This window comes from Anopheles bellator, chromosome 1 (assembly GCF_943735745.2).
Source record: "Anopheles bellator chromosome 1, idAnoBellAS_SP24_06.2, whole genome shotgun sequence".
In the NCBI taxonomy this organism is placed as follows: Eukaryota; Metazoa; Arthropoda; class Insecta; order Diptera; family Culicidae; genus Anopheles; species Anopheles bellator.
In genome coordinates, this window is record NC_071285.1 from 17,143,644 (window position 1) to 17,215,443 (window position 71,800).

Here is a 71,800-nt window from a genome sequence, read left to right on the forward strand (position 1 = left end):
GTTTATTACGTTTGTTACTGATTCCATTCATCAACTCATGTCCCTATTGTTCAGCCATGTTGGGCTGAAGACGCTGTCGGCATCGGAGTATGACAAGCCGAGCAGACAGTCCGTAATCTTAGCCTGGGAGGTTCATGTAAATCACAAACCGAAATCGTTTTGCTGCCGATGGCGCTACTAGGTTCCTAGAGTGGGCTGCCTAGAGTGGGTTTAGTGAGTGTAATTTGAAGAGGATTAAATGGCATCAAAATCATATTTATAGAACACACCTAGCGCACCGAGCAGTTCTTGGAAGGGATCCTTCCTTCAAACCTGGAACTCAGCTCCCCAGCTCGATGGAAAGCGCTGCTGGCTGGCTGGCTGAAATGGATTAATAATTTAATTGAATCACGCATCATACCTACTGTGAAGACGTCAGAACTGGGAGGGACCTTCGAAGAGTCTCAATCCGTGCCAACATTTGCCTATACGAATTCGAGGCGCTGAGTTTGAACACCAACACCGGATGGTAAATTCTTTCGCCCCCTACTCAGGTCACTTAAAGGGACTTTAGTGGCCAAGTCAAGGCCCGGTTCTCAAGATCAAATCACCATACCCGGGGGGGGCGATAGCGCGCAACTTTCGAATCGATACTCACGTCCGCACGGAATTATTAATCACCCGTGGACTCGTGAACCCCCCCCCTAAATGGTTCCCACCTGGAGCGGACAACTTGTCACCAGCCAGCCAGGACGCTTGGGACGCACCAAATCGACCTTCGAGCTGCGGAGATACGGGATCCGGCCTGATACGATGCCACTGATAGTTCGCGCCAAAGCAAACGTCAACCGTCCGACTGCTCTGCTGTCTCCCGGTCGGCCGATCCCGGTCCTACCATTAATCATGCACGGAATGTAGTGACCACCCGTTATCGCCATCCGGCTATCTGCCGGGTGATTTGGAGACTTTGACTTGAAGACGGGTGGACCAGTACGCACCACGTAGCGGTCAAGTTTCGAGGGCGAAACATTCATCATCGCGGGTGAGAATTGGCCCGGTCAGTGGGCCTCGGACCCACTGAGGATGCTGTGAAGTTTTAATTTGTTAACATGTTTCACGGCCGCCGTAGTCCGCGTGGGCCGGTACCGAAGTTCGGGGAAGAAAACGGAAGCCCGTGGTTATTAATGATGTCCAGGGATGTGGGGTCCTCTCGATGGGGAGCTATCGTTTGTTTACCTTGCTCCAGCGCCCGGAATGAATTAAAAGGTTTAATCCGTTCCCTGATCCGTTGCACGCTCTGCCCGTCGCTCACTGACTTCTTCATTCAAAGCACGGTTGCCATGGGGTTTTTGTCAACGCACACTCCAACCTCCCCAAAGCTGTGGCCAGTGTCGTCAAAAGTAACATCTCCGTTCCAGAAATCATGTACGTGGCGTTAAACTCTCGGCTCGGCTTCCGGGGACCAGGATCGTCCAGAGTCCAGAATCGTGTATTGTGTGTAAAGTGTGCTCCGTGTTGCCATCACGTGCCCCCGGAGGGAGACGTTTAAATGGAGCCGGTAGTGGCAGTTCAAACAACGGACGGGAGTCCCGAGCCCCCCGGAACACTCCGAAAATCCCGAAACCCCCCGGCATCCGGCACCGACGGGCGTGCAGCGTGGAAGACAATATGCTGAATTTTCCCTTAAAAGCTTTCAACTGGCACCAAACAATGTAAGTGACGTTGGGAGTTTTCCATTTTGTAGCTAGCAAACTTCTCCAAGGCTCCACTCGCTATTTGGCGATGTGGAGAAGCGAGGGACCCAGAGCACCCACTGCAGTCTTGTTCCTTTTTATGCACCGCTTTCCCTCCGGAATGTGGCACTCCTCGCTCGTTTCTTTTGCAATGCAGTTAAGGTCCGTGGTCCGGGTTGTCCTTTCGAACCTCGAGCCCGAAGGATCTAAACTGTGGCCACATACACGTGGTCAGGGACACACGCACAGGACCCGAAGCAGCAGTTTAAGGTGAGTCTGTGTAAGTGTGGATGTGTTTGGCCATTCTGCCAACCAAAGTTCGCCCTTTTGCCGGAGCCTCTGGCCGGCTCTGTTCGGTGTCAACATTTTGATGAAAATGGAAATTACTGTATTCGTTACCGTTTTTTCTGTGTTCTCCCCACTCGGGACCCTATGGACGCAACTTTTGTCCTCTCGGAAGGGGCTTTTATCTGTCAAAAAACACAAAACCCCAGCCCGGACACTGAACGAGGTTCTAAACAGCAGCTTCGGTCGCAGTGGCAGCTCCTTTCATCGATCACACCGGGTGATGGGGCACGGTCATGATTTTGGCTCGGTGTAAAGAATACTTTTAAGGACCTGGAAGGTGCTGTGCCTGTGGTGGTCATTGTCGGTTGCCCGGTTGTGGACCGCCCAAAGTCGGGCGAGTTTCTACGCGTTCGGGTTGCGGGGTCTCATTTAATCGAGTCGCCCCACGGGGCTGTTGACCGCAGTACACAAGCGGAGCCCAGGTGAAAACAAGAACCGGGTGAAAAACCAAACCCAACCACCGAAGCACACTACACATTGTGGTTCGGTCCGGAAGTTGCGAAATTTATCCAGGTGAGGAAAACAATGGAACACCACATAAAAAGAACGACCCGGCCCGGTGGACCGGTGGCGATGAAGTTGTTGTCGGCTGGACTCGGGCAGCATATTCCGACGGCTCGATGCTTGCCCAATGCACGTGCTACCGGCTACCGCCTTTCCCGGCCACGGCCTCGGCACGGACCTTAGATCCACAAAAATGTCCAACCAGCCGAATGCGTTGAGGGTGCTTTATGTACCATTCTTTTGCACACCCCGATTGTAAAAGATTTTCCGCTATGCTTTCGGGTGGGTCGGTTTGTGTTTGGTGGTTTTTCCTTTCCCAGCCGGTTTTCCCCTGCAAGCAAGTTTGCATCACTTAATTCCACCTGTGTCCGCACGCGCGGTCATTAATGTTTTGGAGCCGGAGTTGGAGGAGCTGAGCCGAGTTGCTGCCAACGGCAGATGAAGTATTCTCGAGATGAATTTATGTTGCGCCCCTAAGAAGACCGGGTGGACAGGGAAAAGAAAAGTCCATGGTGGGTCGGTGGCGAATTTTCTCCGATTTTCTTAGTTGCTTTTGTAATCCAAAAGCTGTTGTCACGGAAAACGGTTTTGATCCTTTCCAAATTTTTAGACTCGCATTATGCTGAGGGTTTTTGAGGGGACTCGAATAACATTTTCCTTGCTCGGAAACAAAGCCAAATAAATTAGCTTTCTGGGACCGTGTGTTGATTGAAAGAGGTAACAGAATTTAACAAACAATCCTGGCCAATTACAAAAACTCATTAAACATTCTTCCACTGACTGTGACACTTTGTGCACCATCATTGCACTCTGGCCAATCAACCATTTCAATGATGATTTTGTTTAACCCCCCTTCGGTGGTCGAACTCATAAATCACGCCCCTTAGAAGCGGCGAAGGGAAGATCATGCCGATTGGCATGCCCCGTAATTGACTGGGCACCCTGCCTCGGAACGGCGAATCGGAATAATAATCGGCCTGAAATAAGCTATAATGCTGACACTGTCAAAACGAGACACGCTGATATTATCTTATCAAAAGTTCATCATTCTTAGCGTCGTTAGTCCAGCGGCTGGCCGGCTAGTTACTTACCGCGCGCGATCATTGATTTCTCGGTGGCGTCGAGAAGGAGTCCTTCGCTGCCAACTCGCCAACGCCAACTCAAAATCACCAACTCATCCGCCATTCAAATCGGGACTCGGTCCCCTGGGGACTCTGGTGGACGGGGTCCTGCTGCCACTCCAGTGGGCCACTCATGCGGTCCCCAGATTTTATGCAATCAGGATGAAAAATGCACCCGAAATGAGTTGGCAGAAAGCGTGCATTGTGCGACGCACTGTCCGCCCACAGGGCCCGGATTGTGCAGCAGCAAGCTGCAAGCGACCGTGTCCTTCTGGGCGGGGGAACCCTAGTCTGTTGACGAAACGCTGTTCAAACACGTTGGTCGAAAGGTCCCGCGTCCGTTCCAGTAATCCGTTCCGTTTCGATCTCGTAGTCGGTATGATTGGCTCGGTTTTCGGACACCGGCCAACACTGGCCTCCAGGCACGGTCCCATATGGGCGGTCGAGAAGGTAAACAGGCTCACCAGCCCACTGGCAGTTGAAGCAACAATTTCTCATCCGCCTCTAATCTGGGCCGAAAAATCGTAAAGCTTTGGTCAGCTCAACGCACATTTACGGCCCCTAACAAGATTTGGGCCCCCTACTTACGTCACCTAGGCCCCGGATCGCCAGGCGGTGTAAGCTTGTCGTCCAGGCTTCTGGGGATTGTTTGGGGCCTACGAACGGACCATAATTCGATAATTCGAATTTTCTCAATTTGTGTCAACAGATTTTCCGGTGCGGGGCGTCGTCGTCGTTGGCAGGACTCGGACCGGAAGTGACCGCAGCGCACGGGGGAGGGCTAGGCTGATCCGTTCGTTCTAATCTGACGCAGCAAGGTGTTCGATTACTCTCGGCGAAACCTGCGAAGATCCGGCCGAACGACATGTTGCGGCCGAAGGGAGCCGAACGCCACACGCCACCACTTTCATGAACGCTTTGACCTAATCAAATGACGAAAAGCGTTTTCTTCCGATGGGAATGTAATTGTACACCGGCGCGGGACCTGGCCCGGGATTAGGTCGAAACGGTGGTTCCTCACTTGTTTATGCAGTCGTCTCAATCACATATACCGGCTGCGCCTGTTTACCGTCGAAGGTGTCGGTGCCGATGCAACACACGACGGAGCACATTCGAGCGCTGGGCCGCGGTGCACTTATGGTGCTTCCGGCCTTTCGGCTGCTCTTCCGGGTTCTCTCTAATGCTATTTAACTACTTTTATTTCCAAGAAGTCCCAGGACGGGCACGGGTACGGGGCGAGGTAACTGAAGTCGCGTGGCCCACCGTCCGTGGTGCGGAACCATCGATTTTGACGGGAACCAATCGGAACCAGCTTATCTTCCTTCGGGTGTGTCGAAGAATCGATACGCGGGTCGCAAGCCATGGAACTGCCTCCGACATGGGCAATCAGGCGCAGACCGCTGGGCTGGGCGGCCTCCAGCAATTGATCCAACCGTCGTTCGGCGTTCTGGAATGACACTTACCCCCGGTTGTCAGTTGAAGAAATGACGGAAAAAGTATCGCATTACCCAAGTAGGCCACGCCGCTCTACTACCACGAAAACCGTTCACACGTTGCCACGGGCGTGTCTCGTGAAGACGGGACCAGCGGGGACGGAGGACGTTTGAAGGAGGAAGAAAGTTGTTGCCGTAAAACATGCCAACGGAGATCCAATACTTTTCATAAATAATAATATGCGGACTTCACTTGCGGACCCCTTGCACGGGTCGGACCGTCTCAATTTCGGGCAGCTCCTTGGACTCCGGCGGAGAGTGAAACCGAATATTGAAAGCACACTCGCGGTGCTGCCCACAAATTGGTCCAAATTTGAACAGGATCAGCCCGGGTTGAGGGCCTCGGAATTAGATGGATCATTTTTCGCCCCACCGACTGACGGCCGGATCACCCGGCACTGGTGCTCCGGAAAGGTGGCAAGCTCCTTTCCAACGGCATTCTTGGCTGGCTGACCGGAATACGAAATGCGGCCAACGATAAGCACAATTATAAAATGCAGCCAAAGTTCTGCAGCAGCACAACAGCCCGGGCCGAGACGGTTCGGTGTCGGAAAGGTGTCCAAAGCTCAAGGAATTAACGTCGTCGTCGTCGTCGTCGGAAAACTTTCACCAACCTTTCGGTAATTCCGGCAACGCATCGTCGCAACACGTTCTGCATTTTTATGCACAACGCGCCAAAAAGCGGACCGGCGACAACCGGATTTTGCTGAAAAGGATTGTACACGGTCACCTGGACCGACCTGGGGCACGTACTTTGTGATGAAGTAAAACTTTTTCCACTTCATCACCTCATTTCTTATCGCCCGCAGAGCACACACAGAGTGGCAGACTCGTCAGAAGTTATGTTATGCGCTGGGTGAAGATGGGCGAAGCTGGCCGGAGGACCAAACATAACCTGTAGGGTATGTTGATAAAGTAATTAGTACCTCGAACTCGGTGTGTGTACTTCAGAGTTCAGGGAGTTTCGATATTCTCGGCCCTCGGCAGCTGTAGTGAGCACAAAGGCCAGCAGAGTCGCAATTCATCTCCCGTGCTCCCGGAGATGTCTCAGTTCGAGTGTAACGCAAACCAATTACTCGACCCGAGACCGAAGCGATACTTACGCAGGGCGCATTGTCGGTAGAACATACCGAACAACAACGTGCCTCCTGGGTGCTTCCGGCTCACCGTGGCGTGCAGCATATTCTGGGAAAGGCAAGGATATCCCACTACACGGGAAGAAGGGGTCCGGGAAGGCGGGCTGGACAGCTGTACTACAAGCAATATCGGTTCGAACCGGTCCGGTCCGGTCCGGTGCCAATCAATCGCCCGGGACTCGAAACGAAGGAAAACACCGGGAAAAGTTCATTATCTTGCGTAGTGTTTTGCGGGAATGAAAGATTCTCGACCATCCGTCCGGGCCATGCTTCGAGCTTATGCTTCTTTCCACGCCACCAGCAACACACCGAGTCCGAGTCCCCGAGTGCGACCCCGTAGCAGGGCATGATTTGTTGCTAAATTGTTCAGTCTCGTTGCTTTGTTTCCGGGGAAAATAAATTGGAGGAAAAATGGCAACTTTCGGTGGAACCGCACTCGGAATGGCACGCGCTTTGGGCGAAAGCGTTGGGCGCGTTCAAATACCGAGCGCTGAGGCGAGAGTGTGTTAATTAAGTGGTTTGGAATTTGTTACTAAAATAATTGAATTTTAGCACGACCGCACAATCGGCGTGTGGTGATGCGCTAACGCAAACGCGTATGTTGCGTATTTTGAAAAAAAAAAGGCGATATTGGCGATTGGTCACCCGCCAATCAATTCGTTCGATTATTTGATGTGAAATTGCACCGGCCGTCCGATGTGGGGGAATAAGTAGTGAAGCTACCGTATGTTTAAAACAAATTCTAATACGCATGAGTTTAGACATTATTTTAGAAGTAATTTACAGCATTTGGCATTTTTTTTTTAAACTTCGAAAGGTGAGCTTCACTTCTCACCGAGCGACCTGTCACCACTGCGTTAGAGAAAGAATTCAAAATCGGCCCGTGGGGCCGTGGAATGTAAATCAAAATATATTCCAACGCCAACCAGTTGGGAAAATCGGTCCCTCATCCCACTCGGCAGCGGCGGAAAATGTGCATCGGTGTCGGCATCGGCCGCCGCCTGCCGAATGATGGGTCCCACGCGGGCCCAGAATAATAACAATCAATCAAAACATTATTTTACCTCCTTAGCGCTGCCGTCGCCCCGATCGATCTTCGTTCCGGTGCAGTGTCGTCAATTATGGCCTGACACTTTTAACACTTTCCCGGAATCTCTCCCTTTTCTCTGAGAAGGGCCCTCACCCTTCGCCCAAACCGCGACGATAAGCATGTCGCAGGCCGTCGTCCATGTTTACTTAACTCCCTCGGCAGAGGCCACCACGGCCGGGTCCTCACTCTCGCTCTCTCTCTCTCTGAGGCGCTAGCACGGCGCAGATTGTCGCCCAAGATTTATGGTTACGCGTAAGGTTGGCATCACAATTGCCTGGGTCTGTCTCACGCTGGGGTCCCCGTTTCGGGTTCCTAGGCCGGGCTGGAAATCCCCGGTTCGGTCGGACCGGGGCCGCCATCCAATTGAATCTGGCTGTCAGCTAGATGATGGCGGTGAAGTAGGTGCCCCGAACGGGTTAATCGATACGCGTACACGTGCGTGCGTCCGACACGCGTCCGTCCTGATAAACCTATCGGGGCCTACCCGTGCTCGAAATGGCCCGAGTCCTTCCATTGAAACCCCGATATTGGATCGCGTTGGGTTGGGTGGCGTTTCCGGTAACGCGTGGATAGAATTGGACAAACATTACATTTGAATACGGCCGCGCCTCTTGGCGCAAACTTCGAACGCCATGTGGAACCACCGACGAAGTGCAGCTCCTTCTATTGATGACTACTCCGGACGGACGGACAAGGCGGACGCGACCCGATCACCCGGCGGCGGACAGTTTTAAGTGCCCTAATCAACTCTCGAGCGGGTGCGGACACGTTTCGCCCGGGCGTTCGATCGATTTTCCCACCCTCGCACCGGCCTGGTTATTGGTCCTCGATGACGGTGCGAGAAAAACGTGGGGAAAATGATAAATGAAGACACCGGGCGAGTTCAGCCCGAGAGGGAGAGCGAAAGCGAGATCGTCTCCGTCGTAAGGGAAAGGCGATTGCTCGGCGTCCTGCGGGCGGAACGGCTATGAGTCAGCCGAAAGTGGCCAACATCACACGCCACACTCATATTCTAATCAATTTTCGCGAAACGCTGGAATCCGCGAGCCGGATGGAGTGAAGAGTTAATTCCGCTTTTGCCACTCAATCAGGCAAATCGCAAGCTCTGAGAACGGATCTGGGAACCCGGAACCGGACACCGGGAATGTGTTAGGATTGTTGCAAGTACATCAAACACTGAATTTAGGAAAAAATGATTAAATGTGACACATGAATCTTGGATTTTTTTCAACGACAATGGCCGTACAAATGATGCGATACTATTTTATGTGCATTTTTAAGGCATTTTTCGGATCCACTTCGATGCGCCCTACATCCCCGCCAATGCGGGAAAATACAAAATATTTGCAGCGGAATTTGCGCATCCTAATGATGATGTATATGCACTCCGGACGGACGAAACGGGACCGGGGGGTCCGGGGGGCCGGCTTGGCGCGAATGATTTAAGTGACAACATTAATTAATTAGCATGCAACGCAACCCGCCGCGTGGCTTTGGTCCCGTTCACGGGTTTCAATCGCATTTCGCTCCGGATGGCGTTGGCAAAAAATGAGAACGACGACAACGAACGAACGATACCATTTGGCTGATGAACGCTTACGTTCCGAAACGGAGACGGTGCATCGGCCAAGCGGCCGATGTGGTTCTGCATGCTGCAAAAGATCGGAGAAGCCACAGAGTTGCCGAAAAAAAAGCATCTATAGCAGACTAATTAAAAGTATTGCAAAATCAGGGCCAGAGTTATGTTTCTCATGGGCGGGTGAAGAATTTGGCGATGGCAGATGCATTCTAAGATTGTATTTTTGCTAAATCGCGAAATCTTTTAAGACTCGAGCGGGATGCCCTTCGGTCGGTAAAGAGTTTATTTGAGAAGCGTTAAAGAAAGTGGTACTAAAACAAACTTTTCTCTAGATGCACTCTCTCCCGCTCTCTAGGACTATGCACTGCATCATAGGCATTGCACTGGTTCCTTGCCCCAACGGCTCGTCCTGGCCTTTGATCTTCCTTCGGCACCGACCGGCTATGCCAGTGCTGGCGAATGGACGGAACAACTTCGAGCCCGTGCTGCTGCCGCGCTGGCGGATCCTGGGAAAGAAAATAAAATTCCTTCTTTCGCGGTCCATGCATTCCATACGCCGATGTTCTGCTGCTGCCACGGAAGCGCACGGAAGCTGCAGGGGCAACGGGGGAACTGCACAAAACCCGAAACCCAACCGAAGCACGGAGAAGCACTTCGCGATGTAAGCTTGCTTTTAAGGTGAGGTTTATTTCGTCTCAGTGCACCATGCCTCAGAGCCTCGACGTTGCACATTCACAAAGTATGCTACGGCGACACACTTTCGACGAGTTCGCCTCAGCGAAAGACACGTTCGGCGTGCATATTTCTGCATGGGGCTGGGATTCAATCATCGATACTTTGATGCTTCGTTTCCGTTTGGGTTTTTTTTTGGGTGGGAAAACGTGCCACTTGCCACGTTGCATTTTTTCGGTTTGGTTCAGATTTTTTTGTAGGAACGAAACGGTTAATTACCCAACCGGGGGCTTCTATGCGATTTATTTTACAACCTAGGTACCTTTGCTACTGATTGATTCCTAAAGCATTTAAACTACTTCAATTTGTTATACTGTACAGCTTCACTTCTTCTTCGCCTTAATTATACATTTCGATTTTTTCATATTATTTATCAAGTCCATTTCAACGATCCGATAGGCATAATCTTAACTTATTATAAACTCAAAAGGAATCGGCGTTGAATTACAAATGTCATTTGATTCCCATAGGCAATACTCGAATATAAAATGTAATTGAACTGTCCTAGTCTGGAAGCGTACTTAATAGAAGTCAAGAATGAAAGCTTCCTGACAGGATGACATTGCCGAACGCAGCATACTAGACTCTGATGCTGGAGGGTCAGAAAATGCGCTACAAAGCAGCATTGAGCGCATCCACCGCCTGGAGTCAAGAGGTTCAAGTCCGAGCAGTCGATCTTCGTCACAGCAAATCGTGTGAACTTCCGTTGTATGCTTTCAAAGGGATTAACCCAGCAGACAGTCCGGGGGCACCAGAGAACGCCGGCGTACTCAAGTATCAAACGGACCAGAGTTAAGTGCTTTAATGCAGGCAAGGTCATGGAAGCCCTTGGTCATTCTCATAACTAGTCCTAACTGTCTATGTACCATACGAATTATTAGCTCGAAATGCGGGATAAGACTTAGCTGTGGGTCGAGTAGGGTACCGACCTTCCGGACACAGTCATTACATTTATCGACCAACGAAGATATCAAGGTGGTTTTGAACGTCCAAACTACTTAACTCCATAGAACCGTGTTCAGTACGTTGCCTCCGAATGCAATCACAGGAGGCATTTCGTCGTTCTTCAGTGCCGTTTGACATTCCGCCTTGTTCAAAAAGTTCCCGGAATTGATTTGAAAAATGGACGAGGTCTGTTTTTGATTCGATATTGTCTCCATCAACGAGTTACCCACGAGTTATTCGCCCACAAATCCTTGCCGCGGATTGATTCACGCAAACGTCTCCAGACACTTTAAAGCCGTGGTATTCCATGAGACCCGCGAGCATTGCCTACTTTTCGACTGCTCGAATTGCTTCGAACGCAAAAAGGCTTGGAGCGCCACAAGGCGATCATTCCACGAACTTTATGATCAAGGTGGCAGGCTAACGATTGTTGATAAATTGATAAAATATTCTCGACATGTGCCGGGACGAAAGAAAATACGTTTTCTCCGTACGTTGGTAAATCAACAGCTCAACGGTCCGGACTCCGGATCCAACCACTCGCGGCGACTGATTGGCTGCCCGTGTTGGGCCGCCACCCGAGGAAACTCTGCCCCCGGCCTGTGCTTCACGCGAAACATTAACACGCCTCGACGCTGCGACGCGTTTGATCTCTCTCCTCGTAGACCAAATTCCTAAAAATAAATCCAATCAAACGACGAATCCGAAGCGAAATCGTTTAACCCTGCCCGGGGGGGCCGGGCGGGCGTAAGGTGTCTCACGCGGGGGAACCGGACCGGAGGCCCCAATCTGCAATCCGGTCGGTCGAAAGTGTGAACGACACGACGGATGGATGGTGACGACGCGCGATGTTGATGTTGCAACTGTCACCCGAGTCATAATTTAATGTGACACGACTTTTTGATTAACATCTAGAGCCGAACGATTAGCCTCCGGCCGCGGCAGCTGCGGCCCGGTGTAGGTGTGAACCGACCGACACGTCCCCCGGCATGTATGTGGGTGTGGGTGGTTGGACTGGTTGCCGGTGGGTGGCTAATGTTGTCGCGTAGGACGCCGAGCGGCCGCGCTCGGGGTATGTTGATTTAGTGGAATAACCAAAAACGCGCCCGGCGTGTGAAGTGAATTAGTGAATCTCGTGTTTATCCTCCCGCACCTCGGCTGTTTTCTAACTCGATTTCTTTTCTTCTTCTTGGCCCTTCCCGGGGTATGCTGAAGATGAAAGAGAACCATGGGGAGAGAGAGAGAGAGAGAGAGAGAGAGAGAGCGAGGTGTACATTAAGGAAGAATATTTATTAATAAGAGCTGCTTCGGCGCGAAACCCGACCGCTAAAAGGGTTTGCTGTTGAGGAATTAAATTAGGAAGATGGAAAACCATGCTGCTTGAGCGGGGTCGGCAGGGGGCCTCCAATGGAACACGTGGTGTCACTTTGGTCGCAAAAAGGTCGCAACACCCCGCCTGAAACGGAGCATTATCGAGTCGGGGCTCCGGGTCCGGACTTTCTTCGAGAAACAACATTTTATATTTTTAGAAAGAAATTTATAGCTCGGACCGTTGGCCGATGGGGCATGGAAAGGAATTCCGGGGAAATTACGCCAGCCAACCCCGTTTTCCCCCCGTTCCCCACGATTATCGCCAAATTCCAATTCTTTTGCTTCGGACAAAACCCGACTCGTACTAACGGTTAACTGCCGCTACCCGTTGGATCCGACACAAGGGCTGCGTTTCGGGTCGAATCATCGCGCAAAGTGCAGCCATGTTTATTGCTTGCAGTTTTACGGGCCTCCTTCTTTGATTGAGATTGAATTGACCGTTATTGACCCACCGTGGCGCACGCACGGCCCGCGTCGATCCATTCTTTCGATAATTTCCTCACACACGCCGTCACAATTAATCGAGGACCCGGGCCCCGTGGACGGCGAAGAAGCGTGCGTCATGCTGTTCGAATAACTCCGCGCGGCCTCATCGTGGCCGCATTCATCCAACGCCCTTCCGGAGGGCCAAGAAAACATAATCATGTTACGGGGTCTCCAGAGTCACGATGCAGCAGCCCGGGCCGCTGGGCCGGCCATTCTTCATTGTTCACGGTGCGGCTCGTTGAGTCCGAAATTGAGAGACTCTTCCCGGCATCGATCGGCGAGGAACTTTCTATTGGGGGTCCGCGGCCCGCGGAAGATTCCTCTCGCTGCAGCCACTGCAGGGTCAGCGTGGCTGCCCTACATGGGGTGCCGTATGGGGACCGTCATCGTTGTCGGCTTCGATCACGAGCGATGGCTCCATAAAAGGAGCCACCGCCACCGCCGAAGAAAAAGGCATCCCTCAGGTGGCCGAGGCGAAAGGAACGCCTTCCGGTCTCTAATTGAGTTAGGCGAAAATTTAAATAACCCACTTCGGGTCGATTTAGTTGCAGCACCGAGAAAGATCCAACTCTTTAACGGTGGAACTGGGTGACTTTAAACCTGGGGACCTGGGCTTCTCACCGGGCGCACTTCAATCACTTTCCCGTGCACCTTACTGGACTCCGACCCGGTTGGAACGTGCTCAAATATTTGCTCCCGAAATTATGCGGTTCAGTCACGTTCCCAGCCCGGTCCAGCCCGTGGGTCACCGGGGGTTTGTGTCCGGTGGTGGTTGAAGAATTTTCAGAAGGTGCCAACCGAGCCGTGGTCCTTCCAGGAGTGCCGGATCCACTTTCGGAATTGAATCCCCAGCCGGCGACCGGCGATTGGATCCAGCCCATATGAAGGGGGTGACTGAAAATCAATCGAAACCTAGAGCTCGCTCGTCCGATACGCACGGCGAAAAAGCGCCAATTCGATCCATCGGTCCACGCCAGGGTTCGGGCCGCCTCCGGAAGAGGGCGAACTTTCGCAGCGAAGAAGCAAGCCCGAAAATGGAGGTTACCGTTTCCGATCCGTCCGTTTGCTGTGTTGTTGCCCCTGCTGGTGAACGCCGAATGTGGGTTTTCTTGGGCTCGCGGAACTCGATGATTACATATCGTCGGCGCCCCGGCGCAAACGCGGTGAAAATTAAACCAATTAATCTCGTTTGGTTATTAATTTGCTCTCGCTAATTTAACGCTTTCCCCGCTTCGTTGCGGCCCCGCCACGATCGGATTAGTGCTCCGGAGGTGAAAGGTAATCTGGCCACCACCACAACCCGAGGGAGCTCTGCTCTGGAACCTAAGCTTTTCCACCTCAAAACGGTCGAAAATCGAAAACGGGTTGTCCGTCCGCGTCCGCGGGCCTCTTACTTTCGATCGAGTTCGTCTCACTATTGGGGCCCCTTCGAATGTGCCCTCTTTGCTTCACTATTTGGCAGAGCTCGTTATGAACGGAACGGAACAGAACCCGCGCGAACCCAGAGAGAACCCGGCGATAGCAAGAAAAAGACCAATTTTACCAGCGTAACAACGAACATTGTTAGTAGCATGCATATTTGATGGCCCCGAACGGATGATTGACTACCAGCTGCTGCTCCGTCCCGGATCCGCGGGTGTGTCATTGTCCGCCGGTGTGCATACCGAACGCAGTAACACCTTCCCGGGCCACAGGAGCATAAGACAAAGAAAGTTCTCAGCCGAGAAGGTCCCCGCAGAGAAGGCTGTCTGAAGAGATCGTTAGTGCCGAAGACCCCAGCCCCAGCGACACCTACTGTCTCGCGCCCAGTAAAGCGCAGCATAAATTATTCATGTGCACCGAGGACCAGGACGACGACGACGACGGCGACGACGACGATATTGTTCGCTCGTCTTTCGCGTGCGCACGCAAACTATGCTCCGTGCGCTTCCTGTTCTGCGGGTTCATTTTCTTTTTGACAGGAACCCACAAACTTTCGTGCAGACGGATTTCACGGACGGACTGTAAGAAGCGGCCAGCCCTTCCAACGGCGTTAACCTTGCACTCAGCGCCTAATTTATGGTTCCAGAAACGAGCGCTCGCGCCCTGGCGAATGTGGTCAACGGAAAGTGGCACACCGTCGGGATAGTTCACCGACGGAGCATAAAAGCTCACCGGGTAGGCGGGACGGGTCACCCATCAGCGGCTGGTGGCCGTCTTTCCCATCCAATCTCACCACCGCGGCCAAGCTAACCTAAAACGGTCAAACGGAAAATGATCATTCATCCGAACCGACGACGACGACTAGGACGGGAAAAAGCGGAAATTCATTCGCGCATTGTATTCGCGCGCAAAACAAACCCGAGGGCGTAGGGGGCAAGGGGGAATGGAGGATAATTGTGGTGGCCACTGCGGACAGCAGATCGGGTGCGACGGAGCAGAAAGTTGGCTATCGGTTGGTTAATATCTTCGCAGGAGCGTCCGCTCCGCCGACTGCGAGTGAAAGAGCCCCTCCAACGGACCGGTCAGTCACGAGGCGAGCCATGCTTAGGGGGGGAGGCCAACGGGTTGAAACATACATATGTTCAATCATAAAAAGCTGGCGCGAAAGGCGAATGCCTTTTGTTCGCCAACGACGACGACGCATTCCTTGGCTCCGCACGCGAAGATGTTCCCTTCAATTTTCCGCCTTTCGCGCGCAAGGCGCACACGGCACTGTGTAGATGTGTGTGTGCCGAGGAAAGAATTGTAATTGAAAATGAAATAGAAATGGCCACGGCGTGGAAAGCCGCTAGAGGACAGATTTAGATACGCTTTTCGGTGAGGGAGCCCTTTCGCGATGGCTCGGCGGAACCTGGCTGGGCGGCCAGCATTATGGTTTATGGTCGATTCCGTTCCGCACATGACCCCATTTTGGCGCGCACTTCGACGAGCCCCCGCTCGCCCCCACCCGCTTTCGCCCGCTCGCAGGTAACGGGTCATGTCAGTGATAATTTTCTGTACCTCGTCGGACCGTCGGGACCGCCTCGGAAGGATGCAACCCGTGTGGTGTCCGGTGGTCCGGCGGTGCATCGTATGCGGTCGACTGCACCCCTGCACATCAGCCCGTTGCCGCGGTGGTGGTGCTATCTAACGTGACCTCCATTAGCCGGTTGAAGAAACCGTACAAAGAACCGGCACCGTGTGCCGGACCCCCTTTCGCTGTGGGCCGTGGCTGAACCGAGTGACTCCCCAAGCACCCCCCAAAAACCCACGGACCACGGACCCAGGCACATAACCGGCCCCTTTCCGGGCCAGTAAATTGGACAATTTCACACCGAAAACGGCCGACCGTGTGGCCCCAGAAAAAAAGTGGTATTGATTTGCGGAAAACGACTCCAACTCTGACTTCGACCATGGGCTGGGGATTGAGAAGGGGCTTAGAAAGGGGGTTCTGGTCCCAGAACGATGGCCCCTCCGATTGAGCGGGGTGCAGTTTGAGTGACTCGAGTCCCCGAGACGCCCGCCGTTCCATGCGATGAAGCCATTAGGCTTAATTAGTGACGAGTGGCGGGACCGCCATCGTCCGGACCTGACCTCTTCCCGACTGACCCCATTCTGCGCCCGGGTGAAGGAATGTCGAATCACGGCCGTCGTTTCGCAGATTTTATCAAACTAATTTTTGAACATTATTGATGATATGTGTGCACCGCCACGCTGACTAATGGCCGTTGCATGCCGGGGCCCTATTCCGGACTGCAGTCAAGGATGCATGCCGTGTTGTGATGGGTGGGTCTACAAGATGTGAATATTCCCACCCCATTGGTGATTTATTTTTATATTATTTTGAATTTGAAAGTTAAGTTTTTAAAGTATTGGCGTCTTAAACTAGATGGAGAGGTCGACGACGAACGAACTAGAGATTTATCGAAACCCCAATTCAAAGTATTGTAAAATACTTTGGAAAACACGGGACGGAAGACGGAATAATTTAACTCGTGGAAAAAGACAGAAGGGACAGAAACATAAGACATCTGACTCGGACCACTTCCGACGATAAAATGTCATTCATTCATGTTTCATTTGTCAGAAGTCGTTACGCAAGTCGTCGTTCTCGGCGTTGCTTGACTTTAATATGTCCTTTGATCGGTGTCGTGATGTTTTTGCTTTCATGTCTTCATGGTAAATGTTTCGTCCTCGTTACTGTCGCCTGTGTCTTCCTTATATATCGGTTAGTTGCTTCGTTTTTTGCGTTTCGTCTAATTGATTAGTTTTAGTTCTAAGTTCTAGGTTAAGTTATTATTGTCAATTAGGCTATGTTGCCCGTTGACTGTTTTTTTACAAATAAACAAATAAACATAAATAAACATAAATAAATAAAGTCATTTTTTACGAGCCTAGGCTGCGTACACACTTTGAGCTTAGGCTGCGTACAGGACGTCTACTTTTACGTCTACTTAGTATACTTTTAATAAAATTGATTCAGAATTTTCTTTAATTGGTTCAGTTTTTAAATTTTAAATGTTCTTTAAAATAGGTAGTATCAAAAAAAAATAATTTTATGTCACTTCAACTTCACTACTTGTTAACCCACCCATTACAGGGAGGTTTCGCAGGCCATGCTCAACCAGAAACGGGGTTCTCAATTCGCACCCGACCGTCGGTGGCCGGAACCAGTGGCAAAGGAATGTTTCTGGCGCACGGCATCCCGAGCAGTCCCAATCTACAATTTGTTTTCTGGAGCACAAATTAGCCCGACCCGACTGGCGAAACACGAAACCCTGGGCACGTGTGTGGCGGCGGCGTGTAACAAGGCGAAGGCGACCCAGGCGGAGCTTATTTTATTCCAATTTTCTTTGATTTCCGAGGAAACAGAAAAACACCGGCGAACAACCGGGAACTCAGCTCAGCTCTGCACTCGACATTCCCGGACCGGAGCGAGATCTGCATTCACCACCACCACGTGCCAGTGCCGGGCAAAACTTAAACCTAAACTCGCTGCCCGGGACCCGGCCACAGGCACAAGTCATGTACCGAATGCATTCAATTAGTGCCGGGAAGGTGCCACACAATGGAGGATCATTTGCCAAAAAGCGAAGTAATTTCCCTTTCGGAGCACCAGCCAGGGCACGTTCCAGCAACTTCTGACGCCGAACGCCGGAGCGCAGGACCCCCGCAGGAAGTTCAAGATCATATCACGCTCAGCGCCAGGTCGTCCCGGGGAGTAATTTTGGCTTCCTGCTGCATTCGGGTGGCCCATAAGTCACTCGTCAAGACCGTCCCGGAGACCGTGTGTGGAAATTGTGGAAAGTGCCATCTGCAGCCCCGATGCAGACCTCCGTCAAAACCGTCCGCCTAGATCTTGGCACCGTAAATCTGTTGGCAGCCTGGCTTCGGGGACAGCTTGCAGCTCTCCCAGCCACCGTCCCCCCAAAAAGTGTTGTGGATAAAATTGGAACCCAATTCTACGACCCCCCCCCCCCCCTGGGATGGGAAGTCGTGGAAAACGTCACTGGAACCGATTTTTCAGCGACCAGCGCGCGTCCGTTTTTCGGTTTCCTATTAATCCCCGCACGAAACCCACACTCTCCCGAGCGGTTACCACACACGACGACGGCCACTGGGCCGGTGCCGGAGCGGGTTGCCTTCGACCGTGTGGCCGCGCGGACAAATGAGCGTTCCGCGAGATAAAATTAATGAACATAATCCGTTTAACATAACTGTACGGGGCCGGCTTAAGCTCCGCTGCTTGGCATGAGGCTTGCGGTTTCTGTGGCGAGCGCGATTACTGGCCAAAATGGATCCTCTCGCACCCCTCCGCCCCCAGACACACACGGATTCGGGGTGGATTTTTCTGTGCCGCGGTTCGCGCGCACAGCACCAACCGTGAAAAGTCCGCGATGCGCGGCGTACAGGTAATGCGTTCATAAATAATAATAATAGCGATAAAGTAACCCCCATCATAATCATAATCATCATCATCATCGGCTAGCGGGCCGGGCCGTACATTAGCGCCCGCCCTGCGCCACGAGAGACCTGCGCGCCGGGAGCTTCCTTCGGCCAGGTAACGCTTGCTGCTTCACTTACCGTACCGTTTCTCCAAATCTGCCCAGCAAAATAGATGCTCCTCGTTGAGACTTAGGCCCATTGGTGGGCCGAGCCTCCAGACTTGTTAGGGACTTGTTGAAACGACCGCAGAAAGCGGGGTCTCCGTGCCATGCCGGAATCGTAACGCCGGGGCGAGGTTTAAATGAAATTGATTAAAATCCTGCTTAGGCAATCAAACCTCACCGGAGAGCCAGCTGGATGCGCGCTGAATGTGTTGTGATAGTTCGGACCGCAGTAAAATGGCCGATAATTTGAGGAAGGTGAAAGAAAGTTCAGAGCAGATAGTAATTGGTTTCGCGTGCGCGATTGGCACCCAGCCTGCTTAGGTCAGGCCCAAGAACGCCATCTGTCGGCGACTACGGCGACGCTCGGCGAACGCTCCAATTGTAGTAGCCTTCGGCGAACGATATCTGCGGACGTTTGTAAAATTGTCACACTCATTGTCGCACTTCCCGCACTTCCCAGGAACGCCGTGCCGCGTCCAAGTGTCTGTCCGGATGGCCGCTTGGAAGGAAAGGTCCACTTGGTGTGCAGGTGGGTTAGAACGTCCTTCTGAAATGTTTATCAGATCCACTGTCGTTCGCTGGAATGGAGCATGGACACGAAAATCCGGTCCCGGCCACCCGGAGGCGATGGATCACTTCCGTCCGCCTTCGAAACCGTGCCAAGGTGATAAGACGGAAGACACGGAAGTGCAACTGTCTTGGGCCCGGGCACGGCCCAAGTCACGCAGGGCCACCCTCCGGGAGAGCAGGAAATAAATAATCACAAGAGCGATGTCACGCCAGTGAGTGTCGTCCTCGCCTGTCGAAAAGTGGAAAATGGCCGAGCCCGGGGGCGATAAGCGAATGGAAAAGTTCGAAGAAAACCAACAGAAAAAAACGAAGCCACTAAAAGCGACTTCCCCGGCGGCGGTTGATGGCGGCACATAAATTCGGTTGATAATTTTCGGCTCCGTTTCGGTACACCCTCCGCGGTTCTAAACTCACGATTTCCCGTTTCCATTTGCAGGCGCAGGTCCTAGGGCCCAGATAATGACACGAAAGTAAGACATTTTAATTTATTTATTCATTATGCTCGGCCCGGACCGGACCGGGGGCTGACGACGATAAGGCCAAGGATATGCGATTTTTAAGGGGCCAAAGATGGATTACAGCACAGCGATCGGTTGGCGTCGGGAGGGAGGTAATTGAAATAAAGGCTCGCTGGGCGCCGGACACCGAAAGTCACTTTTCACGAAGTAGTGAATGCAAGCTAATTGATGGAAGCAAATCTCATCAAATATGCAGCCCGGGCGACTTTAAAACGAAGCATTTTCACAGCCGTGATCCCCGTGATTGCAACTTACGCTGCCCGAGGGAACTGACTTTGACACACACGCCGACACACGGCGGGCAGATAAAATCATCCTTAAGGGACCGGTTCGGAGAAAGTGCGCTACGTCCACCCGAAAAAGGGGCCCTAAGCAAACAGCGGACGGCCTATCGATTCGATGAAAGGATTACCGTCCCGGGAGCATGTGTTCGATGTTTTGTGTCCTTTTATGCTCCGGTGTTAATGGAATTGATTTGTTGTTCCTTTCGGTACCCGGGACGACGACAACGACGTGGGCTGTGTCCTTTCGTCCTGGGTGCGAAGATGGTGTCTTGCTGCTCCGAATCGTCTTTCCGAATCGACGAAGCGTCGGCTTTAAATTATCCTGACAAAGCAGCAGCCCAAATCTAGCGAACCGATAAGGACCCTCCTCGGCACCGAAGGAGACCCGGAGTCCCATTGTGCCAAAGAAAGAAAAAACCGGGCCTTATCCTTTTTTCGGTACCGGTCCTCTGGCTCGTAGTTTTCCGTTCCATTAGTGATTACATTTGGTTCGTCCTTTTTTTCTCGATGTCGGGGAACTTGTTGAGCGAAACTGATAAGAAGGTGCCACGGGGAAGCCTCGCGTACGCCAGAAGTTCTCGAGCGCCAATTTTCAAACCCTAAACCCTTCGGAACCGGTCGGTCGGTCGCGCAGAACTTGTTAACATTTTCTCGCCAAACAAACGGTGGCGAAGCGACGGGACCCGGGCGACGTAGGCGATTGAATAAATTTCAATTATAGTGGATTAATCTGTCGTGATTTCGCACCAGCCACCAGTGGCTAGACCGATCGACCAGGAACTAGTGAAACTTTCCGCCGGAAGTTCCGTTCCGACGACGACGGTAAAGTTTGTGCGGAAGCTGAAGATGCTTCTGAAGGATCTTCGCGAGCGAAACGGTGAAAAGTGGCAAATTAAAAGACTCACGGCCACGGATGGCCACTAGGTGGACGACGGACTCTGTGTGTGGGCACGATAATGCGAAAGTTTATGTGAGGATATATTAAACAACACTTTATCCGTTCGGCCCTGTCCGCCGTTGCATCGGATAATCGCTTCGTCCGGCGACATACACTTTTACCGGGCAATCATCCAGCGGGCCCTTGCATCCTGCTTGCGCCATGGACACACAAGCACAGAAAATCGCAACGGGATCATGAAAGGACATAAAGTTTGCGGAAAGGATATAAAAATAAATTAAAAAGAGATTTTCTCCAAAAACTTCATCCGAACCGGACTGCCCGGTCGGAGCCGAGCCAGTCAGCCAACCGAGTCGCAGAGAGCCCTCGCCCAGCACCCTCCCGCCCCTCCCATGCCTCTGTTCAATTTAATTTTATCGTTAAACTCACTCGAGAACATCCAGGGGAGCCCGCTCCCGGGTTTGCGCCGGATCCCGATCGGATCCCGGCGCTGGAGCCCATTTTAATGGGCGTCCAGCGAGAGAGATTGGCCGTTCGCGAGATCCCGATAGGGCCCGGTCAGGCGGCCGATGGGAATCTTTAAATTGTTTTATATGCCACATCGCCGGGCCGGGAATCGGTCAGCAGCAGACGCTGCAAAAAACAACTGTGAAGTGAAAGTGGGTCCTCCGCCGGCCACACTTTCCGCGCGCCGGCAAATGATAAGACTAATGGGACGCAATGAAAATTAATCCATTTGCCGAAAGGAAAGCTCCATTGTCAGTCCGTTTGCCGCCGGTTAATGGTATGCACTACGAGTGTTGCAACTTTTTTTCCCCAATGTCGCCCGACTCAGGAAAAAAAGGAACATCTCCCCGATCGGTGAAGGGACCAACGCGGACGGCCCAGTCTCGGCCTCTTGGACCATAAATCTTTTTAATACTGACGCTGATAAGGAGCTTCCGGCTGCCGGTCCGGTTCATCAACGGAGCCGCATTCGTCCTGGCCGAGCGGAAAAACAATCCTGAAAGTGAATCTCTCCACCATTCGTGCATTGATTTATTGATTGGACGACCGATTTATCGATCGGATTTTGGGGACCTGGTACGTTCACTCGATGCCCGGGGCGGACGCGACGAAAGGTACTTTCGACGATTACCGATGGTCGATTAGCAGCGACGCTCCGGGCCGGTTACAATGCTCACTCAGTCAAGGATTCCGCAATTTTCGGGCCAACAAACTCACGGACGGAACGCTTGATTGCCCCCCGGTCGACACGACTTCCCGTTTGTGGTGTGCCTCCGTCGATCATCGTGGTGGCTGTGGGTTTATCTTGGGCTACGAATTTATCATAAAATTAAACCTGCCACAGGCCAGGCCAGGCCAGCAGCTGAAGAAGCTTTGTCTAAGGCTAACGAGCGGCCCGACAGAGATTGTGTCCTTCCGGGACGGGCGCATCTCCGAGGCACTTTACGCTTCGTTTACCTCGCCACACCGGGCGGCCCGAGAAAGACACGGTCTGATCTGCACCGAGCCGGTTGCACCGATGCCTCCTGGTGCAGTGATGGATTTGACTTATAGTCTCGGTTGCTTCCAGCCAGCCAGCCAGCCAGCCAAACCCGTTCCCGGATGCAGGATGCTGCAGGAGCTCAAGTTTTATGTTTACTGCCTGCAAACATTTATCTTTCCGTTTGCAAGTTCTTTCCGCGATAGAACGATACCCGCCTCACTCTCTCTCTCTCTCTCTCTGCCTCGGCCAGGCCGGATGTGTTAAAAACCCGGAACAGTACACACATTTTGGCCCCGGCGAGAAGTTGTTCTAGCGCCGGCATCTGAATTGGGGCATCGCCCCACACAGGGATAAGAGTTCCAGGAGTTCCAGGTCCTATCGTGTGCATCACCACTTTCGGGGGGGCCGTCGATGCGTTCGTCGGTCGACGACCACCACCACCGGGCGATAATATCAAACGGCCGAAACAATTGTGTGTAGAAAACACAATCCCGCTCCTCTATGGACCGGAGGGGTGGGGTTGGCTTTGTTCTGGACACTCACATCCACCGAGAAGGGGCCACCAACCCGCTGGTAAACGCATATCCGTCCGCCGGGGCTCGGTCGGCCAGAAGTTAGTTTCGGAAATAATTTGAATGTTTGATGTAAAGTTCGCCCCGGTTCCGGTTCCGAGTTGCTGGGGCTTCCGGTGAAGATGGTGCCCGTCGAATTATCCGGCGGCTGCGGCTGCCGGTCGGTCAACGGAATCAGAACCACCCAGGGGTTGGTGTGTGTTTTCGAGTTTATGCAACTCCTTGGTTCCGGACGGAAACTCGATTTACATTTGCGAAGAAGTCCTGCTTTTGCGGTGTCCGGATCAGCGGAACTGTCGGAGAGCCCACCCCACAGAAACACGGTTTTCAATCGGGTTTTTTTTATACAACTTTCGTGGTTTACAATATTTTATTTTCAATTTGTTATCGGCTCCTACTAGCAATATGTACAATAGTTGGTTGGCGCTCCAGCCCGGTTCCTCCTTCCGTTCCTGGCCGGTTCGCCTAGCCCTCTCTGTGGTCAAGGAATTCATTTACAATTTGCAATGCTAAAACTGGCGCACTTTAAAGAGTCCGGAGATCCGGAGAGCTCCGTCCTGCAGGTCCTGCACTCTATCTGTCTCTCGTTATATATATATACACAGCTCCGAAAAAGGCGACGATCTGTCTCCTGCGCCGCCTCTCATTTACATATACAGCTCCCTGAATTAAATACATACTACTCAACACACACCCCATGACGCGGCATCTCTCGCGATTCGTACAATGACTAGTTAACGTGTTTTGTGATGATGTCCGGTTGTGTTTCCTTCGTTTCCTCTCTATTGGTTTGACTGTCACGCGACGCCGGCTCAAAAAGGTTCTGGTAAAAGGCGGCAGGAATTGCCCGAATTGAGACCCAAAAAAGTCTATCGCGGATACGCCCCTAACGTACTGTTGCCCCCCGCTCCCGGGGTCCCAGACCCAGTCTTATATCACTTGCTGCCCCCCTCCACCCGTCCCACTAGTGGCAGCTTTCTTCTCGTCCGAACTCTCTTGGCCATGCGCTTATCACAACTTCGCCTTCGCGGGAAGGCTTCACCACCACCAGCCGTCGTCGCCTCACAGCGTTAACCTGACCGTGTTGATGAAGATGACGAACAGGATCATCCGCGAGACGGCCGCCAGTCCGGCGGCGAGGCTGGTGGTGGGCGTCGTGGCGCTGGCCGAGCTCCGGATCGATTTGCTGCGGGCGGCCGCCCCTTCGATCACGTTCGTCCGCTCGTCCTCGAGCGGTGGCCAGTCGAGGCTGATGTCGCGCTCGGTGACAAACCGATTGACGCTGTTACCGTAGTTGCCGTACCCCGTACCGGCCGACCCGCCCTGGTGATGGTGGCCCGCCCCGTTGAAGCTACACGTCGGCATCGGACGCCAGATTTTCGTCAGGTTCGGCGCGTACGCATCGATACTGTCCGTACCCTGTGTCGGTGATGGAATGGAAACACGTTAGAAACCGCCGTTAGGGGGAGCAGGGAACGGAAAGGACACAGGACATTGGTAAACTTCGGTGCCGGGAGAGAGAGAGAGCGAGCGAGCGAGCGAAACCTCAATATTTGCATAAAATTGATTTATAAAGTACTTTGCACCAAACTTTGGGCTCCGTTCCGGTGGTCTCGCCCGAAAGGGGACGAAAGGGTTCGACGAGATTATTGGCCGAGAGTCGAGAGATTCATTAGTTGGTTCGGTCCGGGACAAGTCCGGCACCACTTGACCGATAATCCGGAACTCACGCTCGCTTTCTCTCTCTCTCTCTTTCACAGTGAAAAGGATCTAATTAATTCGAATATCGACGAGAGCCTTACCGGGATGGGAGTGTTGCGGGCGCTCCAGCAGAGCGGCTTGAAGGCCCCCTTCCGGATGACGTACTGGAAGGCGTTGAAGTTGACCCGCCAGTCGTACGTGAGCAGGCGCTCCTCGAGCGTCATCCCGGCAATCTCCGGTGGCGATGCGATCCGGATCGGATTGGCACCGGCCGCCAGCTCGTTGATACCGACGGCGTGCAGCACCGTCGGCAGACTAGGGATCGAGTGGCACGAGGTGAGCTCCTTCTGGCGCGGATAGTACAGGCTCAGCACCAGGCAGGTCTCGTCGCGTGACGTGTACCCCCCGAGGGCGATCGTTTTGCGGCCAGTGCTGTCGTACGTACACTCGGCGATCAGTCGATCGCCCGGCAGTGCCTTCACGGGGCTGTGAAGCCGGCGGAACTCCTGGTAGTTCGCGTCCACGTTCGTGTCGTGCGCCACGGGCGTCAGCTCCTCACGCTGCCGGACCTGCCGCAGGCGGATCTGTTTGCCCATGTGGTTCGTTTGCATCATCACGGCGAAGATGTTGATGCCGGGTCGCGGGAACGCGCGCTGCGTACACTCCTCGATACAGTGGCCCTCGGACAGGACCCGATCCTGACCGGGCGGGATGATGTGGCGCCAGTTCGGTTGGATCCCCACCGAGAGGACGCCCGCATCGTGCTTGCGCAGCGTGGTCGTGTAGTACAGCCGGAGGCCCGAGTTGTCGACCCGTGGCGTCAGATCGACCGAGTTGCTCTGGAAGCCGGTGTAGTGTGTTTCCATCATGTAGAACCGGGCCTGGTACGAGTCGAGTGGGTAGCCGGCCTCCAGCGGAAACGTAAAGCCCTGCGAGGGAGAGAGAGAACGGAGAAAACAATAAGTAACATTGTTGAGGGCGCACGTTCCGACGATGAATTCCAATTCCATCGGCACCGACCGGCGCACAGCATGACGTGCGCTGTCGTAACCTCCAAATTTTATTCACGTCATGTCCAAGGTGTAACATACAACAATCATAATTCTCTTGGCGCGATTATTTATGAAAAGGGACGCCCGTGCCCAGCCACAGTAATCTCTCCGTCGCGATCGTCACGTTGCGCCTTTCGGAGAAACCCATCCAAAAATCTGGAGGAATCGTCGGGGTGCCGTTGATGGAATTCATAATCATTGGCGTGGCGATGGGCTTACCTCTGAACCGCGGGACCACGCGGCCACGATCGAGTTACAGGCCAGCAGCTCCTTTTCGGCCTGAACACACGATCGACCAAACTCGCGCGACATGATCTCTAGCTCCGGGGACGATCCCTGGCATTCGTACAGCACCATGTGCTTCAGGTGCGGGATGTTCGATCGCGACTCGATCAGGGGCTCGTACTGTGGAAGGGAAACAGATCGAGTTAGAAAGGATTAAATGAAGATGGGGACTAAAGGGTCCGAAGAGACCGAACTTACCCGAATCATGTGCTGTTTGCGGACGAACTGATCCAGCTTGAACATCGTGCACCAGCGCAGATTGTCGTCGGTCTGCGGTATCGGTACGTCCTTGTTGCGCAGCTCGAGCGTTCGGGTGCGCGAGTCCAGCTCGATCGGGACCTGGTTGACGCGCTGCGTCAGGAAGATCGGCACCGAGTCCTTGAACGCGTCCGCCGGATCCGGTAGCGTACCGATACCCTGCGCCCCGTTCTTCGGATCCCGGGCGTGATACATGTAGATGATACGTATCGTATCGTTCTGTGGAAGGAACAGAGCAGAAGATGGGGCATTATCTATCTGTGCGTCAATCGATGGCGGCTGTGACTGACAAGTTCATCAAGAGCTCCGGGGGGAACCCCCACTTCAATTATCGACTTCAATTCGTATGTAAATTTATTTAAATCCTTGCCGGTCTGCCTTCGGGACTCGCGGATCCCGGAGGGACTCCACCAGCACTTAATCGCCGAACACAGTCCGACAGAGCTCCCACCCGGCTCGTCGACAATACTTTCAATGGCCATCGCAACCTGGCGGGATTTTCACAGATTTCCACAAGGAGGTATATCCGCAGGCCCAGTTAGTGATCCGCGTGGTGGAAGTAGTTCCGTGATACTCTCTCTCTCAGTTCACCGACTCCGGACCGGACTCCCTAGGGGGTAGAAATTGCAGATTTCAAAATTTATCTAACTCCCAACAGCAAACCACAGCAGCCAGGACCGCTCGGTGGCAATGGCCACAGGCGATCCGGCTAACGCCCGTGGTTGGTGGTGGTGGTGGTGGTGCATCCATCACTGCCAGCCGAAAAACGGTTCCGCCACCGCCCGTGTCGAGGTGAAAATCCGGGTGCATCCGCACTCGGCGTCCGGTACTTCTCCCGGCGGTGGCGGCGCTGTAAGCGTTTTATAATTTGAATTTGCATTCATAACAGTGCGCAATTTTTGCGCTATTTGCATAAATTCATCATCGTCGGCCGAAGCGCGCCACCAAACGGCGCCCGGAGTAGGGATCGCTACGATCCCGGCCGGGGAGGAACCTCCATTCATTTCCATTTCTGAACTCGGCGCATGGCGGCGGCGCGGAGAGAAAAATGATGAACTTAATGTGCTACACTCTCCGGCCACGTTGGCGTAGTCATCGTCCGCCAGTCGGAGTCCCGTCGGTGGTGCTTGTCTTGAACTTCACGATTTCTGCGCGTTGTTTTCTTGTTGGCCCCGTGGTGTTTGCTCTCCTTTAGCCCTCGCCATCGTCGTCGTCGTTGAAGACGCTTTCTTCATCAAGTGGTCTCGGGGAATCTCGGGTAGTTTCAAGTGGAGAGATGGATGCAATAATTTATGTCGAGATTCCGTGCGTTACTTGCTGGCCCCTTGCTCCCCAACAAGTCTGGCTGGGATTTTCGTTGATTTCCACAAACAGAAAAACTGGCCACAACAACAACTTTCGTACAAACTTCACAGTCTGAGCCCTAATTCCAACTCCGGTGTGTCAAAGATTCGAAGGCCGTTCGCCGACACTTACCGTAATCGGCACATCCTGCGCCGTATCGCACGTATCGAGCTTCCGGCGGAAGCGCAGCACCGTGTGGGTTGCGTTCTCGTACCCGAGCAGCAGAATGTAGTCCTGCGACGGGTCCACGTGCGGTTCGCCGTTGCTGTTCATTTTGAAGTGCCGGTCCTAAAACGAAAACGAAAACGAGAATGGGGAACGATTAACAATCAGCGAATGCGATGTACGGCGCAAGCCGTCGCTTAATAAAGTCCGGTCGAATAAATTAACCCATCATCCGTTCCCCGTTCGGAGCCGGCAAAGTTCGGAGAGGTTTGGTGCATAAATTATGAAAATCAACCCCCGCGCGGCCAAGAGAAGGTAAGTGTGTCCGGTCGGGTGGTACGACGACGTAAACAGGTGGTCAGAGTTTTGCAAAAAAACATTTCAGGGTGCTAATTGTTTCACACCAACGACTCACGACTGGCCGAAGCCGGCGAAAGGAGTCGTACAATTTACACTCCCGTTTATAGGATCTCGAAGGCGGGCTAACACAGGTTTCGGGGACGCTAATTTTTTGTGTCCACCCTGTGCCGGTTCGCAAACGGTGAGAACGGCACCGTGCCAATAAATCAATAGGTGCGAATTGGCTGGCCCCGTGAAGGGAAGTGTGAACCGAAACGAGAGCGCGTTGGACATTCGTGTGTCAAGTTGGTCCCGCCGCTCATAATCCTGCGTTGAGCGCCGTTACACGCCACGCCACGCTGGCACCTGCCCCAACCAAAACACGGTGCCGCAACCGCGTTAAGCCCGGCACGACACCTCCCCCGGGGAATTCAAGCCAAGAGCAGCCCCTTAATCCTCGCCGCGTGATGAGTCAATGCGCCAACACACACACCACCGCCAAACATCGCAAGGATTAAAAAGTAATTAACTTGGAGACGGCGTCGGTGACGACGCCTTCGAGCAGCATTCTTTCAAGTCCGGGTATTCGAGACCGGATCGGGGGCACCCTAGATGAGATCTAGAATGTGACCGAACACTTCTACACCGGACCAAATAGAGTTCGGGGAAAAAACAACAAACTAAATCCCAAACCGACCTAACCGCCGCATTGTTGCGTTGAGGTCCCAGCTCGAGATGTCGAGATAACATAAAACATTCTTCTCTCATGTTGCCGCCAGCCGGGAGCACCGCTCCGCACGCCGTCCCGACACACCTCCGGAAGTGTGTCCTCGGCCGTGGCTTCTTCGAAGAAAAATGAAAACCACAAACCGGTGTGTCGCCTTCGGACGCGCCACACACAACTGTCACAGCAAGACCAAGGGACCAGGGACCAAGACGACGACGTCGACGCCGACGTGTGACTAATTTTAAACAGCACCAAAGCCTCTGGTGGTGCCGCGGTGACTGGAGACAAGATTAATTGGGTCCGCGCGAATGTAGGCTAATTCCGGGACTGGGCCGGGAGAGAGCGCCCGGAGACCCTACATCAAGTGGCGCGCGAAACCCAAATAAATCCCCGACGACGATGCCGGACGATGACAGAGCGAGCGGAGCGACCGTTGGGACTTTTTTTTTTGATTAATTGAACGTACGATTATCGAGGCCGGTCGCCGAGGCCGGATGTCGGAAGACGGCCGCCGCCGCCGCCGGCCCCAAAGATGCTGTTTCACCGGAGTTAACTGTTTTTTCTTGTCTTTTGCGCGGCTTCCTCTGGCGAGAGAGTGGCCGGCCGCGACTTCGATAATTACAAGGTGCGCCAAGGTGATTGCGACGCGACCTCAAAGAGTGCGCCGAGACCCCGCCGGGGCTTCTAACACGTGTGGGGATCTCTGGGTAACCCATCATCATCATCATCACCGGCCATCATCGTTCTTCGGCGGTGATGGTGAGTGAAAGTTCGCAAATTGTGCCACACCAACACACATAACCGGTGGCGGTGAGAAGGCACAAAAAATTAATTCAACTTTTGATTATGGAGACGGCTCTCCTCCGGCTGACCTGTGAGTCCGCGGGAGCTTTAATGTGTGACCCAGAAAGAAGGTAAAATTGAATCCCCAGCGAAGCCCCAGAAGGCTCCGTCTCCGAGTCTTTTACGAGACCCCTCAACCCCCTGGGGGGGAGGCCGCACCGCACGCAAGGGTCTAAGTCTCTTTTTCCGCCCGCTTTACTTCCGGATTTTCTTGGTCCACCGTTGGGACCGTGCACTATCCGCCGTAAGGGCCCACTGCCAATAAAACTCCCGGGTCCGGTACGAACACGAACACGAACTACCCGGAACCGATTTGAGGACCCGGTCCCCAAAGCGACCCAACCCAACAACAATCGCCATTGATTGAAATCAATTTCCGTTCGTGAATCTGGGTTTTCCCCGATTCCAAGACGTTGTTTTCCGTTTTCCGTTTGACGATCGCCAAGAGACCGGGGCTGAGATGAGATGATGGACGATGGATTTGATTGAAAACTATCGGGTGTCAAGCGATTCGCCCGGCTCGCCTCCAAAAATGTGTCCAGTCACCGCACCCGCGGACACACTTCCGCACACCGCCAGGTCAGGAAGCCGGGTCGGTTGCTCCAAAAATCCAGTGACGGAGAACGGAGATTTGGAGAGGGTCGTCCGGCCGCTAGGCGGCGCTACCGGCGATTTGTAGCTGCTAATATTTACTCTAATGATGGCGGCGATGAGGCGATCAATCATTTTAAATTTAGACCACGCGGTGTCGCGCACTCCATGATCGCTAATGCTGCCTCTGTCAGGTCCTGCGCGTGTCTATGTGGCTGTGTGTGCTACGAGGTTACGGGTTCCGGAATGTGGCCTTCGGAGTGGAGTTCACGTTTGGAATTCCAACGAAAGGACACGGAACGGCAGGGTAAAGAGCGGCAGACAAGGAGACACACTCGAAGGCCCCAGGATTGCGCGTCCTTCGCTTATCGTAACGACGGTGAGTTAATTGAGCGTAAATCTTGAACATCCCAAAAAACTTTAGCGACGCCGCCGCCGGGATACTTCGGTGAGTCATCAAAGGCGGAATCCAGACGATCCCGGCGGATCGTCGGTCACTATCAGCCGCCGATGTTCTCACGCGCCCCGACGGCAGCACCCCGGAATCAACCCGATCACCCCCACTCTTCGGGCTTCTTCTCTTTGCTTCGATTTGTCGGACAATTCGTAGCCCTTTCCCGCTTCATTCGCTTCTCGGAAGAACTGAAGAGTCGGGAACTGTCCGGGACTGAAAATATTTCAATTTAATGTTTTGTGGGTTTACGGAAATTCAGATTATTCGTAACATCTTCCCGTTGCTGACCGCACCGCCGCTTGTAGGGCTGGCTGGGGGGACAATAAAAGTGTTTTTTTTTCATTGGTACGGGGTGAGGAAGAATAAAACATAAACCATTCGCCCCTCGTGGGTTGTTAGCATGCCCCCAGTGGACATGAAGGCTCCTCAGACACACACGGAATGTTCCCGGCGCAAAGGGAGCAGATAATGCTGCTCCGTGCGCGCCCCAAAGAGACCCCACGGCGGACCAAGACATTCCGATGAGAAACTTCAAGTCCGGAGGTTCCTCTTGACCCACACTCATACACATGCTGCTGTAGGTGCTACCGGGGAGTGGCCGGGGCGCAGCGCTGGGGGCAAAAAGTAATGTTAATTAAAAGCAATTATTCTTTCCCTCGTCAAACGGTCGGGCCCTTTGCGTTCGGTGCGTCGTCTTCGTCGTTTTCGTCTTGGGCTTGGCTTTCTGCGTCGGGAATTCAGAAGCCCATCTGAAGCACACGGGAGACAACAGAGCGGAATCGAGGTTTACGGGCTCGCCCTTCGGTTCCCAGAGCCCACAGAGAGAGGCCCATAGGCCCATAAACTCGAGGAGGGTTCTCGCTTTAATGGCGATCTTGAGAAGTGCAGCACACGCAGTCGGTTCGCTTCGGACCCCTTCCTTCTCCTGCGCTGGGTGCACTGAGGCTGCAGGTGAGCGAAATTGAATTAAAGTCAAAACAGTTTCTAGCAAAAGTCGGCCATCGACTGCCATGGGGAGGGTTTGGTCCCGTTAGGCCACAAAAACTTCGACCGCTCCCCGCGTCTGTGACTCTTCGCGTGATGGAGCCATCGCCGTTGGAGGACCTGGCGCCAGTCAGGCAGCCATCTGGAGCGTATGGACTAATTAATAAAAATTAATCCACAACGTGTGTGTCTGGCAGCGTCGGATTTGCACGGTTGCTCCCGTCGCCAGAATCTGGGCTAATGCCGCCGGGTGGGCCAATTACCTCTACCCACAGGCACCGGCAGTAGCAGGTTTCGAGGAGCAGCTCCTTGTTCAGAAGCTGCTTCAGAGAACCTCCGAAAACTTCGATCCATCCGCGGCAGCAGCCGGGAACGGAACATAAAGCAAGACACACGTACGACGTACGGGGCGCACCGAGTTCGGCGCCGGTATCATCGCCCCGGTCGTCATCATCATTATAGAATGGATATTATGCTGCCTTCAATTGCTGATGGTGCGCGCACTTGGGGCCATCGCCGTAGCCGCCGCCATCTGGCGAGCAGAGGGTTTGCTCTTCACAGCCCGGCCACAGGATACCGTTTCTCAGCTGTAACGACGCAAGGTTATGATTATTATGACTTGCTGGGACCCCGGGCCGGGGGCACACCCGAAACCAAATGAGGAATCATAATGCTGCCTCGCGTCTGGTCTTACATCCATTTTTTTTTTTGGGGTCTCTCTCTCTCTCTCGGACCTTTTGATTCCCCGACGGTTTTGGGCGAAAGATTTGGCCACGGTATTTTTCTTGCTTAACTTCATCCTTGTGTCGGTGTAATGACGCCGATGCTGGCGACGGTGGAAAAGTTTTCCCACTTAGGACCACAGGACGGCCCATCCTTGCGCTCAGACAAATATGACGCCAAATTATTATTACTCCACCAGCAGCAGCAGTTTGTTTGTCGTCGACCGGGCGGACTTAGATCAGGGTGCCGTGATTACGTCGCTTGGCCGGAGCAAAATATGTTTGCCACAATAAAAGTCCTGAATTGGGTGCCCTCCACTGGACGCGGGGTGAGGTGTGTTTTGATGTTGCCCAACGGTCCGGCGGGGTTTGATGAACCATTTCGCCGCTATCCGCAGTGACTGCTCCGTGATTGGCTACTACGATCTATTTTAGGGACCAACCATCTGTCAAACGGTGGCTGGATGCACCGTCAGCACTTACTACTTCCATCCAAGTGACCTACGCGTGCCTTCTTAGTCGGGGAAGAAAAACACTAAAGTCCCCGAATTCCTGGCCGGTCATGGTGTGTTTTGGGTGCAATCGTAAATAGATGGAACCGGATGCAGTCCGGACCGGAGTGAATGGCCAGTCATAAACCAAATTCTGAGGCCAGCGGACATCGTGTAGACCAAAGCACACTGGGACCCGTGTTTCTCTGCAGGAGAAGCACCCTGTTTACCCGAATCGCTACGGGGTGCGCGCCTGCCGTAGGCAAACTTCCGAATTGCTTCAGACACCTTGTACACCTTGACCCCGCCTTTCCTATTCTTTCTAGCTCTCGCTTTTTCTCTCTCTCTCTCTCTCTTTCTCCGCGTCTGCCGAAGGAAACTCGTTGGCGAAGTAATTTCTATTCAAAATGACTTCAAAAATTGAATTCCATCATTTTCTCGGCTTTTCTCGAGGAGCTCGGCGACCCTAAACCTCGGGAATCGTCGTCTTTCCTCAAAAACATTGACACCACCGCCGGCAGGGGCGCCCTGGTAAATGTTGCATCGATGGAAAGGTCCCCGAAAGAGCCTCCCACACAGACCCAGACCAGAGCCGGGTGTACGGGCTCCTTCACAACTCGAACTCAATCTAAATGCTAATGCGTCCACCTCCGTCCTGTGTAACGGATACCGGGGGGGGAGGGCGGGAACCCGATGCGAAAGGATGCGCCACTCACGGACATAACTTTCCGGCGAGAGCGCCAATACCTTCGCGGCGGCGGCGGCGTGCTTTCGGACAGGTGCAATATGTTCGCAAGTTTTCTGGGTCATTTGAAGTACCTTCATTAGCAGAGCACAGGACTACGGCTGGATGCTGTGGGCCGGTCCCGGGGCGATAGTTTAAGACACTGGTTCGCTGACTCCGGAAGTGCTACCGAAAAAGGTTGCCCCAAAAGCTTCACTGATTGAGTTGTTGCCAACCCTGGGCCGGTGGGCCCGGTTGGGGGGAGGGGGTCCTAATGTGGACTTAAATGGGAACGTTTATGGGCCCCACTCCTTTAGTACATTCGAGGCCGAGGCGCTTTTGTGTGATCGACCGGGCGCCGTGTGCCCAAAAATGGGGCCACTCTTCCACATGACCGGGCAAACCAGGGACGTGGATTAATGGCGCCCCAAGAGAAGCCTCGAAGGAAGGCCCCGACGGTTGACCCAACTTTTGCGGGTCTTCTTTTGCACTTTTTATTTCCTGACTCTCTCTTTCTCGCTCTCTACAATTCCTGGTCAAATAAATCATTCAAATTAGTGGCAGGGCCATAATTTCGGAATTGGAATGGTTTGTGCTAGGGGGATATAAAATCGCCCAAAAACGAGAGAAAAGTGTACGCAAAACGCAGTCAGCGAGTGCAATAAAAGATCTCCGTTGACTCCCGCGTCCCGGAACTCCGTGATCCGTGAATCCCGGTGGTACCTGGTGCGGTGGAATTTCCGAAGAACTCGCCCAAGACAAGATGTGCTCAGGGCAGTGGGCAGAGGGTAGAAGAGACCCCGCACCGCACACAAATTCGTAGCCTAAAGAGTCGTTCCTCCTACCAATTAATGTTAGGAGCTGCCCCTTTTTCTGGTCTCCTTGGGCGCTCACCTTCGTGTGGAACTTTTTCCGTTCCTGGGTCCCTCTCCTGGGTCTTCTTCTCGGTCTCGGCCAAACATTATTATTTTGCTAAACTTTTTTTCGGGGCGCTCCTTCTTTTCCTACGCTCGGTTTTTGCCAAATCAACCCCGAAGCCCGCCCACCACACACACACACCAACCGGGACGCGCCCGGCTCTTCGGTGGTCTTCGTTTCCTTCGCCGGAAGTCGCAGCCGTCCCGGAGAAAAAAAAGGTAGGCTCTCGGGCGGGCTGGCGGGCTGGCGGGCCGGCCAGTTGGCAAAGCAAATCATAAATCTCTATCATTGTGAAATGAGTATTCTTTTCGAAATGTTTTGCAGCCAACCCAGTCCCCCGCCCTGCCCTGCCACCAGTCGGCCACTTCGTGACGTTTATGCGTTTATATGCTTTGTGTGCGAAAATGGGCTGAATGGGTGAGGAATTTTTATGCTCTCGAGGGGGCGTTTTAACATGTTTTGCGTTCCTGCGTCTGCAACAGGCAGGCGGGCCAGACAGCTCTAACTTAAAGTGCGGTTATCGTTTTCTTCATTTCCATTTTTTATTTCTGCAAGTTCCTGCAACATGTCCACGGACCTGAAGATAGCTCCAGGATAGCGAACCATTAGAAGGCGAGACACCACGTTCCGGGAGTTCCTCCTCCGGGATACGGTTCGCATCGTCCGAAAGGGAATCGCATTTTCACAGAGAGAGAGAGAGAACATTCCTGGTTCCAACAGAAATGGTGCACCCACGGCACACGTCCGTCCAATGAAATTGTCCAATATCTGGCGTCAATCACCTTGCGCGCGTCAATTTCCCTGTGGAAGTGGACAAAGACCACACACAACCCGGCACAAGGACAGCGTCTAATGGGTCGGGGACAATCATGAAGTCGTTCGCCGAGACGAGAGTGGCGTCCCATGGCGGTATTTTTCTGGAGTCACCAACAGGACCCGGAGTTCCGGGAAGCTCTCATCCTTTGGAGTCGGCTGGCTCCAAAGGCGACGCCCAGGGCGGTGTTATGGTATGGTGTCTCTCAAATTTGCATATTACATTTATCAGTCTGAGCACCGAGGCACACATAATAGCGGGCACTCTGGGCTAGATTTAGACCTTAACCGAAACAACGATCCTGCCTGCCTGCCACGAACGGCGTACGCAACCGGCCAGGACCAGCCGGAACAGGAAGCAGAAAGCACCGCGCAGAGAGAGCTGGGAAAATTCATATTTTTTCGCCCGCTTTTTTTGCGTGCTGCCCCAAACTACGCTCGATCCGGGGCGCATCTGTGCTGGAGAGAAGAACGTTTTGCTGAAGATAAACTGGTTCCAGCACACACACACCACAAGAAGAAGGGGGCCGTGTCTCGTGTGCTTGCGGTTGACCACACCAGCCCGTTGCCCGGGCGGTTGGTCCCGAAGCACCTGAGCACTCCTCCGGAGAGCCGGATTGTGTGCTAAAGATTTGTTTATCCAGCCGAGCCAGCCCCAGAAACGATGTCGTTGGGACGGATATTAAATTGTTTTAAAACGTGTAAAGCAGGTGTCGTTCCGTTGCACCCCCGCCAGTCGAAGGGACCGATGGGAAGCGGAAGCGGAGCGCGCTGCAGCATCGAATCGGATACGGTTGGGGGTGCGATGCACTAAAGTGTTGGGAGTTCCATTTCATTCTCGCCGGCACACCGTACTACCGTGGCTCAGGAATTCCTTCCAACTGACCAAACTGTCAACAAAGAACAGGTTTGGGAAAGAAACAATTCTTGGTTCAATTTCCTAGTCATTGTTTTGCATCACATTTTCGTGATCATTTCACGATCATTTCGGCCTTTTCGACCGAAGCTTTTATTCCTGGACTTCTAATAGTTGAGATAAGAGTCGAAACAAAGAATCTGTTGAAGAATATTCCAGAAAAAAAGACTCTCCGAGTTAGAAGCGAATTCCCGATATATTTTGCCCACAGTAGCAGTACGATTGTTACGAAGGTTCCTCGGTCCACTCGGTCTCAGGAAGCCCGGGCTTGAGCGGAGGTATCCATCAAATCCGTTGACTGGGCTCGGTCCCGCCTAGGAAACCCTGGTCTGGAATTGACTGGAAGACGAAAGCTCCCGAGTCCCGGATTGCCCAGCGAGTCAAGATCGGCGGACGTAAAGCGGCAGCAATCTGCTTTCTCTCGTTCATCCTTTACCCGGGACCCGGAACCGTTTGCCTGGCATGGCGGTGCATGTAACTGGAAACACTCTGGGGCCGTGGGGTGCGGGGGTTTGCAACTCGCTAGTTGGCAGTTGGCAGAAGTTGGCCAGAAAATAAATGGCGCCACATCCTTTTTGTCCGCTTTCGGACGGTGGACGGTGGATAAAAACTTGAAGGATTACCAGCATTGCACCGTGCACCGCACACACAGAGCGGTAGCCCCAGAGCAGACCAGCTGGGTCCACCAATCGTCCCGACGGAATCGTCCCGGTCGCCACTCCGGGCTCAGCCTGGCGTGGCGGCGTGCAGATTGGAGCATATTAATCAAGCGTCTGCGGCGTGCGAGAGAGAGAGAGAGAGTTGGATGTAAATTGGGGAAATGGTCCTGCACGCTAGCTGGCACGGGCTGACGTATCCAGAGATCGCCGGGTTTGTGGCCGAAAAAACGGTCGGTCGTGGCACGCGGCGGCGTTTCCGTGCGCAAATCAAAACAAATTGATTTTAATCAACTCAACTGATACTCCCTTCAGCTTCAATTACACAGTCATAATTTACGCATGGCCCAGAAAGCCCAACCCGCTCGACCGAAAACTGTGCGGCTCATGCCATGCCCGTGCCTTGGAGTCAGCACGCAACAGTCCAGAACTGAGGAGCATAAGAAACAGAAGAGGAAGATGAAGAGCGTGACCGTTTTCGAAACCGTCCCGTCGACGTCCATCTAATATGATATCATTTTTATGTCCCTGGGATCCGGACCACTCGCTCCGGGAAGCTCCCGGGACCGGGGAACCGACCGAACCGAAAAAAAACTCGGGTAACTAGAACATGGCCTGGCCGCCTAGTTACACAACGGAGGGTTTCGCTCGGCTCCGTTATTGTTTCGCTTCGTTCCTCCCATTCCCCATTTTCGATTTCGAAACCCGTGTCCGCGGTCGCGTTTCTCGGTCGGGGGTCCCTGCGCCCCAGCCCCAGCCAAATGATTGCCACCAATCAAGATAGTTTATCTATCGTCGGTTTCAGTTCCGAACGAAGGTTCGCGGGCCCAACCCGACCCCCAGACGGAACGATGCGCGAAGATGCCAGATTCCGTTCCGTTCCGTTCCGTTGTGTCCAAATTGATTCCAATCACCGAACCCACAACCACCGCGAATGGAGGCCCCAAAACGGCGGGACCCCCAGAAAAAGAACAATATCAATTGTAAGCCATCTCTCGCCCCAAACCAGGTCCAGGGCACAAGATGGCGGCGTTGGGACGGCCGTAAGAGCCGTTCCCGTTCAAGTTCAACCTCTAAATCATCACACTAACAAGCTACGCACACGGCACAGCGCAAAGCTGGAGCTTCGTCGTTTGGCTTCTTCGGCCGGCAGGTGCCGATCCCCCAGTCCCGGGTAATTTATGCAACAGTTTTTCGGCAACTTGCTCGGTGGCGTGTGCGTGGAAAAGCCTGGACCCTCTCTCTCATGGAACGTGGAAGCTTGGGTTTTCCACGCCCCGAAAATGTTTCCTGAGGGAAGCCATTTTGCGCGAGAAGCGAAACGGCGTGGTGTGGCGTGAATTGTAACGGCCTGATGAGTAACAGTCTATGTAAATACCCCGCCCCGGTCGTGGACTGGACTTCTGGCCACGCGGAAGACAAGCGTTCCCTGCGGTGACCAGCGACGCGGACAAGGCACGCGGATCGAAAACAAACGCCTAATTGTATGATTTATTCCCTTCCATAAGGAGCGATCGCAAGCAACATCGGCTTGCCGCGTCATTAACGTCGGGACGAAAAAAAAGAGGCGAACCGAACGGGTTGTTGGTGCTAATTCATGTCGCGAAACACATTCGCCGAACACACAGAGTTCCGTTGTTTCGCCTCAGGACCGGTCTTCGGATGCACTTTTTTGTCCGTAACTTTTGGCCCGAGTCTGTGGCTCGCCCACTAATTATGAATCTGCCGACTTTGCCGGGAGTTGGGCCCCGCCACGATGCTTATCGCGATGAAGATGAAGCGCGCGCAAAAACCGGCCCCCACGGGGCTGTTTTCCTGAAGCCGTTTTCTTTTTGGGTCATCGCGCAAGGCGCGCATATTTGTTTATCGCTGACCCCAGATCGGAACCCGGCCGGAATCGTCCGGATCGCCTTCGCCCGGGGGGGGGGGGGGGAGAGCGACCCGGAACCGAACAGCATCCCAGCCGAGGACCTGGCCGTCCCCATTCCCTTTCCGGGCTGCTAAGAAACTGCGGGGGCGGGAGGTGACGGGCGCCAAAGAAAAGCGGGAAATTTATCACCACTCATTAATAACATTAATTAAATTATAAACAGCGAGTCACCGAACGAAATGTCCCGAGACCGACCCGAGACAGGCTGCCCTCCTTGCGGGCCACCAGTGTATGTGTGTGCGCACGCATAATAGAATCATAAGTTTTTTTTTTTCTGTTACGAACGCTTTCATTATCGCAGCATATCGAGAGCCGCGCCTCGGAACGGGGGGAAAATCGAATAAAATCCCGACCGAAACCCCGAGGGACATGACCCTTTGGAAAACCCTTTGCTCGTTTTGTCGTTGTTGTTTTTTGCCCAAGTTGGCCCTCGTTTTCGCGATCGTGCAGCAGATAAACCGCAAGCCGGAATCCTTGTCCCCGGCAGGCGAAATCCCTTGCGGAGGATTATCATCATCATCGTGATGTCCAAATGTTTGTTTGTCCGTTGCTCCGGGCTCTGGCGATTAAACTGATATCATTATTCGTTGTGCGCCTTCCATTTTTTGTGGTATCCACCACAGTTCCACCTTCATCGGGATCGGATAAGCGTCTCGATCTCTCTCTCCCCGCATTCTCGTGAGGATCATTTTTGTGATTTATGATTTCGGAACCCCCAAAAATGAGCGCAGACTGCTGATCGTGCTGATCTCGTCACCAAGCAGCAGGCCGTCATCGTGATCGGAGCCTGCCGGGCCGTTAACTCCAACGCAGACAGAGCAACACAATAAATGCAGAGGAGGGCATAATCGCGCCCGAAACGACGAAAGGCCGCCACCCGGAACCGCCCGTGAACAAATATTGATCTTGTCCACGACCACGGCGTTCGGCGACGACAGAAGACAGAAGATTAAGAGGCGGAGGCGGGTCGAAGACAAAGCCGAAAAACCTGACGTCCCGTGGCCGGGCCGTGGGCGGCCGAATCATGTTTTCAATCGAGTAAATCATGACGCGCGCGCGCTCGTGCGACTTACCTGGAAGTGAACCTGGCCATTATCGACCCACCCGATGACGATGTCGGCGCCGTAGATGGTGCCATCGGTGGAGAAGCCGAGCCCGACGTAGCCCTGGGTGCGGGCCTGCACCTCGAACGTGATGTCCTGCCCGGTGATGCTCCACAGCAGCCGATAGTTTTCGTCCAGATCGACCGCGTGATCCCAGTGGGCCGCGGTGGCCAGCGAGCCGAAGATCGCGACAACGATCACTGTTGTTAGCGTCGCCGCCGGCGAGAACACTTTGGTTGAACACATTTTGCTGCTAATTTTTCACTTCTTCGCAATTCTTGCTCCACAATTCGCTTCTTCAGAGCGCGCTCACAGATGGACAATTTGTATTTTCACTTTCTCTCGAGTGGCCGGATCACCACATTCTGCTCCGAAGCCAACACCGAACGGCTACAATCTGTGGAGAGAGAGAAAGCGAACGAGATGGAAATAAATAAGCATTCTTCAATAAGTAGCGTAATGGGGCTGCGAATTTGCCTGGCAAAAAAAAAGTTCCCAAAAAAACCGATCACCGCATAAACATTCTCCCGCGCACACGATCCCCATCCCGTGGCCTAAGGGTCCTGTGTTTTATGGACATTTTTAACGGTGCCGCGGGTGAAGCCATAAATTACGAGGCGACGCACCGCACCATATTTTGGAGCCGCCGAAGGGATTCGATTATGGCCGGGCAGATGATGCTCCTCCCGTTGACACACGCCTATGGCGCGCGAAAATCTCTTTCTTACGTCGGCACCGGCGTCAGGTGTTGAGCCGGCAATCGAATTATGTCCTTTTCACGCGGCGCCCCAAACGGTACACGCGGGTAGAAGCTTTGAATTTCCGTGCCACTTATTACGATATCTGTGAGTGAGGCCGTGCCGCCCAAATTTGAATTGCTAATACCGCTTGCCGAGCAAGAATTCAATATCCCAAGACTTTCGCACGCGCGGTGGTGGCCACAACCCGGCGCGGGGGGCGGTGCGCGCAATTGACGGCAAGAATCCCGGTCGCAATTTAATACCACCACAATTCACAACCGCAAAACGCGGCCCCTAATGGTGGCGCAAAAAACCTGACGCATGGTTCGCGGTAACGAACTTAATGATCGTTCCCAGTTCTCCTGTTACCGCGAAGGGCGTAGGAATGAGCTCGAGCACTGGGTCTACACGTTATCGATGCATCTGCGTACTGTCGTGACGCCAGCAAAAATTGATCCTCGAGGGTCGGGGCCTGAAAGGGGCCGTCAATAAGGGAATCAATTTGGAGAAATTAGAAACACCATCTCCGGGCGATTCGCTTCGCTTGCCAAAAATCCTCATATTCTAGCCTGATGGCGATGGTGAAAAGATAAAATTTCATGCCCTTTCTTCGCGCTAAAAAAAATGAAGGCACCAACAACAAAGCGGATCCCTAATATAATCTCTAAATTTGGACAAAAGTGGGGCCCCGTTTTCTCGGGACCGGTTATTGCGAGCGAAGGGCCTTTTTCGAGGAACTCCATGTTCAAACATATCAAACAACTCCACAACAAACACCGGACCCGAATCGGGGCCCGGGTGATCGGATCCTAAAAATACCTTCGCTTGACCGCTCCGTCGGCAAGAAGGGTCTAGCTGGGCCGTATCTATGGCAGGAAATCTGAAACCTCGCCCAGCTTGTCTAAAGTGCACCCAAAATGCATCCATTCCGAACTCTCGAACCCTCGCCAGGCCAGGTTTACCTGCAGCTCGGTAAACTCGGTCTGCGATCGATCGTTTTGTGGTTCTGGATGGCCGCAGGACATCACTCAGACGGCTTACATCCACCTCCCCATCCCTGGCCAGTCCAGGGGCTAGTGATGTTGCAAACTTCTCGTTGCATCCCACAGTTCCAGTTCGCATATTGTTTTGTTTCTTGCTGCAAATGAAAACATAGAAAACTTTCAACCATTCTACGTGTTTTCGGGCAAACAAGTCGGGACGACTCACAAAAAGGATGCATCAATCCATTGGTAGGGTACCTAAAAACAGGCACCACAGGATCAGAGCAGAATGCGCGAGAGAGACACAGAGAGTCAAGAACCGAGGCAAGAAAAACAGGAAACTAGTGAACATTAATAAAATATTTTACTTTCCCTCCGGTTGTTGTTGATGCTACGGCGTGTTCTCTCCATCATAGGGACCCGGGATGCTTCTCTAGCGACCTCATAAATCCTGGCTCTTTCTCCCGGTCGTTGCCGTACACCCCTTTGGAATGCCCTTTGCGTGCGTGTTTTGACAGCAGTCCCTCGAGCCACGGACTCGAGGAATGCTGACAGCCAGATGGTTGCATCCGAGACAGAGTCAGCAGAGTGGCAGAGAGAGAGAGAGAACCGAGGGCCCCAACGGTTTCAACGACAAACTGCAAACACCTATGCAGTGTGTCTTTGTTAGCCCGCGATTAGGTTTTTGGGCGAATAGGGCAAAAGTTTTGTTTGTTTGCTCGCCCAACACCAGTCAGTTTTCCATTGTGGACCCGTTGCCATTTTTTGCTCCGTTGTCCTGTCACACAAAAAAAAGGACAACACGATGATGATGATGATGTTGCGGTACGCATTTCACACCTTCGCTTTTTTTTGCACGTGGCCCGTGATTTTTGGCCAACATAAAAAGGCCGATGCGCATCCTGCATCCTCTGCATTGACACACGGTTGTGTTTTTGTCATTGTATGTTACTTTGAAGGATGCGAAAGCGGCCTCGAGAACGGCTGTCAAAAGACGCAGGTCAAAATATTTCGGCCGAAAGGGGCGGTCCACCGGTCGGGATGGCGAATTATGGACAAACAAACATTGCCACGAACGCTTCCTCTGGGGGTGTCAAAGATTTTGGGCCCTGCATCGAAAAGACATTGGGACTGCAAATATTACCGCCCAGAAATCCTAGGCCTAGGCGGAATGAATGGGAGAAATAGAACTGGAAAGCGACGATGGCGGGTAAATTAAATTCCATTCTCGGAATTCGGGGTTCACTGAAACTAGTTTTCTGAGGCTCCGACCGAAGACTCGCTTCCTAGACGACGATGGTCCGGGGCCGGTTCATAAATTATCTACGAAACTATGAGCGCGGGGCCCGCAACCTGGGGCAGTGTATTTGTATTAATGAATCGAATCGCCTTCGATCGTAAACAATCGACCCATTCCGAGCCCGGGCCCGCACCATTGGGCGAAGAAACTGAAAACGGCGCTCGGGTTCAAATTTCCGTAATGTTTTCATTTTTCGACCGTTCCGGCGTGGATTAGATGATTTATCGTCGGGCCCTGGGCCCTTGGTCTGGCTTCCCTTCACCCTGAATAAATGGTTTAATTACAACTGCGATACCTGGCCGTCTGCAGGGCAGGGAATCCTGCTCGAAGTTATCCCTTCACAGGAGCGAGATGTTCCAATTTTTCTGAAGCATAATTGCTCGCTTTCGAATGTCTGGTGCTCTCAAGGGGCGACCCTTTTCCCTATTCTGGTCAAGAACCGGGAAATCGAAGCGTGAAACCATTTTATTCTCGCATCCTTAAGTTCCAGAACAACAACAAGCCCGGGTCGCGGGTCTTCGAACGGGCCGGCCCGCTCTGGCTGTAATGGACGGGAAAGATTATGAAATTATCCTATTAGAGCAATTAAACGGCTCTCTAAAAGCCCTGGCGACGTTCCGTGGGTCGCTGGCTGTCCCCGCCCGTCTGGACGCCAGGCTACGTGGGCCGAAGGTTTATGGACGGGTTCTATCAATAATTATCATCGACAAGCGGTCCCATTTCGGAGACATTCTGCTCCGGGGCCGGACCACAAAAGGCTAATAGAGACACACACTGGTCGATACACTCGCGTCCCGGGTTTGATTGCTTCGTGAGTCATCCCGTAGGCCCGTGCGTGAGTTATCGGGATCGGGACTAAGGGAACGTCCGGACTGCTGATTAAACAGAGAAAGAAGCGAGAATCTGTCGAGAGCCGAGGAGCGGAAAAAGCTAAAACACAACAACGTCCGGCGGGTTTGGGTTGGGTTGGTGCGCGACCTGACATCCGAAGGCCAGAGAACGGTGGTATTGCGTGGGAAGAACCAGACGCAACAGACGTGGATTACCGGGCTCTTCTTCTGCGTCGTCTTCTTCCAGAACTTGAAATCTTCGTTTTCGGACCCGGACCCGGACCCGACCGGCCGTCCAAATCCTACCAGGCAAAGCAGGCAAAAAGGCCTTCAAATTTTTTTGAAAGAAGACGCCGAGGCACGCCAAGAGTAGCGGAGCTCAGTCCCGGGTCGGGCCGGGACTGGAAGAAAATGGAAATTTTGAAATCCAATCTTTTCCACCGGCGCGCCCGGTGTTTTACGCGTCTGGGTCTGCTGGGGCCGCGTCTTGTTGCGCTCTCTTTCGATTGCTTCCTCCGAGGAGCGTTTTCTTCCATTCCCGTCACTTTCTCGTTCCAGAACGCCAAACCTGAGGTCCCCGAGGGGCCGCACGCTGAAGTGGTCCAGGGCGTCAGTGGCGACGCTGCTGCTGATGGCGGGCGCATAAAATGTGGTATTAAATGACGCCACAGATTCCGCGCACGCACAGGTATTCCGAGCCTTCGAGAGCGCGAAAGACAGACAGAGAGAGAGAGAGAGAGCCGAGCGCCAACTAAACGGCGGGGTCAGTTTTCCAGTCCACGGGGACTTTAGTACAAATTAATTCGTGTGCGTTCCGTGGGCCTCCGAAAACCTCTGCTCATCGTCAGCAGCAACAGCAGCAGCGGGCCATAAGAAGGATAATGTTTCACGAGCTGTCAAGTGGTTTCGCCAAAACAGGCGCACACGCCCGACCTGGACCGGCGCGGGTTGCTGGAAATCCGTTGTGAAATGTTGTTGGGTAAATATTTGGAAGCTAGGCTTAATCGAGCGGGCCCGGGATCCAGGGGCTCTACCCACGGAACGCGGCCCACGGCCCAAAACACTTCCTTTCCATTGTGCCCGCCACTGCTGCCGGCGGAAGTAACCGCCATTCGAAGGTTTTGTTTTCTTCTTCCGATCAAAACACAATTAAAAACGCTCGGAATCTCCGCGGAATCGGATGGATTGTGTTCCGAAACCCGGTCCCACCGGGACAAAGTGGGTCCCTCACGCCAATGGAGCTTCCGTTCCCGGCCAGTGGCGGCCAGTCAGTCAGCCATCCAGGGCCAGAGATCGAGTTGACAGCTGCGATCGTTATGGTGTGAAACTAAACACCACGCCGCCCGGCAAAACATCATCATCTTCGCGCAAGATGGCGTTTACGATCGATCAGAAGACGCAACGAAATTGATTTATCTTGCCAGCTGCGAACCGTGCCGTCGATCGATGCCAACACATTGGCGTAGGGCCTCTGGGTGCGATCCTCGGCGATGATCGAACAAAACAAACACTCTCTGCCGGTGGGCCCGCGCCTCGAAGGGATCGATTTTTATCGCATTTTGGTCAATTTTTGGGATAAACTTTATGACCTTTTATGGGTCGGACGATGTGGTAGATCCCGTTCCGGGAAGGACGCGCCCGTCGTTCGATCCAGCTGTGCGCAAAATTATACGGGGATCGGAGTCCAGCTTTCTCACCGCTCATGAGAGGTACAAATCAAAACATCGGTCTCTCGCCGGGAGCTGGGTAACTTGAGCCGCGATCGGGGCTACTTGGGCGATGTTTTACAAAACGGAACGGGAAAGGAAATCCAGTTGCGCATCCATCAAGGCGGTCATTGAAAAACAAGACAGCGATTGGTGTAATGTTATTCTTTGGTTTTTTTTTTCTTTCGAGATCCTCTTGAAGAACAAATTTCCTTTCGCCCCGCTAATAGCCGGCCGCTGCGGCCTCCGCCACTGAGCACTTGACTAGGTACCTAGGGGGGACGTGAATCCCACGGCACGGCAAGGAAGTGCATGATTTATGTGGCCGATCGCTTCCAAGAAGCTACCAAACCGAGCCAGCGGCCGCGGCTAGCTACTTAGGGGGCACGGATGAGACAGCGTTTAGTGAAACAGGAGCCAGATCCCGACCATATGTTGTTGCATCGTGTGCCGGCGGATGCATCCGGCCAGCATGCAGATGCTCTGCAGCCGCCGCCGCCGCCTCTCTAATGATGCGTGCTCCGGCCACGGTCCTCCCCGGCCCGGATCGACGATCGTGTAAATATTTACAGCCACTTCCTTTCGCTCCGGTGGCGCGCCCGCTGCCCTGGGGTTCGGGGATCGGTTTCGATCGGATCGGACAGAAAATTGAATCCAGAAGGCAAACTGATCACCGGCGCGGTCTCGGACCGGATGATGCTCGTTACACGCCGTTTGGATGCCGCGAACGCGCGCGTGATCGTAAAACGCACTTCTAACGACTTGTGTCACATATCGCTCCGATCCACCTCCGGGCTGATGCCGACCATTTGGCTCCGTGACAGGATGCCGACGATGCCGGTCTCTGGTTCTATGTCGGGCCGTCGCGACAAACTTTACGATTCTCAATAACGCGGTGCGGTGCGTTATGAGTGATGGGTGATCGTGCCCATCGGGGGCCGTAAGGACGCACCGCGGTGCCGGCAAACATCAAGCACACCGTGGGGGCCTCCTCTTCAGAGAATTGACAGGCTTTTTTTTTCAGGGACCCTGCGTCGAAGAAGAATCGATCCCCACGGGTGATCGGGCGGGTGTTGAATTAATTAACCACTCCCCACCACGTGGGACCTTCATCACCAGTCAGTGAGGAGTAGGTCTTCGGCACCTTCGGTCTGTCACGGCCGTCACGCAGGCAAAGCAAAGAAAAAAAAGCAGTACATTCTTTCGCGGACAACATGGACAACCGTTTACGAAAGCGGCACCGGTGGTCTATTTTTAATAATCCATAGCCCGCCGTGTCGACGTGCCGGGCCGCAGGATTTACGTGCCAACAGCTGCCGGTCAGCGTATCGGTTCGCAGGGCCAGTCGGCACAAATTAGCGGCACGAAGCCAGCGACCCGGACAGAGCCGTAATAAATATGATTAACCACCTCGGCTCAACCGAAGTGGTAATGATTGGCTGGAATTTATGGTGACACTCCGTCGCCATCCTTGCGATCCGAAGTGGATCACGATTTCCATAAATTTCACATCATCCGGTCGCGAAGTTCTCGAGAGTTGGCGCAAGAAATCGTTCTCTCTCTCGCCGTCTGCTCTCTTCCAGAACGGCCGAGGGGCCACCGACGATGATGATGATGATGATGATGGTGATGGGCCAACTGTTGCCTTGTGCGGCGAAAACCAAAGGCAAAAAACAAAGCACACACGCCAGCTCAGCTTGCTCTGATCGACCTCAAGTGGGAAAAGAGGAGCCAATTTTCCTATGATTCATCACAATTTCTTTTTCCCCATTTTTCCCACCGAACAACGGGGCACAAGCTGAACCTAAGATCGACTTCTTGAGTACGCTCCCTGGGCGCCCCCAATCTTGTGTAGCCTCCGTAAGTGCATCGCAGTTTTTCGCCGTTGGCTCTAATTCAATTCCGCGTAAGCATGTGTGCACTTATGCTGCGTGAAGGCCAATTTTCGGTGGGCCATTCGGCAGTGCCAGAGCAAGACACCAGTTCCCATCACTTATGGAATGGGGGGGGAGTCCGTTAGTTTTGATGCTGGTTGAGGTTGTTGAAAGCGTCCGCAGCGATGCGCCACCCGTCCGGACACATTCTCACATGTTGTTGCGGGTAGAAACTTAATAAAACAAAACATAGCACACACAAATACACACGGTGCGGGGCGCGATGGGGTTCCTGGTCCGCCACCGCCGTGGGCCGGAATGGGTGGCCATAAACTATGTTTTTATCTCTTCGCTCCCTCACGGGCCCCGGGGAGGCCACGGAGCGCGAACGGAAAATAAAGCCCTATTAAAACACCACACGACACAGGCCCAGCCCAGCAGCCGCAGCCCAGTGTTTTATCTTTCTTCCGTTGTTTTCGATTCCAAACAATGCACCTCGACCACCGGGTTGTGGTGCGTTTTGCCCTTTGAATAATCATCTCACCGCTCACTCTAGGTTCGACAATCACACAGGCAATGTTCACAGAAACGCGCGCGGCGGCGGTTGATTGCCAAGAGGTTTTATAGCACACCAACAAGGCCTCTTTGTGCTACGCGTGATTCACGGAACCCGCGAACCAGAGCACAAGCTAATCACGGCGATGGCGTTCTAATGTCCTCACCACGATCCCGGGGCGTCTTGGTTCGTCAAACGCGCTTATCAGCGCCGGGGAATCGACGGTCAATGATCGAGTGGTCAGTCGTCGGCGGTGATCGATCAGCAAAGAAGAAACGGACGGCCTCGGGAAGAGGAAGACACTTACTTCGCAATTACCAGCACATCGCAGCAATCGTTGGGCCGTCCCGTCACGGCCAACATACGATCTCGGTGCGCACCGCGGACCGGATGCAGCAGCAGCAGCGGCAGTTGGCGTTGAACAAGGAGCACCAACACACACACCAACACAAACACACTGCGGTGCGCCTTGTTGGCACACTTGTTGCGTTTCGTGCGCACGCAGCCCCTTTCCTTTTCAGCTCATCAATCACTGGCGGGCGAAATATTGACACCTTCGGCCGTTTATTTTACTTTTATGCTTCCCAATTTCAAAATTTGCCGTTTTCTTCACCGCACCGGCTTTTCTGCGTCTTCTGTGACGCACGTTGCAAGACCCGTTGTGTACCGGTCAACAACGTAAACGCGAACCACCAATTCACAGAAAAAAACACACACTCTCAGGCAGGCATTTCACTGTGGCCACCACTTACTGCATTCCTTTTACTTTTTCGCGCCGTAAGCCGGACGTAATAAAATACGGAGCGCACGGTGGAGGTTTCACCCTTTTTCCCTCTATTTTTTTTTGCTATTCCGTTGTGTCACTTTGCCCTCGCGAGCTGCACAGCCGAATGCACACCGATGCAACTGCACCCCACTCGACGACGCGAAGGTTGCTAAGACCGAAGGAGGTAAACTTGGAAACGCGCAGCTGTACGGCCTCCGCTCGTCTTGAATGCTGTTTTTCGACTAAAATGTCGCTCGAAGCGTAGAGCATAAGCTGGTTAAGTGACAGCCTGGCAGCGGCCGTGCTGTCTGTTTCGATGCTTATGCGAGCAGTGGGGGAACATAAACCCGCACGCACACCACGATGCGTTGGTCGTACCACACGCTTTGCAGCGGATCAGCGCAGTGTGGTGTGCGTGCGGCTTTATGTTCCCCCACTGCTCGCATTGAAGTAGAAACAGACAGCACGACCACTGCCAGGCTGTCAGTTAACCAGCTTATGCTTCGAGCGACGCATCTATGGTTGTGTTGGTGCCGTAAATTCTTGGTGGTGGGGGAAGGCCATGCTGTCGGATTCCGGGCAACATGGCTTAAGTTAAGCGGAAAGTTTCATCCCTTCCACATCGCGGCGCTTTTCGGTGCTGTCTCTTCTATGCTTCGACGGGTTTCGGGTGCGCGTGTGTGCGTTCGGGGTGCGTCGTCGGTCATGCGTCCATGCGTCAGGCCACGGCTCTGACGGTTCAATGGCACCAGGAAAAAAAAACCCGAAACCGACCGTCGGAACGCCATTGCGTTTTTTTCTCGTTCCTTTCTTCGATCATCAAAGTGCGATTCTGACAGTTTCTAAGCTTTTTAGGACGAAATAATTTAACGTTAACTTTGATGACCACCCCCGGAGGCGGCGGCGACGGTGGTGGGCCTGCCAAGTTACGGCTCGCTGGTGCCGACTCGGCCGGGACTCGGCGGTGGCCGGGTTTGCGTTAAAATAATAGGAGAACATAGGGCCGCGCGACGGGAAGATTTGGCGTTAATTTGGAGCCGTTTTTTTTTCGGCCAGCCTTCCAATTAGACACCATTTTGGACGTGCCTGGGACAAAGGGGTGACGCCACGCGGGTCACATGGTTAGGCTACATAAACATTGTCCCGGTGGTCGCGGTGTGAATTTATCATCAACGGGAGGGCGTGCAAATATTTAAAGTTCTATCGCCCTCTGGAAATTATGCCCGCCGGGTCGAAGCATAGCTCCGTGAAGTTTGCGGAGTTTGTGCGTGATTAATCAGTTCCTGTGTTTAGCGTTACATTGTGGCCATTTCAAAACATAAAAGCATCGACCAGAGAGCATTAGGCCAAATGGATGGAAGTGTATGGCAAACAAACATAAAAATTATCTCAACAAACTGTTACGCACTTCACTGGCTGGGCAATTGTTTGAACCCCCATCAAGTCGGATTCCACCAGCGGCAGCAATCATCGGGTTTTCGGTGGGCATTGCAGTGTCCGAAAATAAGATCCGGATGGTAAATTTGCCTCCACTTCCTGCTCGGGGCCGGGGCCAACGGAAAATTAGCTAATGGCTAGCCGAACGGTTCGGACGGGGCATCGGACTCTGGGGGCTTCGAAAAATATGCTGACCTCACGATCGCTGCTGCTCCTCCTCGGCACAAGTGTATGCGCGAATGTTTGGCCTCTTCTACCAGGAACCCCACTCACGACGGTTCACGATTCTTTCGATCCGATGGGATCGAAATTCCATTCCTCTTCTCGGGCTCCGCTCGGGCTGTCGTCGTTCTCCCACACTCTCGCCCGCTAATCACGGAAAGTCGGGAAAATAAATTTAAAGCAATAAATTTCATTAGAAACAAATCAAAATTAACGAACATCTTTCGGAGCGTCGGACGTGCTGGCGACTTTTATGCTGTTTCTCTCTCAGGCCCATGTTTTGTGGGTTCGATCGTCATCCAATTTATCTAATACCATGTAGGAGTCAATTGCTACATGAGGGGGAGGGGGTTCCATGTGTGAGTCGGTTGGCTGCACTTGACCCCTTGACGCGGGAGCATTGGGTTTCAGGCGTGACATAAATCGACGCATCGCAGCCGGGGTCCGGGTGTTCTATACGGCGCTGTTCGTTGTTCCATCAACACTCTCGCGTGGCGCGTGAATAAATCATCGTTACACCGTTACAAAAATGAAATTACCTCTCTCCAGTGCGCGCTGGGTGCCCCTTCAATGTTGCCCATTTCCTCCGAGTGAGCGAGTGCGAAGAGAAGAGTGTTCAATTGTGCAGGATTTCCCGGGAAAACCTATGCACCGAGGGGTTCGCCTACAACGCCACGCCTGGTGTGAGATTGTAGCCCGAGGCAACCCAGGCGTAGTCAGTTTATTTAAATTATACGACCACCGTTGACACTTTGACCGTCACATACTGGCTATCGGGTCGCCAACATCGTCGTCACCGGGGCCCCTGCGTTGTGGAGGGTGTGAAATTGACCACTCCACAGTTCCGACCGACCGGTCCTAGCGCCGGCAGCCAGTCACCACATGCGGGTCTCACCGCCCGATGCGGACCCGATACGCAAGCTCCGGGACTTCGAGTGTCCCGGTACACCGCTGGCACCGGTTCCTGTTATCCGGTTATGCCCCCCCAGACCGTAAGCTGTTGATGATTTTCTTTCCGCCGTGGTTCTTGTGGCCGGCTGGTCTGCGGCCCATAACTTGCACTTTAAGAAACGGATTGGACGCGGGCGAAAGCGAACGGAGCGGCTTAGCCAAAGCCGAAACTTGCGCGCAAATAAATGTCCCGCCGAATGAATTATGGACCGATGCGGTGACTGCTGCTGCTGCTGCTGCTGGACGCCCCTATATGGTGACCTCCGCATAGGGCACCGCACCGTGTGGAATGCAATGGCCGGCTGAATCATGTCGAGTCCCAGGAGTTTTCTTGGACAGATTAGCGCCGGGGCTGGGGCACTGCGCTTTGGAGGAATTAAGATATGCTGCTGCTGCTGCTGCTGGATCTGCGGATACGATTAGAAGCCGGGCTACTGCTGCTGGACTACCTTCTTGGCGGGCTCGGCCGGGCGTTGGTTTTCGGTCTTAATATGGCTATCGCCTAGGTGTCATGAAATTAAGTCCCACAATGGTCGCTGGTCGGGCGATGGAGGCTGGAGCACCACATATAAATCCGGCAAACCACATGTAATTGTGGCACCCGTTTGCCCAACCCGTCCCAGGCGACTATCGGACCGGTCTATCTAATTCACACTTTTAAGCTCTTAAGCACTCAGCGACTCAGCGAGAGATAGACGGCCTCCCGGTGGGAATCGCCCGCCATGTAGCTCGCTTATCAGGAACTCGGGGTCGAGAGCCCCGAAAGAAAACGACAAAAAAAAAGTCCAGGTCCAGGAGAATCGTCGAGGTTCGTAACGCAAAAGTTTAAACCCGAGCGGGTCAGCCTAGCAAACAACATAATTCCTCGCCGTTCGGAAAACGGGCCGCTTCCCATGGAGATGAGCCGTGAGCCGAAATAAGCTGCCACCGTTCGCGGCCAGACCTTTCCCTCCATCCACCGGGGAAAGGATGGACTTGTCAACCCCACTTGGTGGTGCCCTGGTCTTAAACCTCAATTTACTGCACACACGGTTCTCTGCGCGAACCGGCGGGTTTAGTTTCGTGTCGACTTATTAGAGGGTCGCTACCTTACCCAGCATCGGAGTCCGGGCTTTTTTTACGATCTGCACTTAACGACAGAGGCGTGCACAGAGGGGCGGCCCCCGGACTTGGCGGTATATCATTGGAGGCCTCAAAAAGCGGACAAACCTTCACCTTCCAACGACGACGACGTTCGCGTCACGAAACGAAAGTGTTGCGGAAGCATGCGAATTCCGATAGCACATTTTGTCGGCCCGGGGCCCCCAGGAGTCCATCCACTTACTTAGCGCTGGGTCCATGATGGCAGCATCGGTGGCCGGACCGATCGTCCGTAATAAAATGGCCAGTCCGGTCCCGGGCCCACCAGCGCTCCAGCGGGTCGCAAGTTAATTTAATCAAGTAAAACCCAACGTTAATCAACCCCGGCCGTGGTCTAGGCGGCCAGCCAGGCCAGCCTGCGAGAGATGAGCTGCCATCTCATCGTGATGGACAGGAAGCCCCCGAAAAGCGCCTTTCACGCGTGTGATGTGTGTTTGCCATTCGAAGGTGCGTGGTACGCGAAAGCGTCCGGCATGTGAATGGGGTCAGGGGGTTCCGAGACGGTGGCGAAGGTGTAGAAACTGACCACCGGCTTTACGGTCTCGCTTGGCGCAATAAAACGACCGCGACCTCACGCCCGGGAAGTCAACCCGATCGGTTTGGGGCAACCGGGGTTTTGCGTGATCGCGATCGCACTCGTTTGGGGTAATTTTATCCGGAGTTCACTGCAGGAAACTCATTGGGATTAGTAGATAGATGTATGCTACGATACAAAATACTGGCACACATATTTAATGAGAAATGTCCTTTATTTGCTCAATCGGATTTAAGAAGTCTCCAAATCCTGCAGCTATTCGTTGAAGAGGATCATAACTCGAACGGGAGCCCCATCGATGGACAGCACCGGCCAGTTAGCGTTGGAACATGTCCAGAACGTTACTTTCTTGCGGTTCCGGTCCTGCCAGACCCTTTGCTGACGATTGATCTTTCGCAACTTTTGGTGGTGGGGTCACATTTTGTGGTGCAATTTTGAACTCCTTCAGCGGGACGATGATAAGACGGTGAGAGAGACAGAGTGCGAGGGAGCCTGAGAAAGACATTAACATGTCCCGGCTTCCGGCTTCGGGCTCGGGGAGGCCCCCGGAAAAGTAAGCATGAAGAAATTAAAAGTTGATCCATCAACCGGACCAGATACCGGGGACCAGGGCCCGGAAAAACTTTCCGAACCCAAACTGCTGTTTCGCAGAAGTTTAAGCCGGGCCGGGGACGGGTTTTGGCATCGTTTTTGGACCGGGTGGAGGGTTAGCCACACCGATCGATTCCACCGGCCGTCGCGATGGTTCCGGCCGGGAGCGGGGACCAAGTTAACGTACATAGTGCGTCGGTAAGTGCGGTAAGATTCTCGACGCTTTCTTATCATTCCGTAGCCCCCTTCTGAATCCGGGCTGGGCGGAAGATTTATCCCACTTGTCTGTTACTATAAATCCTGCCGGCCCAGCCCGGTGGAAAGAACGAAAACTTTCACAGTACGCGAACCGTGCGAACCATTTGGCCATTTGGCCGACGTTTTTTATCTTCGTATTCGGACTCTGGGATTCTTCTGTCCTCCGAGCTCCTGCCAACTTTGCCACTCTCCTATTTAAACACATGCGCCGTTCCATCTTCATGCGCCGCTGGCGCCAAATGTTGACCGGGCAAGATTTATTGCCCAAATCAATTTTGCTTCTACCTAGAGCATGGTTTACTTTTTCCTGTGTTGTGCTGTGCCACCATTTTTTACCACCAAAGTGGCCGCTTATCAGCTGACTCGGCTCTGTTGACTCCGGAACTTCCGGAAGGACCTCCCGCAGCGGCCAAAGAAGAATGGTCAGCAGCAGCAGTGCAGTCGGAGCTCGGTTGCAAATGCATCTTATCAGCATAAACGGAACGGAAACTCGGTTCCTTCTTTCGTGTGTTGATTCTAAGGCATCTTCGAGGTGGCCCAGGACAGACGAATTCGCTACACCCAGGGAAGGTAGCCCTAGGGAACCACTTACCAGGGACCAAAAAAAAACCCTCGTGTTGTTTGCGTGAAGATTTTTATTGTTTGGACGCAGCACGCAGCAGCAGAAACTGCAAACAACATTCGTTCAGCACATTTTGGGACGAGATGGGATTTTGGCCGCAAGAAAGTCCCTCGTTTGGATGCTTTGGGTTGTGCATAAATTAGGCGACTCTTTTTTGCCCGATCTACTTATGCCACAACATGTTTATTTTCACTCATCGAGTGCGTGACGCCAAAGAGCGCGGTCCCTGGCCACGGTCGATCAGCGGCATAATTGAAATAAACTGACGAATAAACACGGCCAACACTGTGGGATGGCACAGCGAACCGCAACAGATCAAACGGTATCGATGGGGCCCCGATGCTCGGTAGGGCGAAAGGATGCATCTTATGTTTCGGTTGGGAAATAAAATCCTCACCGGAATCGTAAATAAACTGACTAATGAAAACCCTTGGGGGGGAAAACCCCTTTTCATTCGCCAAACAACGGCCGAAAACAAGGACGACTTTCCTTCGAAACATCAAAAGAATGTAGGGCCTAGGGATCCTTACGGCCGCACCGAGGGTGTGGCCCTCGTTTTATGGGCCCTTCGCCCTGGGTTTCGGAGCCTTCGGAAAAAAAATCATCCTTCACCTAAGCAGCTCACCGTGGACTTCGAACTTTATCTCTTAATTTCTGGCTCACGGAAGGGAGAAATAAAACCCGAAACCCGGCCGGCCGGCCGGCCAGCTGATTTGTGGAACTCCGTCGGAGAAATCGGCGATTGGACACGATCGTGCGCCGGCTTCGATCGGTCGCCTCGATCTCGAGCCCGCGCGAAGATTGGGAATTCGTTACGCGGGAAGTGAATCTTTTCCGCCTCATCGGGACCGATTGGCCGGAGCCGGAGCCGGAGCCGACCGAAGTGGTTGCAGTATTTTCGGGTGCCACCGCGCGGGAAGGCCCACTGCGAAGGCAGGAAGCCACATTAACCTTTTCCCGATCGCCATAAATAACGATTTGGCCACGGGTACGTGACGCACTTAAAAATGGTCTTTCTCGCCCGCTTGCTCTCTCTCGCTCCTTCGATGGCTGTAGAGAAGATGTAAAGTAAAACATAACCGAAATGAACATATTCCAGCCGCTGGCGGCCAGCTCCTAAGGCTCCCGACGTACTTAGCGGCCCACAATAAGGTGCTTTTTATGGACGATTCGGACGATTTTTTTTTTTGTCCGTTCTGGTCAGAAGGGGTTTAAGTCGCCGACGAGGAATCGTCGATACAGACACACGCGCTCGCACACCTATCGTTACCGATTAGGTTTAACGATATGTTTCGACTGCTTCGCTTTCACGCTCGATTCGAAACGGGGAATAAATATTTATGTTTCACGTCGATTACGGATGGGCGCTGGCTGGCTGGCTGGCTGGCCCTCGGATCGATGCCCGCCGATCGCCCGAGCCCCGTGAGCGGAAGAAATTTGTTTAATTTCGAAAAATTAATCGCTAATCAGGTGCGGTGACGGTGGTGTGGAGCCCGGAGTTCCTTGCCCGGAGCCCGCTCGGTTCGAGCCCACAGAAGCACGGGACGGTAAGAATTTGGATGATGCCATCCAGTAAAGGTTGTCCCCATCGAGATCAAAGTGCTGCCGGACATGCCTGCCAATGCATAATCGGGTAAGCTATCGGAAATGGGACCCTTTTCCGATGTGAAATGACCTATACCGACTGAATATGCTCATAATTTATCATTAAAAGGTATAAATGAATATTCCGAATAACTACATTTATGATATTGAAAGGTTCCGAACGAATGGAACCGATTGAACGCATAGTGACAGAAGAGTCCTCGGTCGACCGTTGTCTAACAAAGCAAGCTTTGACGTCACAATCCTGACAAATGAGACCATTCCCATCCGTCACTTTGAGCGAAGGGAACGTCGCAGCATGCTCTTTGAAGTTCAACAATTAATTCGAAGCTTCGACCAGCTTCCCAGACAAGTTTTCCCAGGCACTTGCATGCATACCGACCGGGACTTGACGCGTGAAGTCGCGGATTCATTAGCCCCGGACATGGTCGATAGTATCGCCGTGCAATCCTTCGTACGCCGATTAGCTTATGGCTAGTGCGCGCTGGCTAGGTTCTGAGAAGCTCCCCAGCTAGCCAGCCAGGACACTGGGCTGCTGGTCGCACGGATTCCTCCTATCACCGGGCATCTATCTATTTGAGTGCGGCACACTCAAAGTCAACGATGTTTCGCGAAGTACTCCAGCATCCAGGACCCGGGGTGCTTTCGTGTCGCTCGCGTAGAGAAAGACGAGATCCCCGCGAGATAACTATCGCCGCTGACATACGAATGCAATGAGAAGATAATTGCCGGTCCTAATCCGGGGGCTTCGGCCGCGGTCCGCGCCGGGACTCCGTTGACAGATTGTCACCGCAGATTGTCGCCGGCGTTCGCTTCGCATGTGGTATGCTGTAATTGATGGCCGAGCGATGGCTCAAGCTGTGTGCGAAATCGTCGCTCGGTGTAATTAGAGTCCTCGCGATCTCGGACTCGGCGTACCGACCAGCCAGCGGAACCCAGAACGCGCTGTGGATGCAAATAATGCTCCCGGTGAAACGGGCAGCCCTCGAGCAACTTCTCGTACGTCGTAAGTTTATGGCAAAAATCCTTTATGGGTGCTCCTGCTTCATAAAATGGGTCTTACGCTGCAATCCTTCCCCCGTCGTGATTGGTAGCGGCTCGGTCGAGCGACAACTCATAATCGTAAAGTTGTTTGTTACTTTGGCCGAACTTTTCCATCAACCGGGAACAATGTTTCGGGGGCACGTTAAGCCGCGCGATGCGTCGCGTAAAGCATAACGCCTTTTCGGTTAAGCCGTTCCGGTTCCGGATTGCGGGATGTCTCTTTTACGCGCGCAAAAATATGCTCAACGCACCACGTGGCTCCCGAGTGTGTTTATGTGCTTACAATAAAGATTTTGATGAACTTTCCGGGGGTGGGCCCCACTCGACCGAACCCATCGTAAATTTGACACCCTCACGAGCCCCGCGAAAATGGTGGCGCACTTTGGCGAGTGCTTTTTCATTTTATGACGCCTTTCGACTGGCTCGACGGGGTTTGGGTAAAACGTTGACAACATTAGACAACATTGGCGGGCGCGCGTGTTCCGAGGGATTGTTCTGAACAAGCTAAGCTCCCATGTTTCGATAATTCTCGAGATAATAAACCCGGCGGTGGCACCTGTTGGCAGCCGGAGCCCGCGGAGATCACAAATTGTCCCCTCAAATTAGTGCTCGTTGGGAGTCAAAGAAACCGAAATTCACGAAAGCAATTTCCGGCCGAGCGCCACGCGCAAGGTCCACGAAACGAAACATATAATAATTGCCCAATAATCCGTTCCGTTTATGTTGGCGTTTATGTCGCTAACTATTTCGCCCGCCGGCGGCGTGTTAAGCCCGGTGGCGCGCGCCGCGCTGATCAGTTAGTGCGCGGGATCCGTTCAATGCGTCGAACGCAGCCAAATTGTCCTCGTCGTCATCTCCCGCTGCGCTCCGGCTGAGGTGGAGCGCCCATAATCAGCAGCAAAAACAAGCCTTTCGGCACAGCAACAAACGGAAGCGCAGTGTCGTAAAAGAAACGGCAACAGAATGATGATGCTCAACGGTGGACCGCGAACTGCGAAACGGGACGGGGGTCTTTAAGGACCCTCAGCCGCAACCGGGAAATTCAATTACTCCGTCAAATTTATTGCTTTATTTTGCAATTTCCAGCCGGTGTTTATTCAAATGCCTTTAAAATTCAATATAAATTTAAATTTCTTACTTACTTTCGCCGGCGTTCGAGGCCGACCACCGCGGCTCGGCGGGCTTCCGTCGCAGTTGCCGTGCCGAAGGCCGTGCGGAGTGCTAACTGCTGCTGCCGGTGGGCCACCTCCGAGAACTGCGGTTTTGTGAAGTCTTCGCCGGTGCTTCGTATGCAGATCCCGGTGCACTCGGTGGTGATGCACTCGCCGCGCGCGAAATGCACTTCCTTCGCCCCGACGGTGCACCTTACGCTTCGGTGCCGAAGCCACGGGACGATGATGTAAGTCTCTCGCTCTCACTCCTAAGAAAGCGGCGAAAACGAACGCAAAACCCGGCCCCGAAGAGATGGTGGCTCAGAAATATGCAGATGATACGGTGATAGGGATCGTTGATAAAATTCAAACCAGTTCCGCGGGCCCGCCACGATCCTGGTCCGCAAGGGCGGCGCAATCACGGGTGGGTTTGCGTGCTCGGATCGCGTGGTGCTGATAAGTACCAGGCCGGGCGGTGCTGCACATGCTGCTGCTGCTGCACTTTCCTGCGGCCAATTGTGTGCCCCGATCCCTTCCGGGTGGTGGCCGCGTTCGAACATTATTTAAACACAGACGCCTGGTCCGCCCCGGGTGCCCGGATTCGGTTCCGATTGAATTGAAATCATCTTCCCTCCCGGCCCCCCGGGTTCCGGGGTGTTGCGCGGCAGCGTTTTTAGCTATTAGTTGGAAAATGAACGGAATGATTGCATTCATTATCGTTCGCGCATCGCGACCTCCGCCATCGGATCGCTCCGGTGTGTGCATCGGTGTGTAGACAATTGGAAAATAAATTATAATACGACGAGGACGAGTGCGGTGCGGGTGGGGGGGGGGGGGGGGGCCATTCGGTACTTTTTGCGCCATCTTTCACCTGCTTCAGGCACGCCGTGGCACGATAGAGTCAAATTGTTTCTTGCCTTTTTTTTTCGCTGCTGCTCTCCGATGTTTCGATGGCAACAATCGGAGAGATAAATCTTTCCGCAGCTTGGCCGGTTTTTTTCGCTCGCATTTTGTTTAACGAAATTGATGTTTGTGTAATAAGAAAATTGGTTTTAAATTAAGTTAGTTAATCTTTGATTTAAAACATTGCCGTTTGGCATGGTTTAGTCCAGCTTTGATAAAAACTTCTCTTCGGAAACAGGTCTTTAGTAGAGGCAATCAAAAAGTCACCATCACCAACAGATTCGAGTGGATTGAAATTTATCTCAATAAATATAAGGCCAGAAAAGACGACAACTTTTGATACCAATCTAACGATATCTGAAAATAAGGATTATATTACATCAAAGCAATGAATAAGCAGCAACGAAAGGGGATAGATTTTGATCTACAGGGTGGTCAAAAATGCGTGTTTTGAGCTTGAATTTATATTTGAATGGTTAATTTATTACATTTTTCTTATGGAAAACAATGTTGGTCAAATTTATCTTAATAAATATTGGCTTGGCTCATTCGGTCGACCTATTTTTGAGTACATTTTCGATTGTATCTGGTCCTATTTCTGTAATAGCAACTTGTATTTGGGTCTTAAGTTTGTCAATAGTTTCTGGTTTGTTCGCATAACATAAATATCAATTGAGACAGACGCTGTATGGCACGTAGCGACGTCCGGTTGAAACCAAATGCCGTCCAAGTTTTTAGCTTCCATTTCGCCGAAGAACCAATCAGTCACTTGTTGTGAGTGGATTGGCTTCTTTTGCACAACGTGGGGTTTCCGAACCACAATGCTGCTTACTAACATAGCCACTTAGGTGGAAATGAGCTTCAATGGAATGAGATTTTCAAATATCGCACCGTTGTGACTAACTAAACTTTCCCAAAGCTTTAACTTTATTTTCGGTTGTTTACCGATTTTTTCTTGTATTTAAAAGATCATTGCACAGAACTACGCGGAACAGAATTATTTTTGATTCCAATGATATTAAAGCCAAATCTATCTAGAAAGGACGTCATTCGCTGTGGCCCCGATTACTAGATAGCGAGAAGATAATCTGTCACTTTTTGTACTAAATTCTGTAAACATCATATCCACCATCAAATGCAAACGATTCCTAACGCGGACCTAGCGATTCTAGCCAGCAACGTGCGCTTCAATATTGCATCATTATAAAATGTAACATCGCAGGCCATCGTTACCGTGAAGATGAAGAGTTAAAACAAGTGAGCCCTTGTTTTGCCCACGGTCGACAATTATCTCGAAGATACTGCCACCCTACAAACGCACCGGCCGACCACAAATTAATTGCTGCGTTATCGCTGATTATGCAACCATCAGGCCGAAGCCGAACCGCAGGCGGGCGGGCTCGGCCATTTCATGTGGAGCAACAAACTTCCTCCCGCAGCCCGGTGAGAGGAGCATCGAGCAAAAACAAAAAATCGCCACCAACAAAGAACCCAAATTCCTTCCATTTCACCACCAGCGGGACCGAGCCCGTGGTGAATATTTTACGCAAATGCGCCCATGATAACGAGTGCAAACAACGATAAAAACAAAGCAAAACAAAATAACGGGCCCTCCCGGAGGGTGACCCCGCCGCTGCGTACTGTTGGGGCCACTAGCGCCCCTCCCTGCGCCCATGGATGGGCCGGGATGAAACAAAAACATAGCGCGCGCAGCATAACAAGTAAAATAAATTCTCAAACGCACCGGCGGCAACCGCGAGAGGTCGCGCTCGTCAGAAATTAATGAAGCAAAGCCGCGGGTTTTTTTTTTTTCGTCTTGTTTTCGGGGAGGGTTGTAATTCTCATCAAGAGGGCAGGCGGGCCGGACGGCAAAAAAAAATCACCGGGAAGGCTCCTTGGCGCAGGAGCCTTCGCGCTCCTAATTTATCTTCTGTGGCCGTGCCGTGTGCGCGCGAAAAAAATTATGGCCAAAAGCTGGTGGCGATCGCCGAGGCGCGGCCAGCATTTATGCGGAAGTGCTCCGTGCGGTTAGAGCCTACCCCGACCCCGGGGTGCATTTATGGAGATGAATATTTAGCGAGTGAAAAAGATGGCCGCCACCGCTGGAGCCGCGATAGTTGATGGTGGGGCAAACGCGTATATTGTTCCGCGCGGTTGTCCATAAATTCGTGGTCCGCCCGTCTTCGGTGGGGTAAAATGACATTTTTTCACCACCCAACTCCCATTCGGGGAAAAAGAAAGAAACAATAACCACAACGGAACCAACACCCCAAAACACCAACCACTTGCGCCCATCGACATACATCTTCGCCCCATAATTGCTGGTCCCGCGCCGGGAGTTTGCGGCCACAAAAAGCCCACCGTGGCCGATGGCCGGTGGGGGAAGGCTTTAGTTTTAATTGGTCGCCAACTGCCGGAGGCCCCGGGGATGATTCGGGGCAGAAGAAGCAGGGCGAACCCGTTCCCCATCGCGCCATCGCAACGCTTCTCGGGCGCGAAGATCTCGCGAACTGCCTCGAAAGTTAGGATTAATTTATAATCATCGCAGCCATCCAAAAATAGACTCCAGCCGCGCAGCCAGGAGTGCCGGAACCGGGGCCGGGTTTTTGGTGAAGCTTACGGAAAAATTTTTACCCTCGATCACAGGGAAAAGACAACAAAACTCGAAAAAGGAAAAACGGGAACAGCGAAACAAACTGCGCTTCGGGGCCGTCCGTGTTGCGTGTGCGTTCTTTATTGGCCATTCCGAGGATACGCTCCTTAGGCGCGCCTCTAGGCCAAAAAGCCCCCGGCCGGGCGGGGGGCGGGGAACGGAAAAATGGTGGTTTTTCGGGACACGATAATAAATTTGGAGTAGTCGTCCACCGGGGAACGGTCCGGGGACCGCGGATCCCCGTTCGGTTCGATCTTGATCTTCTCCCCGTGGAACGCGCACACGCAAGAAGCTTGGGGACGCTTCCCGCATCTAACCCGCGGCCGCTGCCCTGTCCCTGCGAGGGCTGCTCGCGGGCTAATTGTTTTCGTGTTTTGGTTGTTTCGTGTGATAATTTAAATTAAGACATTTCTATGGCCTGTTTTTCGTTCCTTGTGTGCGTTTGATTTCTTCGCCGCCCGCTGTTCGCCCGACCTTCGCTTTCCGGCCCGGAGGCCCGGAGAGCGTGTGTGTTGCCTTATGAGGGTCCACCACCGAGGGTCGCCTTCATTCCGTTTCCTTAATAAACGGGCATATGATAATGGTTCTCGCGAGCATCGTCCCCGTCGTCGTCGCCGTCGTTTGCCTTGGCGATCGTATCGCGGGCCGATTGTTCTAGTTATGTTATTTTTTATGATCATCCGTCCCGATGCACAACCGCCGTCGGATGCACGCGTGGACCGGATGGGTTCACCTTCGGTGCATCTCCAGAGGAATGTTCTCGTGGCGGTGAGGTCCTTCGTGGGGCCAGCATTTCAGCGCAATCATAAATTGCCACGGTGAGCAGCGCACAATACACAGAGAGAGAGATAGAGAGAGACAGGAAAGTGCAGCGCGCATTCAGTTGATTTACGACATCGGCGATTAATTGGATGGGAAATGGGGACTGCCACAACTCCTGGCTGGCTGGCCGCAATCGCTATTCAAATAATTGGATGTGACATAATCGGAGGACCGCGAACGGGAGCGAACGAGATGGACGAACGGCTAGAACGATAGGGCCCAAGAAGCGAGGAGCGCATAATAACAATAATAAGCGCCGGTGCCGGAGCCTCCGCGGACTTCTCCGAGACCGAGGACATCTATCAAACCTTACCTTTTTTTCCGAATAAAATATTATCTACAAAAGGGTACACGCGGGCAATTAATGGGTCCCCGCTAGTTGGCCGCTAATGAAAAAGGGGGCCAATTATTTCGATGTCCTTTTAGCACCCTTTTCCGGGGACGGGAAGGGCTGAGGCCCACGGAAGGATAACGGGGTGGAGTTATTAAGGTTGCGTTACACTAATGCGCCGACGGATTTCTGAAACATCCATTAGATTGGAGGTCCAAATTCCGAACCCGTTCCTTTCAGCGGCTCTCTTTTTGCTCGGCCCGTGAGATGAGACATGTGTTCCGATTTCACCGGAATGGTGTTCCGATAAGATACGGAAACGGTGCCGCCAGCTGGCGCCCATGATGGCGCCTTTTCCGATGACAAATATTGGCTGGCCGGACCGCCGAAATGTGAGTAAAAAAAGACCTCCTCCACGCTGAAAGGCGAACATCTTAAGAGCTGTGCGGCGCGTGCACGCTGCTGCTGCTGCTGCTGCTGGCCGTCTGGAGTATTTATGAGTTTTGCCATCATTTGGATCATCACCGGTGTTGTTAGGGCCTGCCCCGTGATGATCCCACGGCGTGCCAAGATGGGCGACCCTTACGAGCGGAGCTGCTGCCGGAGCCGTTCCGTTGGAAAGCAGACATTTAATGGGCAGCTTCCAAGTACCCATAAGCAGCGCTGGTAGTTTATTTGATGGTGGAACATGTTGTTTATGCTCGCTCCCAACGATGCTGCCGGTGCCGTGGGACACGCGGCACGAGACAGCGGGCAGGGTTTGTGTAAATTCTGCTGTCACTTTTTAGTCGTTCGCAGTGAAATAATAAAACTGTTTCCTTTTATAAATCATGCCACAAATCGGATGCCGCCCTCCCGGGTCGGGAGGTCTGTTTTGGGGAACTCGTCCAACATTACCAGTGAGGGAGTACGTAAAATTACAACCACCCCGCAGCCGATGATGAGCCGCCGAGTTGAACCGAAGCCGGAAGCAGGCGTCTTCTGTGTGTGCTAAAATCATTCTCCAGCCCAAACAGAAGGGGGCCATAAATGGGAACTGCATCATCTTGCGTCCGGGTGCACTAATTGGACGAACACGGGCGCGCGCGCGTAACATGTGCAATAATTTAAATCTCCTGCCGTCTCCGGTTGATCGGATTAATCAAACGTGTACCCGTTGACGCGCGTAAACTCGCCGCTTGTTCGTGGAACCGGCTGCCACGATCGCACGATCGTGATGACATCCTGTCGCCGAAGGCATCAAACCCGCGTGTCTCTCTCAACCGATCCACATGATTCATCACCCGAAAGTCGGCGGCCAATTAGCGTGATCGATGGCTTCTCGTACTAGCAAGAAGAAGAAACCCCGGGACGGACCCACGCAGCCCATTCCGTTTCCGTCGGGGTTGATGTATTCATCGACACTCTCGGGAATTAATAATAATTATGTAATTATTCAATTACTTCCAAACCCGAATCCGGCGGCACACAAAACGGAGCACGACCGGACTGCTAGTTAGGGCCCGTGACGGGGCAGAATGCCGACGCCGGGGGCCCCCCATTTGGGTACGGTTTGAAAAATGGCCTCCGGATCTCTTGGATCCACTTCACGCCATTTTTGCAGTCAAATGCGGGACTTTCGTGGTTCGCGCGTAACAACCGCCGATAATTGCTCTCCCGACTCGACCCGTCAGCCTCGTCAGTCTGCCGAAGGAATGTCTCCGGCAGGGTTTGGATTTGATCCGTGTTGCTCAGTGGCGCCCGTCACTGAATCGTCACCGAGGTGAGTGATCGAAAACGAATGCAACGTTTGGGACCCGCGGTTCGGAAAACTTCTCGGGAATCAACTCGGGAATGCTGAGAAAAATCTCCCATAAACATTCTCACCAATTAACCGGACCACCAGCTAATCCCCGGGTGGGTCTCCCGGCTTATGACAGAAAATATGTGCAGCGAGCAACTCGCGCCAACGGCCTTCAACCGTGTCCCATTTCATGCGCCAGAAAGATTCAATTAAAGCCCGATAAATATTCGTCATTAAGGTGCTTGCGCATCGGGCACTCCGGGCCACCGAGTCGGTCGGTGGCTAAAAAGCCCACCGAGAACGGAGCAGAAAAAGCAGTCGGCCCCGCGTTTGGCCGATCGTCGTCGTCGTCCCCGTCGTCGGTAGCAATCGGTAGCACGATGAACGATAATCCCCTGAAACGGTTCCCTGGCCACCGCGGGGAATAGGTTGGAAAAAATCATCATCATCTAAAGTAGAGCCTCATCATCGCCGGCTGGCTGGGCCGGGTGCCGGGACTAGTTCACGGATGGGTTCCCGAAGCGAGCGGTTTAATTTTTCATTTTTCAGCACAATTGAACCCGCCGTACCTCGTACGTCTCGTGCGGTTCCTAGGCGTAGTTTCCGAAGGCAGTCGAAGGCAACCGGTTGCGCCACCGCATCTTCATCTCCCCGGGTTGGGACCCCGGGTTGGGACGCTCTCACCTGCAGCTCGGCAAACCGGGCAAGGCATGCGATGTTTATGATCGCTTGAGCTGCAATAAATTAAGCGGCTTACCTCGTTTGATTACAATGTGTACCCCGCCACCGTCGGGACCGTATTAAGACCCTGCACGCACACCGACAGACGGCTGCTGCTTCTTCGCGGAATGAGCACATCTTCGCGCGTACATCGTGCTGAAATTTGTACACCCAAACCGGTGCCCGACCATGTGCTCGAAAGGAACTAGTTTGGTTGGCTCTCGGTTCGTTCGCGTTTTTTTTTGTTGTTGGCTTCAACCAGCTCCTAATTCCTCTGCGCATCGCGGCTCACTAATCCGCGTTCCGCGTGCGAACCCGGCCCAGAGGCCTTTCAATTAGGCCCCAACGTGTTAATCCCCTCTCGGTTCGCCGTCGCTTAAGACCCACTGCCTGACCTTGGTCAGGTTGGTTGGGCCTTCAAAAAAAAAAAAAAAAAAAAACGGGGAGGAGCAAGCATATTTTATGCTTGCCAAATGTCTTGCCTAAACTTTTGCGCCACCATTCCCGGGGTGAGCCGACCAGCCGGCTTCGGTTTGCGGTGGGACCCCAAAAGCCCTTGAAACTTATCGCACCAACATGCAGCCACGGCGCACCGGAGCATAGCACACCGCCCGATCGGGCGCCATAAGTGCACGTTTTGAATTAATTCGCTCACTCGCGCCACTCGATTTGTTTTGTGTGGTTCCGCAATTCCGAACTCCCGGTTTCCCCCGTTTATGGCGTTTTGTTTTATTTTAATTTCCCCGAACGCTGCCCGGGCTTTATCGCGGAATGCGTTCACAGTGCACTTCAGCAGTGCATCCGATGCCGTGTGCTCCGACAGTGGTTACCGTCGGTTGGTCGGTGTTTGGCCTCGAAAATTGGCCGCTGCAATCGGAACGTATTTAAAAACGTACGCTCAGCAATCGAAACACAGTTTTCCGAAGTGGTTCTATTGAGTCGCTTGTTCCTTTTTTGTCCAAAAGTTCCACAACTCGCCTCGGCAACTTATGTTGGCCGTCGGCCGGTGTTCCTTCGCACACAGTGCACCGGTGCAGGAACATACTGCACTTTGCGGCCGTTTTCGCTGCATCGGAGGCCATTTCACGAGAGGCACCACCGCCACGAGGGCCTAAATTGGCACGGATCGGATCGGAACACACGAGCGCGCGCGCGCGCGCTTATCGTTATCGGCTTTGATGATGATAGCAAATTGATTTAAATTTCATGTCGATACATACACGCGTTTATTATCTTGGAGTGGATTAAACGAATGCGTTTAATCAATTAATACGGACCGGTCCGGCTCTAAACCCCAACGAGGGCCCCGTTCCTTGGCTGCGGGCTGGGTGGTCCTTTTAGGGCCGGACTGCTCATTTATGCTGCGCTTTTTTCCTTTGCTCCAAACTACAGTGAAGTACACTCAGCGGCGATCGGCGAACAAATTGGATGCCCGCGGAGGAAGATTACAGCAGCACCAGGAGCAGCATAAAAAAAGGCATAGAAAACATACAACTCGCGCAGTCCGGGCAGCGATTTGTATGCTTTATCTTTCGGGTTTTCACGAGTGCTGATTCCTCCGTTTCGCCGCCGGTTGCACAAATTAATTCACGTGTTCTCGTTCTAGCCCCGCCTGCAAGCCGGACTCGCCGCCACGGTTGTGCCACGAAGATTAAAAATCGGTTCACGAAGGCGAGAATGCGGCGAGAGAGATTGTAGCAGCCACTTTCGTAAATTGCTCCGGCGAGCTTATCGAGGCGGGTTCAGGGATCCGCTCTCCATCGTCGTCGTCGTTGCCGGCAGACTGGCAGGAACATGACGCCAGGCTGTGACGACATGTGATAAGCCCGCTGCCTCCGGGGCCGACCTCCGAGGTGCGAAAAGAAAATCGACTTCGAAAAACAAAAGAAATCCATCGCCGGTTTCGTCGGTTCGGCCTATCTGTCCGGCTCAAGCTTTCGGAAAAAGGACCCCGACCCTGAGATAAACCGCCGGTGTGTGCGTCGGCCCTATCGGCAGCTAGGGCTTATCTCTCGGGAACACCAGGTGCTGACTCGGGAACTCCTTTCGGTGCCCGGGAAAGGCCAATCGGCGTTCACAGAGTCCCCCGGTGGATGCCGTTATAATTGGTCCACTTCACTGTTTGCCGGTGCTGGAGGCCTTGCTCCTTGTCCCGAATTCACACGAGGCCAGCATCGCAGCGTGTCACAGGTCACAGCTTACAGCCCGTTTTTTTTTGTTTTTGCGTGCTTCGCTCCGCGAGTGATTTGAAATATTTCCGATCCTCCGACGACAGTGTGCCCGGTGCGGTTCGGTGCGGCGACAGTTACTTCGAGCCCGGCCACATACACATAATTGCACCAACTTTTCTCATTCCCGAGAGGGTCCGCGGAATGGCACGCAAGGGTCCGTCGGTCCTCGGTCGGTCAGGAAATGCTATCTGCCGCAGCCCAGGAAAGTTACTCCCGGCCCGGGCGGCCGCCTAGCTGCAGCTGGTGGTGCGTGGCCAAACTGCGAGCATTGCGAGATGTGAAAATTGCGACAAAATTGCAGCCGTCCCCTTCGTGCCATTCGGGAGCTCCGAGATGCAGTTCGAAAATGGTCCCGGGACACTCGGGGCCAAGGTTGAAGCCGGGTCTTAGGATCGTTTGAAATTAATGGAATTATAGAATTAACGATGAATTCTTACGTTTTGCATTAAATCTTATAAATAAAAATCTCTTACAAAATAAGTTTTTATGTGAGGATCACTGATCTCCACCGAGTCCTAAAAGTTCGGTGACGCCACCAACGCGCCCACCAGTGTGCCTGCCAATTTGTGCAGGTTAGAGGGGCCAATTGCCACCACACCAGCGGTCTGCGGTTACAAAATCGCCATCGACGCCGGAGTGGCGGACGAAGGAAAAACGTTCCAAACGCGGCGCACCTCATCAGTGCGGGTGAGTTATTTCCGAGCGATTAAAATTGATTGCACTTCTGCTGCACTGCATCCGCATGCGAAGTTACGGCTCGGCACGCTGCATCCGGGATGTGCCAGGGATGTGGGCTTAAAAATTTGAACATTTTTCCACCGGCACCGGCCTGATCTTCGCCCGGGCTAATCGCTCCGTTCCTCTCGCGGGAGGAAACCGGCGCGACACAATCGGTCAACATCAAACGGCGTTTTATTGCCCACATCGTCGGTGGAAGAGATGACACGTTTGTCGGGCCCGGGACAGGTTCCACCAGGCACCCGGGTGCACCCACCCGATGACCGACGATAACGCGGCGTTCCCGCGCTGGAATGAAGGGAATCCTTAATGATTCGCGAGCGGGCGAGCGAGCGGTCAGATAATTTCACGATCTATCGCCCGGATCGGTCGGGGCGTACGGGATTTTTGCTTTGCTGTCGTCGCGCTTGCGTTTAATTTTAACAACACTCACATTTTATAGTTGCACCCGGCCCAACGATCGGTCCGACTGGAGGATTATGATCGCAATTCGTGAAGTGCCTAGGACGGGCGAGGAGCGCATCAGGAAATAGGTGGGCCCGGCTAACGCCCTCCAGTTTGTAAGTGATCCGTGCTTCACGCCAAACCTGTTTCGCATCTTCGCCACTCCGAGGTGGGCCCGACCGACGGGCGGAACATAAATTTTCGTCGCGATTAACTATAATTTATGACAAGCAACCGGCAACAGTGGCTGCAGTGACACCTCGCTCAAGTCACTGACACCTTTTCTCGCAGTGGCCGGTAACAGGGCCTCAGGCCCTCAGGAGATTGTATGAACGATGCGTGTGTGCGCGCGAGTGGCAAATAAAAATGTAAATGAAATTTATTCCGATTTTTCCGGAAAGCGGAAATGCAGCGGGCAGCTGCGGCACGCTATTTAGCAACACTCTGAGGCCACGAAAGTGACGAACCCGGCGATGTCGTGATGGCATGCAAATGTGTGCTGTCGGGCGGCTAACGAGGCAAAGGTGCCAAAGCTTGCACACAGCTGTTACCCGGCCCTGGAAAAACAAGGAAAACGGACAACCAAACGGAGTGTGGCACGTTCGAAAATCGGTTACTTCGTGGTGCAATTGTTTAAAAGGTAATTCCCGGTTAGCGGGCGCCGGACCGGGCAAAAAATGGCCATCAAACTGCAGATTTAATTAATTGCAGCGCAGGAAATTGGTTCCGTTTGCCGGGGGAAGTTTTTGGCCCGGCGGGACACAGGGGACGCAGGGCGGACGAAATGTGCTTTTCACGCCACGGGAGAACGCTGTTCGAATTCAATTAAACCAGGCTGATGATACGAAGCAATTTGTTTCGAAACGGATTTCGGTTCGGAACCGCGGAATTAGCAGTCCGTGGAATGATTTGACAATTCGGGAGCGAATTAGGGCCAACTGGCAGCCCGTCCCGTCATCGAGGATCGGGAAAAAAAGTGGACGCGAGCACATTCGAGGACCAATGGAATGTAACACATGTGTGGTGGTCGAATGCTATTGCTATTGGGTTGCAGTTTAATTTAAATCGATTGTAACACAACCGTCACGCAGTTTAATGGAATACCTACCCCGGTTTGTTGTCCGATTTTGGAAATGAAACAATGATTAACTTCTGTTTGATAAGGGCCAACCGTAACCAGTCACAACATAACAAACATCGCAACCGAACCGCTTAAGGCACTCCAAGAAATTAATAATTAAAAACTAAGCTGATCAAACAAAATTTTGATTTAATTATTAAAACACTAAGTAGTTTATACATTTTATCTAATGATGTTAACAGACGCGTCTTTTTTAACATTTGAAAAATTATGTTAAACTTAATGTTCTTCTGCATAATGAAATAAGTGCTAAATAATGCAAATCTAAACATATAAAAATGACTGTCTGTTTTTGGCTATGGATCTTACATAAATATCTGTCCGCTCGACTTCACTGGCAGAGAACAGTGAATAGTGGTATTCAGTTAGAAATCAAGAGGCCAGAAAATAAGTTAATTAATAAACAAGTGCTGCACCTCGCTCGAATTGCTGCTCTAGAGAACTCGTTATAACGTATGCTACCCTACATCGTAAAAATAAATGAACCATTTCCTATTTAAAAAATATCTGTTGAATGTAAGGAACGTATACTTTCAACAACTTTGGGAAAAACGAAGCGTTAATGCGTCGAAACACTTCAATGGTCCTCGTATTCGTGTAAAAAGTTTAATGAGCAAAATAAACGAACCAACCACAAATTCCTATTTTTGTAGAGAAAAAATGGAATGGAAAAAATGGAAGAAAAAAGTGAAAAGCTTCACAGAGCACACCGTTTTCATAATCAAACATGTGCCATGTATTACTTTCCGATACACGATCATTAATCAACCATTTTTCCCCCGAACTGCTGGCATGCCCAACAAAGCCGGAATGTATTCCGGAAAACCCAAAACTCCTTTCACATCTCCGACAAGCCATACACCGTTTCCGGGGAATGAAACCCGGAGCTAGGCGCACGGTGCTTCCGCTGGACACTGTTGCATCGACCCGCGCAAAGGTACTGCGTTGAAACAATGTCCGCGAGCGGATCACGTCCACTGCCCGGGGCCGGGGCTTCATTCATTTGGGGGCCGATTTTTCCCACCGCAACCCGAGCCCGCGCGTGCATGTGTTTGAGTGTGGTTGGCTCGTCCTAAATTTTCATTTTTGCCGCTTTCCGGCCCCCGAAGCGTAAGAAGTTGCTAGGCTTCCGGAGGTTGGGCCGCTATCGCGCACCGAACATGCAACATACACGTGGAACGTGGAATGCGTGCTGTTGTGCGCGGAACCCCGCCACAGGACGATGCGGTGCCCTAATCTGGCCGAATGGAAAACAATACCACACGGCACCGGGGCGCGGGCCGAGATCGGTGGCTGCGGCGGACAGGTGCTTGGAGCGGTTTCCGCGTGCGTGAAATGAAATTTTTCCACCACCACCACCACTAGCACCGGTGGCCTGATGGCAGAATCATAACTTTTCGCGGGATGTGCGTGAGGCTCACCGTTTACCGTGAGACACATCCTTAATCCTTTCTAACGATCCATGATGCTACCGCCACATCCGGCGCGCCCGGTTCGTGCTCCATTTCCGATTGCTTCCACTTGAAATCCTTTCGGCCTCGCGCGCCCCCACGCTTGGTTGGCGCAATATTGAAGGCCACGCCGCCTTCGTAGAGCCCAATCCCCAACGTACATTATTAAAAAACCCAACGTGGGCCCCCACGGCCCCCGCTCGAGGAAGCAAGCTGTCGGGGGAACGGAGCGTCACCGGGTTTTCTTTTTGTGTCCGCTGGAAGCCATTTTGTTTACCCAAAAAATACCGAGCCCGCCCGCGCGCTACCTGAATCAATATAACACGAGCACACGGGG

The 71,800-nt window shown here is 52.9% G+C and overlaps 1 protein-coding gene across 1 annotated transcript; it reads right to left on the bottom strand.

Moving 5' to 3' along the window:
* Positions 1 to 23,921: 23,921 nt before the first annotated feature.
* On the bottom strand, positions 23,922 to 40,181 carry LOC131215131 (MOXD1 homolog 2-like). Its single transcript, XM_058209515.1, has 6 exons — positions 39,906 to 40,181; positions 27,692 to 27,847; positions 26,156 to 26,434; positions 25,892 to 26,077; positions 24,722 to 25,549; positions 23,922 to 24,338 (listed from the first exon to the last, which is right to left on the bottom strand). Exons 1-6 carry the CDS (start codon positions 40,179 to 40,181, stop codon positions 23,982 to 23,984), a joined length of 2,082 nt encoding a protein of 693 aa, XP_058065498.1. The 3' UTR covers positions 23,922 to 23,981.
* Positions 40,182 to 71,800: the final 31,619 nt, after the last annotated feature.

Bases quoted from the DNA above. Each gene is read 5' to 3' on its own strand.
- LOC131215131 (XM_058209515.1), bottom strand. From the start codon at position 40,181: ATGTGTTCAACCAAAGTGTTCTCGCCGGCGGCGACGCTAACAACAGTG. The intron at 25,550-25,891 runs GTAAGCCCATCG...TCTCCCTCGCAG, and splicing joins CGTGGTCCCGCGGTTCAGAG to GGCTTTACGTTTCCGCTGGA. The intron at 24,339-24,721 runs GTAAGGCTCTCG...TCACCGACACAG, and splicing joins CCCGCAACACTCCCATCCCG to GGTACGGACAGTATCGATGC.